Source organism: Globicephala melas, chromosome 1 (genome assembly GCF_963455315.2).
Source record: "Globicephala melas chromosome 1, mGloMel1.2, whole genome shotgun sequence".
NCBI lineage: Eukaryota > Metazoa > Chordata > Mammalia > Artiodactyla > Delphinidae > Globicephala > Globicephala melas.
The window spans coordinates 155,661,275-155,732,689 of NC_083314.1; the positions used below are offsets into that span (position 1 = coordinate 155,661,275).

Below are 71,415 nucleotides of genomic sequence, written 5' to 3' on the forward strand. Positions count from 1 at the left end.
GTCCCGACCCATAAAATGGGGAGAAGTGTATTCGGCGTTGTTACGAGGATTAAATCAGATACCAGATGTAAAGCGCTTAGAATAGTGTTTGATGCGTAGGAAGCGCTGAATAAATGTTGGCTTGCGTTTGATTCCTGCGGGCGGTCTGTTCGGTAGGGTAACACTCCAGGACAGACACTAGTCCGCGCAGCTTCCCATGCGGAGATGCGGAGGCTGCGGCCCAGCCCCTCCCGCGCCAGGCCCAGGAGAGGGGAGCGCGGTCATGTGATTGAATCAAGATGGCGTCGTCCAGTTCGTTGTGGCTCTTGGCTCTCGCTTTCCTGCCGGGGTCCTGCGCTTCCCTGGCGCTGGGGCATCTTGACCCGCCGGCCCCGCTGCCTCTGGTGATCTGGCATGGGATGGGTAAGTGAAGGAGGGAGTGAGAAGAGAGTCAAAAGGTTTTGGCGACTCCTTCCCTCTCCAAACCTGTGTTCGCTTCTGCAAAGTGCAAGTGTGGAGGGCGAGGACCGTGGTCACACAGCACCCGGCAGTCCCCACGGTTTAGGATTTGGGTGTTACTCTGCATGGGAAAGGGAGATGCGGAAGGAGCTGTCTTTTGGTGAGCGCTCACAGAGCGGTGTGCACTGCGGTAGGGTTTTGCGTGGTGTCCTGGTTTAATCCCCATGGCAGCGGCGTCCGGGTGCAGCATCAGACGCTTGCTCGGGGAAGGCTGGGCTGTGGCTGCATGACCGGGGCATCCATCCTTTTGTTCATTCACACATTGAAGAGATTTGTTAGGCACCAGTAGTTCATTTGACACATAGTTATTGAATACCTACTGGATGCTGAGGATACAGCAGTGAACGAAATAGACTAAATTCTTTGCTCTTTTAGAACTTTCCAGTGGGAGAGACAGACTATAATATAATATAATAATATAATGTAATATAATATGTTAAATGGTGATATGCGCAATGGAGAAAAATAAAGCAGAGAGGGGGATAGAGACTGCAAGTGGGGGCTTGCAGTTTTATAGAGCAAGGTCAGGAAAGGATTCACTGAGAAAGTGACACCTGAACAAAGACCTGAAGTCGATGAGGGAAGATGCTGTGTGAATATCTGGTGGAAGAAACAGCAGATGCAAAGGCCATGAGGCAGAAGTATGTCAGGTATGGTGGTATGTTCAAGGAACAGCATTCAGGTCATTGTAGCTGGAAGAAAATAGGTGTTTAGTTCAGAGATGGGAGGGGGATGGGGGTGGCCTGCTGATGTTGTTGGGCCTACTAAGGCTACTGTAGGAACTTTGGCTAGAATGAGATGGGAAGTTCTCGTGGGTTTTGAGCAGATGAGTGACATGGTCTGATTTGCACTTTAAAAGCACTCTAGTTGCTATATTGAGAATAGATTGTAGGGGGTCGTGGATCTTTGCAAGGAGAAAAGTTAGGAAGCTTTTGCAGTAATCTAAACAAGAGGTGATGGTAACTTGAAACAGTTTAGTAATAGAGGAGATGTTGAGAAGTGGTCAAAGTTTGGATATAGTTTGAAGATGGAACCAACGGGATTTGATAACAGGTTAGATGTGGGATGAGAAAGGAGTCAAGGATGATTCCATGGCTTTTGGCCTGGACAGTGAGAAGGATGACGTTGTCATTTTACCAAAATGCGGAAGCCTGTAGGGTGAGCAAATTTGGGATGAAAACCAAGAGTCTGCTTTTGGACTTACTAAATTTGAGTTGTTTGTTACACATCCAGGAGATGTAGAGGCATTTGGAGTGTGGAGTCCAAGACAGATACAGGCTGGAGATTAAAGTTGGGAGCCTTTGGCATATGGCTGGCATTTAAAGCCATGGAACTGGGCGAGATCACCTAGGGAGTGAGTGTACACAGAGGAGGGAAGAGGTCTAAAGACCGAGACCTGAAGCAGTCAGGTCTGGAGGTTGAGGAGATGGGGAGGAATTAGCAAAGGAGACAGTGATGGAACGACTAGGGAGGCGGTAGAGTCAGGAGAGGGCAGAGTCCTGGAAGCCACGTGAAAATGTTTCAAGAGGAAGGGAGTAAAAAACTGTGAGATGTTGATGACAGGTCCAATAAGATGAGGGCTGAGAATTGGTTATTGGATTTAGGAATAGGAAGATCACTAATGACCTTGACAAAAGCACTTTTAGGGGAGTGGTGAGAGTGAGAGCCTTTTTGAAATGGCTTAAAGGAAAATGTTCAGAGTGGAATTAGAGTCAGTAAATAGAGACAGTTCTTTCAAGGCTCTGTGCCAGGGCCTGGGGCTACTACAGTGGAGTTAAAGGAGAACAGGGGAGCTCCGTGCCCTCCCAGAGCACAGTCACTCCGTATGGGAGGCAGTTAAGTAACCCACAATTATAGTTTAGTGCAAGAAATCAAAGATGCTTGAGGCCTTTTCCTTCTTTAAAAACAAATTCTTAAGCTTATTCTCAGGTTGAAAATGGGATGATTAAATTCAAAATGGAAAATGATCTCAGCCCAGTTCTCCCACTCAGCGGCCACTTTGCTTCCTATTCTTAGTTCTGGTTCCTTGAAACAGGAAAAAAAAAAAAAGCAAAATGTAAGTTCAAGGCCAGCACTTACATGAACGCAAGAGTTAGCACCTCCTTAAATTTTGTGTCCTAGGCGCTTTACTTGTCTTACTGTAGTCCTGGCCCTAAAGAGAAATCAGATTCCAAAGTGTTTTTGAGTCTATTAACCCCAAATGTTCTAGATGATAAGGGAATCTGCACCCCTGCTTATTTTCAGTTGTGAATTTGGTGTCCCCATTATATTGTGTGGGCTTTTGAAGTTTGTTATTACCTGATGAACATGAGCTGAACTCTCTTTTTGTTGTTGCTGAGGTGAAATTCATATAACATACAATTAACCATGTCAAAGTATACAATTCAGTGACATTTAGTGTATTCACGTTGTGCAATCACCACTTCTCTCTAGTTTCAAAACTTTTTCATCAAAAAAAATTAATTAAAAAGAAAAATAAATAAATCAACTCATTTCCTGGAAAAAAAAAACAAAAAACTTTTTCATCACCCCAGAAAATACCTGTACCCATTAAGGAATCACTCTTCATCCCCCACTTCCCATCATCCCCAGGAAATGTTCAGCCTGCTTTCTGTTTCAATGGATTTGCCTACTCTGGATGTATCATATAAAAGGAATTATACGATATGTTACCTTTTGTCTCTGGCTTATTTCACTTATAATAATGTTTTCGAGGTTCATCCACATTGTAGCATGTGTCAATACTTTGTTCCTTTTTATGGTGGAATAATATTTTATTGTATATATGTACCACAATTGTTTATCCAGTCATCCATTGATGGACATTTGGGTGTTTTCCACCTTTTAGCTATTACAAATAATGCTGCTTTAGTCTTCTACAAATCTCTGTAGGGACATAACGTTTTCACATCTCTTGGGTATGTATCCAGAAGTGAAACTGATGTGTCATATGGTCATTGTATGTTTAAATTTTTGAGGAACCATCAAATTGTTTTCATGGTGGCTGCACCATATTACATTTCCACCAGCAATGTAAAGGGTTCCTATTTCTCCCTATCTTTGTCAACACGTGTTATTTTCCATTTTTAAATGAATTAATTTAAAAAAAAATTAAAGCCATCCTACTAGTTGTGCAGTGGTATCTCATTGTGATTTTGATTTGCATTTCCTTAATGACCACTGATGTTGAACATATTTTCATGTGCTTGTTGGCCATTTGTGTGTCTTCTTTGGAGAGATGTCTGTTCATGTCCTTTTCCCATTTTAATTAGATTGTCTTCTTGTTGTGGAGTTGTAGAGTTCTTTGTATATTCCACGTATTAAACCCTTATCAAGTATATGTTTTGCAAGTATTTTCTCCCATTCTGTATGTTGTCTTTTCACATTTTCATTAATGCCTTTAAAGCACAGAAGTTTTTTTAAAAAAATAATGTTTTTTTTACTCATGAGTTTCCACGATTGCCTTTGTTTTCTAGGAGACAGCTGTTGTAATCCCTTAAGCATGGGCGCTGTTAAGAAAATGGTCGAGAAGAAAATACCTGGAATTTACGTCTTGTCTTTAGAGATTGGGAAGACCCTGGTAGAGGTGAGGCCCCTCACGGCTCTGTTCCTTTGAAGGTTTGCTGACTGATTTCATAGAATATACGATTAAGATGCTTAACCTTGTATTTTTAGCAGCAGATCATACAGTGATACTTTAGTTCTTGAGTGGCTTCTGTGAGGGTACCAACCTAAACAAGTTTGCTCTTAGAGAAGGTGCCAGTGATAGTTTTCAGCCCCATCCTTTCACTTCTCGTGGCTCTTCTTTTAGGATGTGGAGAACAGCTTCTTTTTGAATGTCAACTCCCAAGTAACAACGGTGTGTCAGATTCTTGCTAAGGATCCTAAATTGCAGCAAGGCTACAATGCTATGGGATTCTCCCAGGGAGGCCAATTTCTGTAAGTCCCTTTTTGTTATATCACTTACATGGAACTGATTTTTTTTCCCTTTGATTCAGATAGATCTACCCATTCAGTTCTTTTGGAATCTTCACCTATTTTGGAAGGGAAACTCTTCTAAAATATCCCCATGGAAGAAGTTCTATGGAGCTTAACTTATTTTCTGTGAAGGAATAAAGATTTGTTTGGTTGTATCAGAGGAAAGTCCTGAAACTTTGTGGCTTTGGGGAGCCACAGAGGATTAAGTAGCTTAATCTGGAAAGCTAATTGTTTTTGTCTTTTTTTAAAGGAGAAAAGCTGTGGTTTTCTTTTTTTTTTTTTTTTTTGAAGATGTTGGGCGTAGGAGTTTATTAATTAATTACTTTATTTTTGCTGTGTTGGGTCTTCATTTCTGTGCGAGGGCTTTCTCTAGTTGTGGCAAGCGGGGACCACTCTTCGTCGCGGTGCGCGGGCCTCTCACTATCGTGGCCTCTCTTGTTGCGGAGCACAGGCTCCAGACATGCAGGCTCAGTAGTTGTGGCTCACGGGCCTAGTTGCTCCACGGCATGTGGGATCCTCCCAGACCAGGGCTCGAACCCGTGTCCCCTGCATTAGCAGGCAGATTCTCAACCACTGCGCCACCAGGGAAGCCCTGGGAAGTTAATTGTTGATGATACATTTCCATCTGACAGTTGGAACTGATAATCCTTTTTTTTCTCCAGGAGGGCAGTGGCTCAGAGATGCCCATCACCTCCTATGATCAATCTCATATCAGTTGGGGGACAACATCAAGGTAACTTTGTCCCCTTTGCCTAAAAAATTCTAGCAGCTCTATTTGTACAAGAAGTCAGCCATCCTTGCAAAAATCCTGTTTTTCTAATTTATAGTAAATTAGCCAGGAGAGGTGATGAAATAGGATTCCAGAGGCCTGGAACACAGGTGAATCATTAGGTTACCACCTACTTCTCTCTAATTTAATTGACATGATTTCATGGAGGTGAGGTGGTTGCAGCCACGTAACAGGTGGTGGTTTGGGAGTTAGGAAAGTCCAACAACCTTTCCTTTTTTTTTCTTTAAAAAATTTATTTATTTGTTTGTTTGTTTGTTTTTGGCTGCATTGGGTCTTCGTTGCTGTGTGGGCTTTTTTCTAGTTGCGGCGAGCAGTGCTACTCTTTGTTGCAGTGCGCAGGCTCCTCATTGTGGTGGCTTCTCTTGTTGCGGAGCACGGGCTCTAGGCACGTGGGCTTCAGTAGTTGCGGCATGCTGTCTCAGTAGTTGTGGCGTGTGGGCTCAGTAGTTGTGGCTCGCAGGCTGTAGAGCGCAGGCTCAGTAGTTGTGGCGCACGGGCTTAGTTGCTCCGCGGCATGTGGGATATTCCCGGACCAGGACTCGAACCCGTGTCCCCTGCACTGGCAGGCGGATTCTTAACCACCGTGCCTCCAGGGAAGTCCCCCAACAACCTTTCCTGTTTTCTGACATGGGTGATGTCCTACTGAATTTAGACTTAGGCAAAGAATAGTGTCTAGGCTTTTTGTTAATTTTATAATTAACAGTAGAGATTAAATCTTTCAAAAAACAACAGGTTTGCTATTTAGACAGAATTATTTACTTTTGGGGGAAGATGTGTCTTTGGGATAGAACGTTATCTCTCTTCTGATGGATATAGCTGTTAGCTGGTAGGGTGTAGGAACAGACGGATTCTCCTTATAATCAGGAAACTGGCTTCACCCAATTAACGGTTACTGATGGACAAGTAATTCGGTATCGTAGGTCTGTTTCACAGACGAGGGAAACTAAAATAAGACCCTGCCCATCTTGTGGGAATTTTTCAGAGGATGAAATGAAATAATAGGTAGGAAGATACTTTTTTAAAGTACACGTATTATTTAAATGCAAGTTGGTAGGAACAGCTTTATCATTCATTCATTGATTCTACAAATAGTTATTAAAAACCTAGAAACAAGACAGACAAGGTTTCTGCCTTCATGGAACTTCCATTCTAGTGCCGGGGGGAGAATAGACATGAAATAGGTAAACAAAATAAATACAGATAATGGTAACTATGATAAAGAAAGAAAAATAGGATAATAGGAAGAATGGTGGCTGTATTGGTGAAAGGTGTGAGCTCTGGAGCCAAACTGCCTGTGTTCATATCCTGGCTCCATCACTTACTGTCTAACCTTGGACAAGGTATCTAACCTCTCTGTTTGAAAGTTTCCTTAAAAAAGGAAAAAAAAAGTTTCCTATCTGTAGTATGGTGCAAATGATTCTACTCTACAGGGTGGTTATGAGGATTAAATTAATTATTGCCAATATATGCTTAGAACTGGTATGTCTGGTATCCCCCAAAATGTTATTAATGAGGATGATGAGGATGCAAGTATAATTGGGGGAGGGGAAGGAACTGGGGTCGGGCACTGCTTGAGTTAGGGCACTCAGGTGTGACTTCTCTAAACCAAGACCCAAGAGATGAGAATGAGTCCAGCCATTGAAGAGTAAGAGAAATACATACTCCAGAGAGAAGCAGATGCAAAGGTCCTGAGGCAGAAAAGAGTGTGGGAACACCAGGAGGAAGCTGGTTATAGTATTAATTCTCAAAACATTATTTTCTTGAGGAATAAATGAACAAGATCAGGGTCTAGTTCTGGTTTTGTTTCTTGCAATGCCCTGCACATAGTAGGTATTCAGTACATGACTACTGAAGGCATGGATGTTTGTCTTCTACTACTATAGGTGTTTTTGGACTCCCTCGGTGCCCAGGAGAGAGCTCTCACATCTGTGACTTGATCAGAAAAACACTGAATGCTGGAGCTTACAACAAAGCTATACAAGAACGGTATGTATGGTTAGCTGAAAAGGATACAGAACTGTCACTAATGAAAATATCATGCTCACTTTCATGCTAACCGTGATTCTAGGAGTAGTTGCTAGTGATTTTCAAATGAGATATTTATTGTAAATATGTCTGTACTACCTGCTTCATTTTATTGTAAACCTAAAACTGCTCTAATATTAATTTAAAGGAAAGGAAGACATTTTTTCTATAAAAGAAGACTGTAATTACAACAATTTTTTTTTTTTTTTTTACTTTTCGGCCATGCCACGAGGCGTATGGGATCTTAGTTCCCCAACCAGGGATTGAACCCTGGTCCCCAGCAATGGAAGTGCAGAGTCTTAACCGCTGGACCACTAGGGAAGTCCCCACAACATTACATTTTCATCTGTAAAAATAAAACCAAAAAAGCCTTTAGAAAGTAGTAGGCTCAAGGAATTGCTGTTAATATTTGGAGGACAGATTCTTTCTGTTGTCAGCAATGAGGGGTTAGCTTCCTATGTCAATGTCCTTAGCTACCTGTGTTTGGGTATTTAAAAATATACAAGATCACTTTCAGAGTGTGTTCTCCTTCAGTTGTTTCCAAACTTAAATTATACATCAGACCCCCTGGGAAATTCATTAAAAATGAATTCTAGGGCTCCATCCCTAGAAATTTGAATTCAGTAGGTCTGGAGTATTCTGGGTGATAACTGAGATTTGGGATTAACTTGTATGGTTTTGGTATCTATCCTATGGGTCTTCCAAGTGTATGATTCTTGTTTGATAGCAGCTTTTCAGTACAACACTTCCTTGAAGGCCTGTCCAAGGGTACAGCCTTGTGAATGACTGGCCTGTAGAAAAGACCTGCAGCTAGCTCTCTTTTCCTTTCCTACCCATTGGCTGACTACACATGTAGCCACAAAGCTGTCTTGGGTCAACAGTGCCACCTGATGGTCAGTGAAGGAAACTAAGAGACTTTATATCTCCACCTCCTACCCACTCAGGCAACTCAAACCACTGCTAAGCTTTACCCCTTCCCTGGTTTGACTAGTCACAGCTTGGTTATTTATGTCCAAATATTCTCTGTTCTCATGGGTATGTATGATCTGTTTAAGCTACATTGTTCTTTATTCTTTACTCTTTATTTTTCTAACTATTGCCCAGATGCCTCAGAAAGAATCCACCCTTTTCTTTCTTTGTGTTTCCTTCTTTGGTGAACCAAACACAATTGGGATTATTATTGACTGTAGAGGAGCAGTCAGCTGGGGGGTGGGGGGACAGTGACACCTGAATACTGATTAAAAGTGGTACATGGATGTGTTTATCTTCACTTCCTTCTTAACCTTTAATAAACTGGTAGCCAAAGAATAAAAAGTGATAAACCCACAAGGGCAAAGAGAACAGGAGAGGAGAGAAGAGATAGTAAAAGACGTCAACATTTTTTTTTAAAGACAGAAAGCAAATTAATGAGTGATAACTGTTTTAGTAGAGCAGAAAATTCTGAAACCTTTATGTCTGTGGAGGGATACACTGACAAGAAGGAACCAGCTTCACTTTTTACAGTCCCAGAAAGACTCAGGAATTAGATGCCTAAGATACCTTGGAAGGTAGAGTAAGTGCATGGGACTTTTTGTTGAAAATCTATATAAACAATGATCAAACTCCTTAGTTCCCTGAAATGCACGTCCAAGTGACTGCTCCTCCTCCACCCTGACAAGAGAAGCCAAATTTATTTTCTGGAGCAGTTTGACTAAAGAAGTACCAGGGGAGCTTCCCTGGTGGCGCAGTGGTTGAGAGTCCGCCTGCCGATGCAGGGGACACGGGTTCGTGCCCTGGTCCAGGAAGATCCCACATGCCGCGGAGTGGCTGGGCCCATGAGCCATGGACACTGAGCCTGCACGTCCGGAGCCTGTGCTCCGCAACGGGAGAGGCCACAACAGTGAGAGGCCCGCGTACCGCAAAAAAAAAAAAAAAAAAAAGTACCAGGGGAATTCCCTGGCCGTCCAGTGGTTAGGACTCCATGCTTCTACTGCAGGGGGTATGGGTTTGATCCCTGGTCGGAGAACTAAGACCCCGCATGCCGTGTCACATGGCCACAAAACAAAAAAAATTAATTAAAAAAAAAAAAAGTAGTACCAGACTTCGAGATAACAAGCACCTAACAGTGGTAAGACACCATATTGAAAACCCACCCCATCCCATTCTGCTCCTAGAATGATAGCAGCCAGGCTTATTACCTGCTAGGCAGAAGTTTGACGGATCCCTCTCTGAAAACACTGATTGGTCCCAGAGAAAAGACCTATAGGTTCATGTTTTGGAATCCTTTAAGAAGTTAGGACGTAGTCAAGCCACCAGTAGATAAGCTCTGTTCTTGCGTGAAGAACTTTCAGTCAGCTTCTTTAAATATGAACAGTGAGCCAAGGACCCCCAGTCAGACATCTGGGGAAAGCTTCCAAAATGAAAGACCAAAACAAGCAAAAGGTAACTTGGAAGAAACAGATGGCAATTCAAGGAGCTGAAGAAAACCTTAAGGAAAAAAAAAAAAAAGCCTGTATTATTATCTTCAGAGATAAGAGATCATCCATGATGCTAGAAGAGAATGCAAATAAAACCTATCATCTGCTAGAAGAGAATGCAAGTAAAACCAGTCATCCGAGAGAAAGAGATCCTGGAAGCTAAAAATAAGATAACCAGAACAAAAATGTGTTAGCGGTATGGGAATATAAAGTTGAAGACATTTCTTGGAAATTAGAACAAAATCTCAATGAGGTAGAAAAAAGGGGGGAACGGGTAAAATTAGAGAAGCCGTTCAAGAAATTCAATACCTGCCTGATCGGAGTTTCAAAAAGAGAACAGAGGAAAGAGTGGATTGGAATTATCAAAGAAGTAATATGAGAACACTTCTCAGAACTATGGGACATGAGTTTCTACATCGAAAGGGCTCACCAAGTAGTCAGGGGTGAAAAAAGACCCACATCCAGGTATATTCCCGTGAAGTGTCAGAACACTGGGGGTAAAGGGCAGAGCCCCGTGAGGCCGCACACTGACTCCCTGACAGCAAAACTACTAGCTAGAAGGCAGTGGTGCAGTACCTTTGGCTTCTGAGAAAAAATGATTTCCAATGTAGAATTCTCTACTGAACCTGGAAGTAGCAATCAAATGTGAAGGGAAAATAAAAGACATGGCCTTCCATATTCTCTCTCTAGGGGGTTGTTGGAGAGGCTCAGCGCTACACTGTCCAGCTGTGTGGCCTTGGATGTCCTTGAGCCTACTTCTCACCTCCAGCACGAGGCTAATAGTGTTTTCCTGCAGGGTTGCTGTGAGGATTAGACCAATGGAGTGTGAAGCTCTCAGTGCAGCGCTCAGCTCGTAGTTAGTAGGCAGGGTTGGGCTGGTACCACTAGTGGTGCTGTGTTGAAAATATTTATTCAACTTTAGCTTTCTCTTTCCTTTATTTATAAGTATTGCAGTGGTTGTGTTGTCTCTAAGTTTTAGTCGCACTTAAAATACTTTGTTCATAATTTAATCAATTACTGAACTATTACTGTTTGCCAGGCCCCATTGTAAGTCTTGCAGATACAGTGGAGAATAAGACAATTAGGGTAACATGCTCTTGTAAATAAGACATTTAGGGTAACATACTCTGTTTACTTGGGGAAAGGGGGTCTCCAAGTAAACAGATGCACTAGATAACAGTGCTAAGCCCGTGGCAGAAAGAAACAGGGGGCAGCAATGGACAGTAATGGAGGAGGTGCCTACTTTGGACAGAACGGTCTTTGAAGAAAAGATATTTAAGCTGGGATCTCAACGACAAGAAGGAGCATAGGAGATGCTAAGAAAAAATGGATCAGGCAGAGGGAACCGAAGGCTCTGGTCCTTTGTCCCTTTGAAGTCTCTTGGTGGCCTGTGCACAGGGGCATGCCCCGGGAGTGCTGACCGAAGTGCAGCTTGGTCACCTTTCTTTCTTTTCCTCCCACAGCCTGGTGCAAGCAGAATACTGGCACGACCCCATAAAGGAGGACATGTACCGCAACCACAGCATCTTCTTGGCAGATATCAATCAGGAGAGAGTAAGCACCCAGCCCAGGCTACCACAGATGTGCATTCATTTTCCTGTTCGGGGCATTATAAACAGATTAGCAGTGACCGTTTATTCAGAATATCCCAGGCAGAATATCCCAGGAAACAAGAAGTTCTGTCTTTTGGGAGGCGGTGCTTATGAGATTCAGTTCCTTTTAGGGAGGCTGAAATTCATGTGGCTTTCTTCCTGTAGGTTCTTCCTCTTTCCCAGTGTTGAAGCAGCAGGGTGAGCTCAGTAGGTGCTGGCTGGCTTACATGGAACTTCAGCTGCTGCCTTACTGAGGGAAGCCTTTCTAGTGGATCCTTTTTGGGTCGTATTTTCTCAGAAGAGTAATTTACTTAGAAGAGAGACTGCAGAGGGGACTGAGTGTGTCCCAAAGATGAGCATGCTTTGGGAGATTCTGGTAAACTAGATGGCTCAATTTATATTGGGCTTATCCGGAGGTTTAAAACAAACAAAAACAGAATTTGAAGGGGGGCGGTGGGAATAGAATAGTATAGCAGAACCACTCCGAGTTTGTAGTTTCTTATTTTGCCTTGGCTTTCTCTGGCTAGAAGCCTTGAACCTATGTGATGGGGGCCTTTGGAGTGCAGTGACGGATTCATGGTGGCACCAGTATGCCATGGTTGGTGGGAGCACTGTCAGTCAGATAGGATGGTAAGAAAAGGCTGTACCTGGTATATTCTGGGAAGGAAGCTAGAAAAGCAGCCCATACCATGGAGAAGAAACATGGTGGCCCAGGGTCAGGGAGACCAGAGTACTGAAAGGTTTTAATTCCCCACCTATAACCTGATGGTAGTGTCCCTGAGGTACTTACTGTTCGCCTTTTCTCCAGGGTGTCAATGAGTCCTACAAGAAAAACCTGATGGCCCTGAAGAAGTTTGTGATGGTGAAATTCCTCAACGATTCCATTGTGGACCCCGTGGATTCTGAGGTGAGATGCTGCTTAGGCCACAACATGCCAGGAGACCATCAGAATAAATGGCATTAAAACACAGCTGCATGACTTCCCTGGTGGTCCAGTGGTTAAGAATCCGCCTTCCAATGCAAGGGACGCAGGTTTGATCCCTGGTTGGGGAACTAAGATCCCACATGCCGCAGGGAAACTAAACCTGTGCACCGCAACTAGAGAGAAGCCTGCACACCGCAACTACTGATCCCATGTGCCCTGGAGCCCACGTGCCACAACTAGAGAAACCTGCACACCGCAACTAGAGAGAAGCCCGCAATGAAGAGCCCATGCGCCGCAACAAAGACCGAGTGCGGCGAAACTAAAAAAAGACAAGAAACAAACGAATAAAAGCCCACAGCTGCCTGCTGGGTAAAACTGTCCCTTTCACCCACCTTTGTGTAGAGCAGGGGTTCTGAGGTCTACAAATGGGACACTGAGGGTTGTAGCCCCCCAACCGCCCCAAATTGTGTGCAAACTTAGTTGACCCTTGAAAAACGTGGGGGTTAGGACGCTGACCCTTCACACAGGCAAAAATCTACATATGACTTATAGTCGGCCCTCAGCATCCACAGTATTGGAAAAAAATCCACGTATAAGTGGACCGGAGCAGTTCAAACCCGTGTGGTTCAAGGGTCAACTGTAGTTGCACCCTCTGAGGAAGGGTCTATAATTTTTACCAGATTTTCAGAGATCCGTGATCCAAAAAACATTCAGAACTACGAGTCCAAAGTCTATAAATTCCTGAGGTTCACATTCAAGGTCTGCCTTGACCTGTCTTCAACCTGTCTTTCCAACTTAATCTTAACTTCATGACCACTTCATATCCTCTCTCATCAAGCCATACTGTATTACTTGAAATGCCCCGGGCCTGGCATGTGCTTTTTCTTTTGTGTGTCTGTGTTCCTTGTTCATGCTTTTCAGTCTCTAAAACGCCCTTCTGTGGGCTTCTCCGCCTGACAAGCTTCTATTCAGCTGTCAAGGCCAATCTCAAATGTCACTTCCTCCATCCAGGATGCCACCCCTCTTCCAAGCAGAATTTGCTACCACCCACCTGCTTTTTTTTCGGTCGTGCCGCACAGCACGCGTGATCTTAGTTCTCAGACTAGGGATCGAACCCACGGCCCCTGCAGTGGAAGCGCAGAGTGCTAACCACTGCGCCGCCAGGGAATTGCCTTTGCTCCCTCTTTTAAAGAATCATCAGCCTCTGTTCTATCAGCATTCATCACATTGTGTCAGAGCACCAGGGACTAGCAAACTACACCTGTGGGCCGAATCCAGCCTGCCACATGCATTTGTATGGCCCACAAACTAAAAATGGTTTTTATTATTTGTAAATGGTAGAAAAAAGTCAAAAGAATATTTGATGATGTGAAAATTACATGAAATTCAAATGTCAATGTCTATAAATAAGGTTTCATTAGAATGCAGCCATATTCATTTCAGAAATATTGCCTGTGGCAGTTTTTGCATTACAATGGCAGCATTTAGTAGCTGCAACCACGTGGCCCTTAAATCTAAAATATTTTGTATTTGGTCTTTATGGAAGTTTGCTGACCCCCATGCTGAACAGTTAGTTGTTTCTGTGCATTGGACTAGAGCTTCTTGAAAACAGGGACTGTATACATATTCATCTTTGAATATTTAGACTTCAGCACAAGGATTTTCACAGAGTAGGTGCTCAATAATTGTAGGAAGCAGCAATTCTGGGGAGTTGGAAAGCTCTTTGGAATGATTAACTCATACCTCAGGACCCACCCTTAAGAAGAGATGACTCAGGACACGCTGTTTTCCCTCCTTGCTGCAGTGTTAGGGTGTTCAGTTTGTTGGTAGTCTTAGCTACTAGCCAGTCTTAAACCAGTTTGGCAGTATATGCGCCATGTGTCTGATCTGACCTCATTTCTTCCTTCTCTCCTGCAGTGGTTTGGATTTTACAGAAGTGGCCAAGCCAAGGAAACCATTCCCTTACAGGAGAGCACCCTGTACACGCAGGTAACGGGAAGAGAGGCGCAGTCCTTTTCAGCTCCTGCTTCCGGAAGCTGCTAGGTGCTTTGGTGACACACCTTGTCTTGTACACCCCAGCACAGCAGGTGCTCAAGAAGCGTCTGACTCGTGTCTGATGTGGACGAGGCTTGTTAGGCTGTTGATTGTTGCACTAGCTTATGAGGCATTGGTTTACCGAAGCCTACATCCTGAAGGTTGAAGGACCTGTACGTCATATGTTTTCAGGCATGTACAAGGGACACATCATCTCTGACTCCTTCCTTCTGATAATAAGGTTTAGAACCAGCTTCCTTTGCTGAGGTGTAGTCCACTACAAAGCCCCCACGCGTGACAGAAACATAGAGGGCTGTTACTTTAAAACAACAGATGCGCAAGTCCTGTTTTTAAATCAGGCACTGACACGGGGAGCTCCTCCTGCAGGAGACTGAGGAACAGAGCTGTGAATTTTGTTCAGCAGTAGATCCTGTTTCTCAAGCACAGGTGGCAGCATTTCACCACCTCCAGTTCTGAGCCCTTCCGTACCCTTAAGGCTTTTATCTTGGGAGATACTCTCCCCGAAATGCAGAAGTGTTACATCTGAACCACTTGCCTTCTGTCTATTCAAATTCCTCCAAGTAATTTAAGAGGCCAATTGTCATCTCTTGGCTTTTTTCCTGCATCTGGTGCCCCATCTTGGGTGAGGTAAAAGGACGGGGAAGCTAGGATCTGTTAAGAGTTTTGGATATTACAACTAAGAACTTGTCAGGAACTCAAACTGATGGTAGCTACAGCAGAAGCAACATGTTGGCAGGCACCATCATAACTGCTCCTCTTCCCATCCATACTTGTTTGTCAGCACCCCAGCTGTGGGTCATGACATGTTCAGCTGCAGGATATGAAAGTGTCTGAGTTTTGTCATCTAAGGGTTGGATCTGTTGTAAGTTATCTAGCTAATGTTCTCTTGTCTTTAGCTCAGTCCCACTTAACTTGACATTTTGAGGCAGTTTTGTCCATGGCTTGCCCACTCATAGGTGGTCCTCCAGAAGCTTTGGGAAACATTTCAGAAAGCAGAATATAAAACTGTATAGAATAACCTCAATTGCACATACATTTTTAATGCATAGGAAAAAAACTGGAGGCAAGTATCCTTTTTGGCATTTTCAACAATACATCTAAATTTTAATACTCAAGAGAAAGGACTGCATTTTGAGAATATATCTCAAGTTAACTTTCTTTATGATTTCACTATGAAGCTTTTCATTAAGCCTCTTGATTAATTATGGCCTTTCTCTCTGCAGGACCGCCTGGGGCTAAAGGCAATGGACAACGCAGGACAGCTGGTGTTCCTGGCTCTCGAAGGGGACCATCTTCAACTGTCTGAAGCATGGTTTTATGCCCACATCATACCCTTCCTTGAGTGAAACCCTTGTAGTTTGCACCAGAGCTCAGGGAACCCCTCACACTTCCAAACCAGTTCCCTCCACGCCCAAGCCTGAGCTCAGATCCAGCTAGAAACTAATCCTTCTCTTGTCACCGTCTAACATGCCCTGCTTGGAAAGATCCAAGATAGGAATCTTATCCTTTGCCTCATCCTATTAGCATATGGTGTTGAATGCAAGTTTAATTAGCTAATAACCACGGAGATTATTTTACAACCCTTTGATGTGGTCAGAGTGTTTTAGGAATCAGGAGTTTGCTGCAGGTCAGTGGCAGAACTGTGCCCAGGCCCGGAAGAGACTAAACAAACTAAACCAATGAGATAGAGTCTAAGGCAGATGCCTTTCTCAGGAAAATCTACCCACATCTCAAGCCAAGGGGCCAGTACCCAGACCTAAGGTATTCACATAAATGCTTTCTCAGTTGTGCTGGTGGGGATTTGACCAGTGCTTGGAGAAGTATTGCTTGGATGATGTGTCCACATAATTTCTTGAGGCTGTCCTCCTCTTTGTGTTGCTTTCTGTGGTGTCTTAGCTATTATTAGACAAATTCGGGCAGCCCACCATCTTGCCTTGGTAGCACTTTTTTTTGTCTCCTCAGGTAGTGATGAATTTGTTGCTCTGTCACGAAAGGAGGGAACTAGCACCCGATTAGATTGCTTAAGGGAGGAAGTGTACATATTGCTTAACTTAGATGGGGTGGGGGCGGTTTAAAGAAAAATAGGAGGAGGTAGTTAGTTCTTTCCATTCCATCCTTGATGAACCTGCCCTTTCTAAATATGACTAGTGGTGTGGATTCTAGAGTCCCTCTATTGCTGGCATTAGCAAAGAATGGGAGGAAAAATGCGAAGAGATCAGGCTTTCTAACTTCCATCTCAAAAATTTGAGATTACCGCACACTTCAAACTGCTTCTGATGTGTTCTGTGAAAAAAAGAGTGCTCAAAAAGCTTAGGGAGTATTCCATATCCCTTTTCTCCTCTTGAAGATCAACCCACCTTAGAATATTAAGGACTCTGAAAATTCCTGTTACAGTAAAGAAAACTAACCTTAATCTACCGTTTCCCACGCTATTTGAGCATGGACGTCTTAACCTCCAATCCCTTATCCCATGAAAACCTAGCAACACTTTTTGGAAGATTGTTCTGCAGAATGCCAGTTTGCGGAAATGGGTAGCTATACTTGAGGGAAGCACTTTGTTAGTGCTGCAAAGTTTATCCTCTGTGATTTTTCTTTCACCTCTCTCAAGACTTTTCAACTAAGAGGATGAAAGGCAAGAAGTGGGGACGTGTGAAAATAATTTTATGAAGTTGTTTAAAATAAAGAGTAGTTTCTTATCCTTGGTGTCATTTTTCTTTTCGAAGTCCTTACATCTCTGTACAGCAAATATCATACATAAATACTAAGCAAGTTTGGTATTAATTTTATTCTATTTTCTGTATAACTTTAAGTACATAAAGGTTCATTTCCGCAGGCCTCAGGAAATGGGTAGAAATCACAGGACAATCTCTCTTCCCACCAAAAGAAGTTGCATATTTTGGTAAAGTGTTTGTCCTAGAGGAAAAACTGAAATTTACATTAGCAATGCTGTGCAAGATTTTTACACAAGACCTAAAACCAGCCTGCAATGGAGATTTTAGTCCTCTGTTCAGGTGCCCAGACAGAAGCCAAAAGCTGTTGAGCATGACAGGGCAAGGAAGCAATGAAGACGGATGATGGGCACCCAGCATGGAAGGAGGAAGGGAAGCCAGATTCCTGGGAATGGTGTGGTTTTCCTTTTTTTTTCTCTCTTTTTAAGTCATCTCTGTAGGAAGGTGCTGGGCAGGGGCCCCAGAGAGAGGAAGGGTCCTTTAGCTGGCCTGGGTGCAGGGCACCACCACAGCAGCTAACACAGGACAACCTACTATCTCAGGTTCGGGCAGATGCAGGATGGAATGCAGAAGAAAAGGAATGCTTACAGGAAATCATTTTGCTTGGAATGCTAGATGGCCAAGCTTCAGCCTTTGGTCCCGTGCAAACCCTTGCCTCACTTGTCAATAGTGAAAATTAGTTTAAGTTAGGAGAACCAACTAGGATCACACCAGCTTCTGCTATCTTCACGCTCATTGTTAGAAAAAGATTAACTTGTGTGAACATTGTGATCTGTTAATTCCTGGGGACTGCTTTATCCTTCCCCAAAGACTATTTGTTGGTCAAATAACCCCAAAGGCTGAAAGCTAAAACACACCTGTCCTGATGTGCAGTTCCTGAAAAATGGACTGGCTGTATGGTTGAGCTGATACGGAAAAGCTGCACCTTCCTGCAGAAGATCAAAGACCTGCTATCCCACCCCAAATCTCAGCCTGAGGTATATTTCAGTGAAGGCAGGTAGCTGTGCTTCTCAAAGCAGAGAAGCAGTTTAAGAGCAGAAAGGTAGAGGAAATCTAAAAAAGAACCGTCTTGATACAGATTTGTCCCACGGTGTGAGGGAGAGGGCAAAGAACCCAGTGGCACTTCGCTTATCCAGCAATTTCTGTCACTGTGGTGACCAACTTCCGCCCATTCCATATGGTCTTGAACTGCTCAGGGACTGGGAACTCATTCTGCAAATAAAGAAACAACAGGTTTAAACCCAAGCTAGGCAATACCCTGGGGTTAATTAAATCTTAACTTTCTCCCAATGCTTGCTCGCACTAAACTCTGAGAGCAAGTAGGATGTAATGAGAGAGAAACTGAATCCACCTGAGAAAGCAAGGCCGTGGAACTGGCAGCGCACTAGCAGCGCAACATCTTCTAGACCACCTCCCCCACCGCTGACAGTGAAGCAGCAGCGCAGTGTAGGAAGGAGAACAAAGGCTCCAAAGCTAGACAGATGTAGGTTTGAGTCTGTTTCTTACTGTTCACTGATCAGTGACCTTGCAGACTGTTAAACCTATGAGGCGTAGATGGGAATGTGTATGGCTTCACGGCACCAGCTCAATAGGGTGCTGTGATTCAATCCCATTCCTTTTTGACTACCCTGAGCATCTGCTCTGCCTAAGAAAGGCAGAAACCACCCTCCTTTGGGGGTCTACTTCGTGGGACTACCTCATGTGTCTGTGCCTGAGGTGTGCACTGCTGGGCTGCACCCACTTGGTGCAGAGTGTCCATCAGCTGCGTTGGAAGACTTCTCCTCCAACGCAAGTCTTCAGTCCCTTCTGATTTCAGACCATACTACTAAAGAGATCAAGGAACTTACGAAGTCATCGCCTTCTGTAGGAATGAGGACATTCATCTCAGAAGATTTGGCACTGACTATCTCACAATCCAGTGAATTCTTGCTCAGGTAAACGTGGCAGCCATCTGTTTTGTTGATGGAAATGGTTGGCACTTTACCCATTACCTGCAGGGGAAACCAAGAGCACTGAGTCCCAGCAGCCAGCAGAACAAGTTAGCTGTGGGAAAAGCTTTCACTGTTTCACGGGATTACATGAAAAACTCACAGGTGTACAAGATACTGGATACTAGGGGCGGGTGAGAATGGGTACTGGAAAGAGCTCGTGATAAGGGCCAACTCTTCCTGCCACATCCAAAGCAGCTCAGCTTACAGACTCTGTAGAGTCAGATTCCCACCACAGCAACATCTGTGGGTCGGCTGTGTCTCTTTCAATTAATTCCTAAGGGACTAAAGGAAGGAGCCAAGTATCAAGTTACCTGAACTTTGACATCCCTACTATTGATTATCTCCACAATGCCCACCACGTCATCGAACACCAGACCGAGTTTCTTACAGTTATCTAGGAGAAGAAAGGGAGCGGGTCAACAGTATAACTTTAAAGGAAAGTACTCGATTTAAGAATTAAGAATTTAAGAATCTCTAGAAATAGGGTAGCTATGGTTCCAGCCCTCTCAAGCTCTAGGACAGAGCCTGCCTAGGTCAACAACAAGAACTCACCTACTGTAATGGAGTTAATTTTGCCCTTGATTTGCAATGTTGAGTTGACACACTTGAATATGTAAGCCACCTGTTTCAGCTCTGTGTCATCTATCACCAGGTTGGAAACATTCTCCTGATTTTCCTGTTAAAGAGATACCCCTTTTAGGAATCTCATCATTAAGCACATGCCACCCCAAAACACAGACTATGCCAAACTTTCATTCTTGCAATCTAAGCCAGAACCCTGTACTCATTTGGCTGTGCTCCGTTTAATCGCTTTGTCCCCACTCCTTGTTCCCCCAGTCCTGGCATTTTTAACTCACCACTCTCCACTTCTTGCCCTCCAGTTCAAGTAGAGCTGGCTCCTTCTTTGTGACTGGTTTGGGGGAAGGACTGACTCCTGGTTTAGATGCAGAGAATGGTTTGGGGCCACTTCGTACTGGAGCGCTCTGAGCCTTCAAGGCAGGGTTCTTGTGAGTCTTCAAGTCATCAGATACATGTTTCAGGGCTGTAAGAACAACAGCTGCCTTGTTCCTGTCCTTCATACCAGGGCTTTGGGCTGAGGCAATAACCAACTTCTGCTATCAGAAGTTAAACTGATCCTTAAGAAAAAATTCAAAGCCCCAAACCAGAGCCTTTGAGATGTTCTCTCACACACAGCTTTGGAGAAGCACTTTTATAATTTTTCTTCTACCCCAAGATTAAATTATAAAGTTCCACTTAAAAAATAAAAAAAGTGGAATGTGTGTGTATGGGGGGATAGGTATGTAAAAAGATCTAGAAAGACATACTAAGTATCAGTATATACTCACAAAATACGTACGTAGTTTTTAAAGCAACAGAGGAAGAAAAAGTAGTATGTGATAATAAAGAAAATTTGGTAAAAGGAAAAGAACCCTCGCAGCTAACCTACGACCTCCAATCAGTGTTAGCATTTGAAACTCCCCTTACAATAATTTTTCTATTCATAGTTGTTTTTTATTTAGATATAAGCATGCACACTGTTAAGAAATTCGGTTTAACCAATTAACACAATAAAAATTTTCTCAAGTTAACCTATAGTTTCTAACAATATCTTTTTTGGGGGCTTCCCTGGTGGCGCAGTGGTTAAGAATCCGCCTGCCAATGCAGGGGACATGGTTTCGAGCCCTGGTCCAGGAAGATCCCACATGCCGCGGAGCAACTAAGCCCATGCGCCACAACTACTGAGTCTGCACTCTAGAGCCCGTGAGCCACAACTACTGCGCCCACATGCCACAACTACTGAAGCCCACGCGTCTAGAGCCCGTGCTCCGCAACAAGAGAAGCCACCGCAATGAGAAGCCTGTGCACCGCAACAAAGAGTAGCCCCCACTCGCCCCAACTAGAGAAAGCCTGAGTGCAGCAACGAAGACTCAACACAACCAAAAATAAGTAAATAAATATATTTAATAAATAAATAAAAATATCTTTTTTTTAAGGAAAAACATTCGATAATCACCCTCAACAGGCTGACACGTGCCTTGCTTGTGGACACGGCCCAATCTATATAACCAATACTGGCGTTTCAGCTCCACCACTCCTAAACACTGCATGGTTCACTGCAGAAAAAGATTTAATGGCTGCATAGTATTGCGTCAAGAGGAACATACCACAGTTAACCATTTCTCTTACAGTGGGATATACAGGTTGTTACACCATTTTTAGCTACTGTGAACAACAATGTATAAAAGTTGTTCTTTCAGTGTTTTTATAGGTAGATTCCTAGGAGACTGCTGTATAATTTAGACTTCCACCTACTGTGTATAAGGGTGTCTACTTTCTCTACACCAACATCAGGTCATTCTTACGCAAATTTTCCATATGACTAACATACACCCTCTGAGGACGTGAACCACCCCCTCCAAGATGACCTCCTGAAGAGACCACACGGTAACTGGGAAAAACCTCTAGGGAAAACTGCCAGCACCACGTCTTGGCACCACAGGGTAGGTACTCTGTATATGCCCCTTAATATTAAATCACTTTCCTCTGAGGAGAGAGATTCCCCCAACTATAATGAGCCATTGTCAATTTCCATTTGAGCCAGCTCTGCTATCCCTTTAGGCAACCTGAAGGAATGTGACACCCCAAATGAATCTCCCATATACAAACCACGGTTCTGGTTTACAGACTGTCAGGTCTCTAGTCGGTAAGTTCTTGCCAAAACAACTTATTCACCAACTCTTCTTGCCAAAGCATTCACTTACCATGTGTGATGCTCTCCCCCTGATTAATCTGTGCAAACAGTGCTGAGCGTGAAGCAGACTCATCTGAGCCTGAACTGGTGGGGGCTGGAGGGGGAGGTGGGCCTGGTGGGGGGGGAGGAGGACCCGATCCAGCAGAGGGTCCCGATGGCAATCCACTCAGTTCTTTTGCCACAGGCCCCTGGAACAGTAAGTGCAGGTAACACAGTCAGCGTCTCTTCCCCTCTGTACCATCCCCAGTAGGGCCCTGCATGTGTCCAAGATACATGGGGTACCCACTGTGGCCCTTGATGCAATGATTAATGCTCCCTACCCACACCCAACTTGGCTTTATTCCTTCTCACCCTTTCCCAAGGATCCAACTCAACTCCGTTTTTCAACCTTCACATTTTTCCAGCTCTGAACCTATAGTTCTAAATACTTACTTAGTGTGTCACTGGTACCTCAGACTCACAAAGTCCAAGACTGATTTCACCATCACACCCATGTCTCTATTTCAGTGAGAGATATTATCAACCAAGCTTGACCATTCAATCTTCTTTGAGTCTTCCAACCCCCTCGATGTCATTAAATCAGTTTATTACCTTGGTTATATCTCATTCTTTTTTGTACCAGCCCCTAGTGCCATGAGCACTTCCATAGTCTGAGCATAAGCCCTTACCCCTAACCTATATGCTAAGACTCTTTTAAGGACAAATAGGATCATTATCACTCTCTTGCTCAAATACCTCTGATAGTTACTTATCACCTATTATAAAGTCTAAAGGTCTCAACTACCTTCCTTTCCAGCCTTTCCTCCTAAATATGTGACTCTCTCTCCTTATTGAAGCCAGATGACCAATCTCTACACTTACTTTGCATTTACTTTGTTTAAGCTTTGCTGTTTACTAGTATTCCCATTTCTCCCACTTCTGTCCTATACCTGAAAAGTCTGAGTATACCTCTTCAAAGTACAGTCTCTCCCAGTGAGAATCATTCTTCTCTTCTTCATACTCTGTAGTGTGTACCTTTATTATAGCACTTAGCTTGGTGATTTGAAGTGGGGTTTCGTATCTGTATTTTTAAGCTTCTTGAGGGTTGGCACAGTGTAACTCATCTGTCTCTCCTTCCAGCCCAATCATTGTCCCTGACCCATGTTTACTGATGCTGAATAGAACTGACTATTCCTTCTCTGACCCTTGCTTTCTTTACTCTTTTTCCCCTTTCCTTCTCTCCTTTTTCTTTCTACCCTCCACTCTGAAGACTAACATTCCTTCTTAGACCTTGGTAGTGCTAAAGTCTAAGAAACCTGCAGATCCTGGCGGTTTCCTGGAGCGATGAAGGGAGGGGAGGAGCACTCACCGTTTTGCTCCAGGCCAGGCCAGTGGCATGGAACTCCTTAATGTAAGCCTGCAGCTCTGTCCATATACTCAAGTAAGCTTTGACCCAGTCCACATGCTTCTTATCCCTGGGAGAATTAAAGAAGAACTCATCACAGGCAGTCAGGGTACATTACAATAGTGATTCCAGATCCCCTCCTATCTGTGAACTCACATCCTCTTGCCTGTGGCGTTTTTTAGGCTCTGCTCAACGGCGTAACTGAGCTTTCCTTCTTTTTTTGAACCTATTCTCTTACCCTAATTAGACCAAAGTCCATATGGATAGGGACTCCAGATTATATCTTTCTATCTCTTACAGCAGTATTCCTCAAACATTTTTTAAAAGTAGCAAAACCACTATTTCAAAGTAGACCTTAGGCAGAACCTAATATACAAAACTGATAAAAGCAAACATTCTGTGCATGAAGCCATGGTAGAGAGGTCTCTCGAGCATCACTGTGGATCTCTAGGACTCCAAGAAACTCAAGTGCCTTATAGCATAAGCCTTATGTCAAAAGTATGCCCTCCTCCTAAGAAATTAAAAATAAAAACTTCTGTTAGGAGGAAATAGTCAGTATTAAATTATAGAAACAGCACTGCACTATAGTTCAAGTCTCCTCTCTCTAATTTAAAAAAAAAGTTAAAAAAATTTTTTTGGCTGCGTTTGGGTCTTCATTGCTGCGCGTGGGCTATCTCTAGTAGTGGCGAGTGGGAGGCTACTCTTCGTTGTGGTGCGTGGGCTTCTCATTGTGGTGGCTTCTCTTGTTGCAGACTGCCAGCTCTAGGCCCGTGGGCTTCAGTAGTTGTGGCACACAGGCTCAGCAGTTGTGGCTCGTGAGCTCTAGAGCACAGGCTCAGTAGTTGTGGCGCATGGGCTTAGCTGCTCTGCGGCATGTGGGATCTTCCCCAACCAGGGATCAAACCTGTGTCCCCTGCATTGGCAGGTGGATTCTTAACCACTGCGCCACCAGGGAAGTCCTCCTCTCTTCTTATACATTATTAGCTGGAAGAGTTTATGATTGTTTAGCATAAAGCCTAATTTCCTCAACTGTAAATTGCAGAGTATATGGTGGAGTATAATGAAAACATTGTGATGCTTAATCCCAGGTTACTGGAAGGATCAAGGAGCAGCCTGGTGTTCTGGGACATTTTTCACCCACATGAAGGCTTATTCCTTCACAGATGTTGGATAACTGATGATGGATAGAAGAAAGGAAGGGTTTGGAGAGTTATGCAGCTAAGTAATACCTGCCTGCAGTCACTCCAGCTCAAAACCAGCAATGGAGAAGTAGACACTGGTGGCCACGTGTGGTTGGACGTACAATGACTCCCCTTGTGCAATACCTGCAGTGGTCAGGCAGCCTTCATCTCACTTTACCTGACCACGTGAATAGTCAGGGTAATTTTCTAGTAAATCTTACTGAATCTTTTGCAACTGGGCCAGTTAGAAGTTTTCAACAAAGGAACAAAATCTTGACCACACAGGCAAATAAAAGGGCATTAGACCATTTTACCTCCTAAACCTGGAAGGGTAAGGATGAGAAGACTCGAAAGTCCTCTACATGGCTTCCCTGGTGGCGCAGTGGTTGAGAGTCCGCCTGCCGATGCAGGGGACATGGGTTCGTGCCCCAGTCTGGGAAGATCCCACATGCTGCGCAGTGGCTGGGCCCGTGAGCCATGGCCGCTGGGCCTGTGCGTCCGGAGCCTGTGCTCCGCAATGGGAGAGGCCACAACAGCAAGAGGCCCGTGTACCACCAAAAAAAAAAAAAAAAGTCCTCTACAAACCCTGGAGAAAAAGCAGAAGAGGAAACAGAAACACTTCCTGCTTGCAAATACAGCTTCTATGAGCCAATATCTATCAAACTTTCCAAAAAGCAGCCCTGAGATAAGAGAACCAACACAGCAGCCAAAGGCAGTCTTAACTTAACACAAAGCACTACTCCAGCAAGTAACCAGCTGGGTTTGTCCTTTACCCCTTGAGGACAGGCTGGACTTACACGTCTTTGTACTCCTTGAGGACTCGGTTTGTATAAAACATGGCAGCATCATTCATTTCCTTCACATAGGGACCAGGCTTGGGAGCCTAGAAAAAGAGAAGCTGTCAGTGACTTGGGGCCTCTCCAGCCATATCACCTTGCCTCTTTCAATCTGTCCCTTCCCTCCCATGGAAGCTGTGCCGCTCACCATAGCCACCCAGCCCAGGGCCTGGATACTTTCGCTGACACCTGACAGGTGATTGAACAATTTGCTGCCTCTGTTCTTCTCCCGAAAGGTTATCACTTCTTGGATCTGCTCGGAGATGGGTGCCAACAAATCGGAAAGCTTATTCTAGAAAAAGATGCAAGAAAAGACTGAGGTTAGTGTATTTTTATAGAAGCCTTTATGTTGCTCAACTCTGATCCTCAAGGCAAGAATTCTTCACGAACTACAACAGCATGCAAATAAACTCTGTATTTATCTTGCAAAGATTCACATGGCTACAATACTGCTCATCATCTCACTCTCCTTAGACAGCTCTAACTACCCAGGCTGGATTTTGTGGTTCTTCATGATCAGGACCCATACTCCAGCTGTACCACAAAATTCTACCATTTCTGCCACTTGCCTCTTTTCTGTCCCACTAACAGCAGACACTAGTTCATTTCTGGGCTCCTCTCTTTCCATCTATCCGTGTGCTCCTCTGCGTCATGAGGGACAGCACTCCACCAACCACACCGGCCTCCTACAGCATCTATCGTCAGCACAACCAATTCTGGCACCTTATCACACACCAGCACAATTTATTAATGGACCCATGTAAACATGCTTTTCTTTGTCATTGATTCTTCAAAGACAAGGGCTTTGTCTTAGCCCTCTTTTATAATCCGTATAGCCCTCAACACGCTGCTAGCCATATAGCAGCTGCTGAGAAGAGATCTGTTGAATCAAATGCAATTAGAGGGCTTGGCACTTGAGCAGACAGCTTAGCAAAATGGATGAATCTTGTGTTTCTGTGTTTTCATCCGAAGCTTGGTTTCCTGAACATCTCATTTCTCAGATCTTAGCATGAGAACAGTCTAAAGCAGGAGTCGGCAAACTTTCTGTAAAGAGCCAGACTGTAAATATTTCTGGCTTTGCAGGCCATACGGTCTCTGTTGCTATTTTTCAACTCTGCCGTTGTAGTGCACAAAGCAGCAACAGACAATACTTAAAAGAATGGACATGGCTGTGTTCCAAAAAAAACTTCATTTAAAATAGGTGTCAGGCCAGATTTGGCCTGCAGACTACAGTCTGCCAATCCTCGATCTAAAGCAAGGGAAAGATAATAATGTCTCAGCTGCCTGATTTGTTGTGGAAAGTGTGGGCTTGGAAAAAAGGTTTAGACAAAATGCTTTAACTATTCGAGACAGATTAAAAATTAGAGTCTAACATATTTAACATTATCTTACGCTATTTTTACATTATTTAGGCATGCCAAGGGTTCACAGATATTAATACAGCATTAGTAGGAAGACTTATTTTATTAGCCTTCTGCCTAGGAAAGCCAAATGCAAAAAGAAGAAATGAAACAAAACTAAAATGTTTGGCTCTGAGAAAAATCTAAATTTTCTCTAATTTATTTTCATACTTGTGGCAGCATAAAATCTTGAGGTAGGAATAAAGTTAAAGAGAGATGCCTAACCACTGAAGGGTGAGGGGAGAAGCAGTGCTTTAGGAGTTTTAGGATCTCCCCAGCAGCCTTACTAAGCCCACCCATAGTGGAGCAAGAGAACCACTCTCTGGGTCCCAAAGGGCATAAGGGACAATATGATGAATTTGGGCTAAGAATGTCTATTGAGAGAAGCAGCAAAGTCCCAGGGATAACTACAGTCCTAAGTAAAGTGATAGAAAAAAAGCCATTAGAGCCCAATAAATATATACTCAATGGCACATTCCCACAGTGGCGCTTAAAATCTGACTCTCCCTCTGGGACTTGGTGTGAACATACATGAGCCTAGTAGGTCTATCTTAGCATGTTGTGATAGCTTAGCAGAAAGCTCTCAACCTGTCCTGTGCATCAAACCAACTAGTAATGAACTTACGCCTGCTGGCTGCTGGCATTGAGAGGCTGTAACCAAGAGCGCTCGCTCCAACTTCAGACCCGTGTGGACCATCTCCGCCTGAAAAGGAGAGGAAAGGAGAAGAATCAGCTATCAATGACACTTTACAACTGGAGAGGTCCTGGTAAGAATAACCTGAAACCTCCACTTGCATGTACTCTGGTAGCAACCCAGGCACTGCATGTTGATTTCTTCAAGTACTCCTGATTCTTGGGACTGATGGCAGACTAATATATCATTATTCCTGCTGGAACTAATCAGGGATATAATCCAGAGTTGGAAATGAAGATAATTGGGGCTAGCTTTCAATGAAGTCAAGTCAGCAACTGAACATGCAGTGCGATATGAAGTGCACTGAAAATCCCTCTTACCTCTCATCACCTCCCCCGCCCTCCCAAATCTGTTCTCAAGAACTAGAGGTAAGAGTTAAAGCAAAAACCTAAATTTATGCCTCAAATTCTCAAGGTATTTACTCCTTTGTGTTAAAGCTATTTTTCAAAAGTTGGACCATGACCTATCACAGGTAATTAAATCAACTTTGTGACCCCATAACCTGCACTTTATTAAGTGAAGGAGAATAGAACAATGAGTGCAATACATCAACTGGAAATTATTTCCAAAAAAAAAAGTGCAACACAAGTAGCATAATGTGAAACTTATATCTTAGCTACAAATATGCATTTCTTTTTTTTCTTTTTCTTTCTTTTTTTTGGCTGCGCTGTGCGGCATGCGGGATCTTAGTTCCCCAACCAGGGATCGAACTCATGCCCCCTGCAGTGGAAGTGCAGTGTCTTAACCACTGGACCACCAGGGAAGTCCCACAAATATGTATTTCTTACTGAAGGTCATGACCAAGCGTTTAAGAAACATGAGGCTATAAGCACTACAAATACAAAAATTCAAATTCAAGTCATATATTTTTTCTGGATTTGTATTTTTAAAATATAAAAGTAAAAAAATATATATATAAGTGATACGTTTTAAAACCTTTTCAAATGTGACCTACTGTATAAAGTAAAAATGCAAGCCCCACACTCCTATCTAAGTCCCAGTCCCACCCTCTAGAGTTAACACCATTGCCAACAGATGGTATATAAGAGGCTCCAAATAGCTCTTCCAAAGATCAAGCAACCAGTTTTGCTGACGGGTCAGGAAGATCCTAAACATGGTTCTTGCTGACAAAGGATCACTTAGAAGACTAGCAGGAGGATTCTGGGTCTCAGAGAGAGAGAGACAGAGTAGGGGCGGGGGTGACAACGTGGGTAGCAGCACATGAAGGGAGGTTGGTGGAGAGGCACCTGTCATTGCCTACTTCACATTCGTACTGTGGGCTAAGTATGAAAATAACTCACATTAGCATAGCTTTAGCATAAGTACCATGCTTAGTTTTATAAATGCTAAGTCATGATGATGACTCCTTTGAATAAGCCACCCCAGGCTTGGTTATATAACACACTGGGATCAGGCTGGTAGCATGTTCTCACTACAAAGATGAACCAAGCCACATTTTATGCACGAAGCAAACTATCTGTATAAAAGAAGCCCATGCGGAATATGTGATAAAAGCAGGGAGCCTGGAAAAACCTGAGGAAATGTTCCAGTGCGTGGACTGAGTTCCTCAGTGCAGGTAGAAGAGAAGGAGCCAGGAGCCTCTCAAGGGGCTCTTCAACCAAGAATGAGTAGGATCTGAAGAAAGCCACCAGTCCTTAAAAGAGGGAAAAAGGGGCCAAACCTCCTTACATGCTTCTGCACATCTCCCCCAATCTCTTTACTGATCTTGAGGTACTCTGCCACAGGACCGGCCAAGAGTGAGTCAAATGCTTGCACATATGGAGTCGTTCCTGCTGAAGACAGACACACCACGAAGAATTGGTCACACACCAGAAAGAGGATTTGTTAAAGGCACTTCCATATGAAAGCAGAGAGGCAAGGTAACACAGTAAACAGAAGGCTGGAGCATGAGTCAGGAGCCTGTGTTCTAGCTCCAGAACCACCATTAACTTCTTGTGCGACCCTGGCTAAGTCCCGTTTTCTTGCTGAGCTTAATTTTCTTTACCAATAGAATGAAAATAAACAAAATGATCCCCCTCAAGGTTACTTTTAGCTCTAACATTCTGACTCAATTGGGCATGTGCAAAATGGCCAATTTGCCAATTGTCTGGAGAGAGGAAATTTAATATCACTTGTCATTTGACTTACACTAGAGTCATTTTGCTAAAGAAAGAACAGGAAATATCACACAAGCAGGAAGTTCTCGTGTTAAAATAACTTAACCACAGGCCTCCCTGCACAAGTCACTTCCTCCCTTATCCGTTCACAGCAATAACGAATTATAGGCAATGAACTTTCTAGATTAAACGTTTTAGGGAGTTAGCTCCAAAGGAAGGAATATACTGCGACAGAAGAATTTCCGGCCAGGACACTCAAGTATTCACCACTCAAGTATTCACCACTCAAGGTTCTGCTGGCTTGTATGCTGCTTACCTTTTGCAGCACTGTCTGCATACCCACAGTGCATGTCAGAGACCTGGGAGACTGCCTCCAGGCGGCCCACTGCTCTCTCCAACCTTTCTACCAGATTTTGCATGTCAGCCATAATGTAGCACCTGCTGAAACAGATCAAATGTCATTTGTTGTTTTAATATTCCATAGAACCTAGGGAGAAAAGAAAAAAAGAATACCCTGGGAGTGAAGAGGATGCCAATTCTGAGGAACAGAATCATTTTACAGTAAAATAAGATGGAAGATAGTCTAGCATATTTGCAAAATCATAGAGACTTCATTAAGCAAAAGAACTACCCAGGAAACAGTGTTAACTGAAAGCAAATGCTTACTCATTCAAATACTTACTGGATATCACCAAATAAATATTTGTGTAAGAATTTAGAATTTACAAAGTACAGTCTCATATATTATCTCAGTTTAAGCCTCTCAACAACTATTTAGGAATGGAAAGATAATTACTATACTCTCAGAGATAGGAAACAATTTCAGTGAAGTTAAATGACTTGCCTATAGTCTCACAGTTAGCTGGTAGGGAAGCCAGTCCTCAAATTCAAGCCTTATGGCTCTAAGTTTTGTGTTTTTTCCTACAACATCCTGCTGCCTACATATGGAATGCCCAAAACCAAGATGAATAGGGTATTTATCCTGCCCCCAATAACTTACTGTCTAATAGAGAAGACTTTACATGTGTACTAACGACTGTAAAACAAATAGAAAAAAAAAATTAAGGTGACATAAGTTGCAGAGAGAATAACACAGGATTTCAGAGAGGGGAAGAATATATCAGCTGGAAGGATCAGATAAGGCTATTATGGCAAAGCTTCCAATTGAGCCGGCTTCAAATGAAGGTGGGTAGGATCTGGATATGCAGCAGGGAAGGAGAACAGACACACCCAGAGAGCTTGTTACAGATCTTTCACAAGTACCAACTTATCTGAACTAGCCTCATTCAATGTCTAATATCCTAAAGAAAGTAAGCTCCAAAAGAGAAGGGACCGTCTCTGGTTTGTTTCCTAAACAAGTTTATCCTCTACCATCTAGACCACTACCTGGCAGGTAGAAGGTGTTCAATAAATATTTTAGAAGTTAATGAACCTGAAGTATAGTATCCCAGAACTCCAGAAACAAGGGTTCTGAAAGTTACCCACAAATATACATAAATGAGTGTTAATGTTATCAATATACATCGACATAAAGTGCTTTAGATTATAGGTGATCTCATAAAAATCAGTCAGTGTAATCACAATCAAAGACTTGACTTGGAGAGATGTCATTTCAAAGCGTTAATTTATTCAGGCAACTGAAGCCGAATGAACTCAACTCCCTTGAAGCCACCTAAAATGACCATAGCAATTATAATTCCCTCAAAGACAGCTACATGACAGAATATCTCATTTAACACACATTGTCCTCCCTGTGGAAGAGAGAAGCAACTCAAAAGATAAACTAAGGAAGACAATATCATCCCTGTCCATTCTTTTCTGTGTACAGGCTCTGATCTCTCAGAGCCCGGTGATTTGCCAGAGAATGTTGTTTAAAAAAGAATCAAGGAAAAAAATAAGAATGCGAACCAAATAAACCTTTCCATTCGCCGGCCTAAAGAGGTAGCAGAAGCCTCCAAATCTGTACTCTACTCAAAATGGAACAGACTATGGAGCAGACTATAAGTATCCAATATACTCTCCCTTATGTTATGGCACAATCACCCAAATATCCAAACTGCTGCCCTGTTCATTCTGGATACTATCCAGGGACAGACACATATAATCCACCACACTCTGTAAATCCCAGGGGAAAAGGCAGTGACTGCAATAAACTCCCAAGCTACCTTGCATTAATAAATACCACCCATTCTGTTATAAAACATGTTCCTTCGGACATAATGGATACTATAAGTTCCGGCCAGTGTGAACATGATAACACAGTACAAGCATCTCTAAAGGCTGCCAGGGTTCGTGAATACTTACCAATCTGAAAAGCTTAATAATACAGCTTCATGGATTTTGGTTCCTTCTTTTCCATCTTTTACTTGTACTTTAAGCTTTCAATGCTAAACAAGCTATGGTTCTGCTGTTTAACTTAAGCAGAATGAGAAAAGACAAAACAGCTATCATTATAGCTAATCTCATTCCACCACAAATCAAATATAGGAGAAGAGTTCCTAGTTTTTTGTTTTTGGTGGGGGTGGAGTTAAATTTGAGATGTTATGGGAAAGAGTGTCTAGAATTGAAGGACCAAAAGACACACCTTGTCTTATTCTTTATGTATGCATATTCGTTCTTTAGGTGGTCATGTCCACTCCAAAGCTGTCAACTACCATTATCGCGTTACTATCCAGTTCACTTGCTGAGTGATACCACCACAACCACCTATAGACTAACAACTCCCAGAGCAGTGTATCCAGCTCAGGCCATCCTTCTGGGATTCAGAATTCCACCTAGACATCTCTACCTGGATGTCCCAAAGGACATCTGAAATGTCCAAAACAGAACTCATCATTTTCCCTAGCACTGCTCCCCCAGACTCACTGTCTCAGTAATCCAGCACTACCAGCAATCAAGATAGTAACCTGGAAACTGTTAAGCAGTACAGTATAGTGGTTAAGATTGTTGTTCTTGGGGCTTCCCTGGTGGCGCAGTGGTTGAGAGTCCGCCTGTCGATGCAGGGGACACGGTTCGTGCCCCGGACTGGGGGGATCCTACATGCCGCAGAGCGGCTGGGCCCGTGAGCCACAGCTGCTGGGCCTGCGTGTCCGGAGCCTGTGCTCTGCAACGGGAGAGGCCACAACAGTGAGAGGCCCACGTACCGCAGAAAAAAAAAAAAGAGTGTTGTTCTTTAAAGAAGTCAGAGAGACTGGGAGTTTGAATAGTGGTACTCACTGGCTCTGTGTCTCAGTGTTACCAAACTTTCTCAACCTCAGCTTCCTTATTTGTAAAACAGGGACAACAACAATATAAAATCCAAAGGGCTATAGTGAGAATAAATGAGGAAATACATGTGGAAGTGACTGGCTCGCTCAGTCCTGAAAAATGGTTAGGATTCCATAAACATTAACTAAATGACCTCCTTACTAATCTCATCAGTCATCAAAATCCATAGGCTCTATCTTGCATATCATAAATAGATGCCCCTGTCGTCATCCTGATTGATAAAAATTCGGTCATCGTGACTTTGCCTAGATTACTGCAATAACCTCCTCACTAGTCTCCTCTAATTCCAGTTACAAACCCTCTTTATCCATTCTCCTTATTACCACAGTGATTCAGAGTAAAGTCCAAGCAAGGGTTTCCATAAACTGGCCCTGCTTTATTTCCTACTACTCTGCCAGTTTTATCTCCTGCCACACCTTTCCTCAACATTCTACAGCAACCCAGAACTACCTGCATTTTCCAGAAAGAGTTATGCTTTCTCTCACTTTTGAGCCTTTACAGTGCTATCCACTCTGCTTGGCTGCTTTCCCTTCCCAACCTGTTCCTTTTCTCATAACTCCTACTGCCTTTTTCAGATTCAGCTAAGGTGTCACCTCCTCTAGGAAGCTTTTCCAGTTTGGTATGTTTTCCCTTCTCAATCTGCCCCCTCTCCAGAATTCCTACTGTCCATTCAGTCTCAGCCAAGGTATGACCTCCCCAAGAAGCATTTCCAATATGTGCTCCCAAATATCATCGTGTACTTATCTCTACCACACTTTAACACACTGGTTTAAAATCATTTAATAGTCAACAGGCAGTCACCCTACAGAAGAGACCATGTCTTGCCTTTGTAATTCCAGTACTATAAACATGGTAGGCACTATAAATACAATAGGTTAATAAAGGTCCTTGGGAAAAATAAATACATAAGTGCCTTTACCCCCTTCTCCCCTCAACGCAAGTCTGGTTATCTCCTCTCTGTGTCAAATCTGGGGAGAAGTGTGTGTGTGTGTGGGGGGTGTTCCTTTCTTTAAAAAAAAAACACATTTTTTTTTGCCTGTTTGTAGGCTCTAGCAAACATTCCCATCTTTCAAATAAACGCTGCCTTCTTGGGCAGAAATTAAATTGATATAGAGATCTTCAAACCAAGTGCCATAAGGCAGATAACCTTGTTTATTAGATGATATAATATTAATTAAAAACAGAACTCCCTTAGAGTTGTAGGTGCTTTATATCATCAAACTGCTGCTTCTTTTGAGACTTAAAATAATTCTGTGACATATATTATAAAGATACTGATCCCCATCTTTAGAATGAAGAAACTGACAGAAGTTAAAAAGCCTGCTAGGTATCAAACAACCGGTGGGAGAGAACCTAACCTTGAGCACAACTTTTCTGAGGCTCTTTTAAGCAATTAAGTGACTAACCGGTTCATCACAGCATGCAGCCCCAGCTGTTTGCTAAGCACAGCACTGTGGGTTCAAGGTCTCTTTATGGTGTCTTTAGGCACATTATTAGCAGCTTTCAATTCCTCTGCTCTCAGTTTCCTCTATGGAGGCCAATATTTTTTCACATTCAGTAGACGACACATGTTTGGAAAGCAAATATTTAAAATAAGGTTTTTCCCAAGAATACAGAATTGCCAGAGCAGAAAACTATAGCTCTGCCTAATCTTGCTCCCTGCCATTTCTGACTGACAGTAGCCAAGAACTATATGTAAGCCTCCGTAAATGAAGGTGCAGATTCCCAACTATTTAAGCATTCATCATAAAAGCTTCAGAAGGAGAGGCAGTCCTAATTACCCAAGTCTAAATAAAACTTGGATTCAGGAGACCAAGGTTTAAGTTCCAATTCTGCCACGTATTAACTGTGTAAGTTTAGGATAGTCATTTAATGGACCCTCACTTAGCACACAGAGATGTAAGGATCAAAGGAGTTGGTTTTATAGATGAGGAGTTACTTCGGGAGCCTTAAAATGCAGTTCAAATGTAAAATGTTATTGCTGCATACCATGTAATAGAATACAGGCTCCAGAAACATGGCAATTTATCCATTCTCCCCACCCCGCTCCCCAGCTGCCCCCACCCCCAAAATCTGCAGCACCTAGAACAACCTGGCACACAGAAGACACTCATAACACGAAAGTCCTTAGCATTGTGACAGCTACTGAAGAAACAGAAGACCCGCGGTCTCTGCCCTCTAGAAGCTTTCATTCTTATTGGGAAGGGCAACGCAAATGAAATACCAATGGACTAAATACTGAAGACTATATTTTTTAAAGTTCTGTTAGAGATTAACTAATTTCATTTGGATTGGGAAAAGTTAAAGTTACCAGCTAATACAGTGGAGCTTTTTCTTTGCAGAATGTTGTATGGTCCTGAATTATATAGTATAAATGACTACATGCTTGGAGAAGAAATCAATGAGGACTAAAGGTAGTCTCAGGAGGTTTCAGGAGGGAAGTGGGGCATTTTGACAGAAAAAGTAAAAGAAAAAAGGGAAGACATTCCAGAGCAATCAAAAGCAAAGAGAGACCAAGAAGGCTATGTACAGAAAGTGTGAGAAGGTGAGCCCACATAGTCTCATGGGAAATAAGCAAGCTGGGCTAGGTTATGGAGCACTGAAACCTGGGCAGTATTTGAATTTGATGTTGTGATAAATGTGAAGCCATTCAAGGGTTTTGAGAGAAGGAATAATATGACGAAAGCAAAATTTTTACAAGTACTGTCTGATAGCATGGGTTTTGGAGGAAAAAAAGGGAAGATATTAGGGTCTAGGTTAGGTTGAAAGCTGTTCAACTAGCTGCAAAACAAAAAAGTGGTACTGTAGGGCTTCCCTGGTGGCGCAGTGGTTGAGAGTCTGCCTGCCAATGCAGGGGACGCAGGTTTGTGCCCTGGTCCGGGAAGATCCCACATGCCGTGGAGCGGCTGGGCCCGTGAGCCATGGCCACTGAGCCTGCGCGTCCGGAGCCTGTGCTCCGCAGAGGGAGAGGCCACAACGGTGAGAGGCCCACGTACCACAAAAAAAAAAAAAAAAAAAAAGTGGTACTGTAAAAAATATTTTTGCTATCGCAAAGGAAAATAATAATCACTTTTAGGCCGCTAAGTGACCAGCACCTGAATTAACAGTAAAATAGTTTCTCTACCCTGAGGGAGTCTAGCAGGAGCAACAAAGCTACCTTCCACTGAATCATTGGCTCTCAGGATGAGGAGGGAGTCTAGAAAGCACCATCTGATGACAGAACAGACCTTTCAACATTCTCAGCAATTAGTCAGGTAGCCTCTATTCAAACACCTTCAGTGTGGAGAACCCAAGACTTCTGGAGGCAGCCCATTCCATTCACATAGCTCAAAGTATTTAAAAGTTCTTCCTTATATGGAGGCAAAACCAGTCTCCCTGCAACTTCCACCCACTGATCTTGGTTCTGCCCTTGGAGGTCACACAAAACAACTAAGCATTAAACACAGAACAAGTATTAACTGTGTGGTACTAACTACTGAGTTACAGTAGCATTCAGAGAAGGGAGTCAAAGATGACTCCAGAGTTGCAAATCCAGGGGAGTAAGAGAATGATGACACTATAGGAAAAAACAGGTTTCTGGCACGTTCTAGCTAAGGCAAGAAGATGAGGTCAGTTTTGTATGCACAGTTTGAACAGAAGATGAAGCTTCCAAGTGGGAATGTCCAGTAAATAGTTAGAAATTAGCTTGGGGAAGAATCAAGGCTAGAGATCAATGTTTACAAAGTCATCAGCAAGGAAACATCATAAAGTCATGAGACTGCATAGGCTTTTGGAGGGATATCATGCAGAGCGAAAAGAAACCAGGAGCTTGATTCTCCAGCAATTTCTTTTGTGGTCTGAAACCAAGCAAAATCAGAAATGGTCAGTGATTCCTGCCAAAGCTGCTTCATATTCTCATCATTCTAACAATTCAAGCAACCCAATTCCTTCTGCCTGTCATTCGGAAGTAAATGGAACCAGGTTACTCCTGCAGTTCTTGCCTCTTCTCACCAGGCAATTAAGGCAGTGGAATGAATTTCGACTCATAAGAAGTTGCTATGCTTAAAATGTTTTCTACTTTGTCAGGTAGTTGTTCCTCTAAGTCATACCCTTAAGTAAAATCGAAAAGAAAGCAACTACACAAGTCACCCTGTATGCTATGGTAGCCCAACTGATCTGCTTCAAAATGCTTCTGTTGGCCTTTGCTTTGTAATTCTGTTCCCTAGATGTTATCCTAAGAAAATAATACTAACGGGAAAACTGATAGGCATGAAGATGTTTAATGCTGTGTTAGCTTAGACTTCTAATTACAGGGGAAGAGCTAAATGCACTGTGGAAAAAGACCTGAAAAAGAACACAAAATTTACAGTGTTTGTCACATTCGAGTGATGGAGTTTTAGACAATTTCCCCGTTTTCCAAAATTTTTTTAACATAGTAATACAATTTCTTTATAATAGAAGACAACAAAACAAAACAGCTCCACTTGGATATCTCTCCTAAGCTACCACTAAACTATAAGGCATTAGTTAGTTCTGCTCCTAACAATATAGAAATTCTCATCACTAGACTCTAACATGCTACAGAGCAAAACCTACACATGCTAATAGGATACTTACAAGTTGGCTGATTTAACCCAGAAACCAAAGAACAGACACCACTTTGCCCCAGTAAGATGCCATCTAAATCTAACCCAAATCAGGAGCCACTGTTCTTCCCCAAGCATTTGGTTTCTCTGATGAAACCAATGACATTTAGTGCCTGAGTCACTGCCACCTGAGGTTTAGATTAAAACAGAAAGAAAGGCCTGTCTCCTGCAGAGGGAAAGAATTCTACCCAATATCAGCACTTGTCTCCTGACCATTAAACATGGTCCTCCATCTAAAATTCCAGGAGTGAGTAAAGCTAGTAATAGTGTACAAGCTGAAGTCAGACTTGAAAACTAGCTGTTTCAATGCTCTGGGGCAAATAGATAACTTTGTGTGGTCAAGGGCTCCCCTCTCTCTCACATTCAAGGAATATTACGAAGACTAACACCATAAAAGCATTCAGCAGGCATCTTTTATATTGTGTAAGGAAAAACTGCATTGGTTGATTTCAACTGGTAGTTGCTGTAAACAGAACAGCATTTCCCATTCTCATGCATAAAGATAGATTCAAGGATGCCATTTGTCCCTAACCATGATTCAGCTACAGCTAGAGATACAAAAAGATCTGCGACTGCAAGTCTATAATTAACTTACGTGTAGGAATTTTAATGACCTCTGGAGGGAAAAAAAATAAAAAACAAAACAAAAAAGCAAGCTCACTTCTTCCATTAAACATTTCAACTATAACTACTTTCCAGTAGAATAGAAAAATTTGATACAACAGGTCTGGTAATACAAGGCAAACAAAGCTGCACTGTAGCTGAGGAGTATTTTTAGAGTTGATGGTTTTTATTAGGTTTACATGATGGTATATCAAGAACAAATAGTTTCATGGTGAATGCTAGAGCTGCATTAATTTAAGGTTGATGAAACTACAGTCGACCCTTGAACAACACGGGGATACGGGCGGGCACTGGCCCTCAGTGCAGTGGGAAATCCTCCAATAACTTTACAGCCAGCCCTCCATATCTGCCCGTACAAGTGGACCTGCGCAGTTCAAATCCATGTTGTTCAAGGGTCAACTGTATAACAATTTTATCAGTCAAAATAAATCTTGAGTAACAACATCATAAACTACATCCAATGTAAAATAAATGATAATCCCTATCCACTAAACCAAGCTGTCTAAATGCAGGCAAAGAAAACAGGAATTTATATAGCCCCAGTATAGGGGAAATATAAATCTGCTGACTTGCACTGTCAACTAACACCAACCTCATTTCTAGTGAGTGCCTAAACAATGGCCTTTCTCTATTAAGATCACATCCTCTGAGGGAAAAAAACACAAAAAGACAAGTTCTTCAAGGCCCACCCAGAAATTCCTTGAATGAACAATAATTCTTGATGCCTCAGTGAAACCCATGATTTATTCCTTGCAAGGTACCCAGCGTTTATCATGTGCCATACACTGGGCTAACCACGGCCATGGAGCCTGCCCTCAGAGAACTGAGTTGGAGAGATAAGACACTGCACAATCAGAGCTATGATACTTTCTCATGCATTGTTCTCAATCGGGGCAATTTTGTCCTCCAGGAGACATTTGGCAATGTCTGAAAACATTTTTGGTTGTCACAGCTGAGGGAGTGCCCCTGGCATCTAATGGGTAGAGGCCAGGGATACTGCTGAAATCCTACAATGCACAGGACAACCCCATGAAATGAAGAATCACCTGGCCCAAAATGTCAGTTATGCTGAGGTTGAGAAACCCTGTTCTAATGTAATAATGAGCAAAAGGTAGTGCAAGAGGTACAAATAAAATGCTGATGTAATAGTTTAGGACTTTCTAAATTAGAATGTCACTCTGTACCACCCAATGAAAACTAAGATGAGGGTCTGACTGTGGAGAACTCTGTAAATTGGACAATAGAGTTTAGACTTGATTCTTTGGGAAAATGAAGCCAGTGAAGGGTTAAGATGAAAATGGTTCTTTTTAAAAGAGTAGTCTGGGGCTTCCCTGGTGGCGCAGTGGTTTAGAGTCCGCCTGCCGATGCAGGGGACATTGGTTCGTGCCCGGTCCAGGAAGATCCCACATGCCGCGGAGCGGCTGGGCCCGTGGGCCATGGCCGCCGAGCCTGCGCGTCCGGAGCCTGTGCTCCGCAACGGGAGAGGCCACAACAGTGAGAGGCCCGCGTACCGCCAAAAAAAAAAAAAAAAAAAAAGAGTAGTCTGGTTATGGTAGAGAAGCTGAAGTATAGATATGAAAGCCAGTTTAGTAGAAAGTAAAGAAAGAAACTGATGAGGACAAGTCAAAGGAATAATCACTAGGACTGGCTAAGATATAGCTTGAGGATCCTCAGATTTCAAATCTCAGGATTAAATTTCAAACCAGAGGGTTCAACTTTCAATGACACTGCATTTGCTTGTTTAAGTAAAATGAATCTTTGACTCACCATACTTCACAGAAAACTGAAAGGAGGAAGTCACTTTTTAAAGGCTCAGTCCCTAGTTAAAAAAATAACTGCAACTAAACAAAGGTATATATAAGCAAGAAAAGGGGTGAAAAAAAAGTTCATCCTTCAGGTTGGAAACAAAACATTTTACAAACTAAACAGCTAACCTCCTCAAGGCAAAAATACACTCACTGAATCTTAACAATACCACCACTTTTAGTTTGCATGACAGGTTGTACTTGACAAAGTACTTTCACAGTTACCATTTTATTTAAACTCTGCTGAAACATAAATTATGTCCATCTGATTGATGAAGTATTTCTGGGGAAGAAAAAGGGGGGGAAATTCCAACAGAAATTTCTTTATACTGGACAGCAGCAAGTCAAACAATCAGCAAAATGCCAACCACAGAATAAATCCAAACGCATTCATACAAGGCATCAAAAGCCCTTCACAACCTGGCAGCACCTACCTTTTTTTCTGGTCTTATCTTCTCCTACAAACCCCAGGCTCCAGTACTTCCCTGAACAATATAAACCCTCTCCTGCCTCCACACCTTTGTCTTGCTCTTTCTTCTAGTTGAGATACCTCATTAGACACCTTTGCTTAGATGTGCTGCAAACACCTCAAACTAAATATGCCCAAAATTCATTTTCTTTCCATGGCACCTCTCCAACTTGACCCTCCTCTCACAGTACCTATATTGGTGAATGGTGCTACCCAGTTCCCTAAACCAGAAAACCAGACAATCATCCTAGGCTACTGCTATTTTTTCATTTCCATAAACAATCAGCCTTCAACTCTATGGATTCCATCTTTTTAATATTGCTCAAATTTGATCCCTCCTCTCCTTCCCATTCTCATTGTCTTCATGGTTCAAGCCATGTTCAAGCTTCCAAACACTGGTCTACTTCCTCATTATGTTCCTTCCCCCTTGACAGGCTGAACTAAAACATCAATCTGACCACATCATTTTCCTACATAAGAGCCTGCAAAGCCTCCCCACAGCTTTCAGGGTAAGCTCCAAATTCCTTAGCATAGTTTACAAGGGCCTTCATATGGGAACCACCCCCACCCACTTCCTCCACTTCTCTGAGCATTACTGGAATTCCAGTCATGGTCTTTCACATGTCCAGATTCCATGTCCTTGCACTGGACCCTTTGGCTGGAAATCCCTTTTCCAGATTCACCATACGGCTAAACAAATCCTGCAGGACTTAGCCGCCCACTTCCTCCCTAAAGCCTGGAAAGCTGGCTCAGGTATTCCTCCTCTCAAGAGCCCTGTGCTCACACACTATGACACTGTAAGCCACCCCTGATTTACTTGTCTGCCTCCTCCTCCACTCCATGAGAACTACTTTATTCTTAGTCACCAGGGCTAGATGCCTCATTTAATATGTGCCTCACACATATCAAGGGCTCAATAAATGGCTGGTGAATGATTGATGTGCTGGGCTGCTCCGGTTTTCACTTGAACAGGGAACCCTATAAAGAGCTTCAACTGACAGTTCTGATACTAACTTCTGCCTTAAGTTTCTCATGCTCTCTTCACTGAGCTCTTCATGCTTCGAAACTCATCTTAAACCCTGCTTCTGCAGAATGGATTTTCCTGAGCCCCTCATTACATACTGCCAAAGCACCCTGTTCCTCTTTCCTAACACTCATCACATTTATAATTATTTGTTAAATTCCCTGCAAACACTGTCAGCTCCGTGAGGGCAGGGTCTGCCTTGTTTTGTTTCTGCCTTCCCTGGATGTGGCCGAGTGCCTAACAAAGAATAAACACAATTTGTTACACTGAATTTAATCCTGTGAGGTGAGCAGAGACCTCCACTTAAAAGATGACAAAAATGAGGCTCAAACAAGTTAAACAAAGCGCCTATGGCTACCGATGCTTGGCAGTGGGACCAGCCCAAAACTGAGCCAACTGGTTTCACATCCAGAAGTATGCAACACCTTCAACAAAGTTAACTTGGCTTTTCAGGATCAGAGCTATAGACTAGAAGAAAGGGGAGGCTCTCTGACTGCAAACACAAAAACCCGATCCTCTCTTTTTAAAAAAACTGCCCAGGTGTGCCAAACAGGCTGCATTTTTAAAAAGTTCCACGCAGCGAGTAACCTTTAACCTGCAACTGCCCGTGAGACGATACCTACTGGAAGACCACCCCAAGGTAGAGAGAGGTTCCTGGGAAATGAACGGGGGAAGGATATGGGGCCGGTAATCTAAGGAGCTGAGGTCTAGACTCCGACTGTTTCCGTCGCTCGCTGTAAGATCTTGGACCAGCCTCCTCTCTCCGAGGATCAATTTACCCATCCGAGCAATGGGGGCGAGACCAGGGATAGAGAAGATTCTAAGGTCTCGGAGGTTCCCTTCAGTCAGAGCACCTTAGGAATCAGGCCTCCGCTGAGGCTGATGGCCAGAACCGCGAAGTCCAGCGGAAGGGGCCTCCCCAGGAGAGCCTGGCTCAGTTGGTCACCGCGGCCCCACCTCAAGAGACCGCGCCCAGGATCCCGGGTCGGCCTGAGGGTCCCGGCGCCGGCCGCCTCAGGGGGGCTCACCGCATGCGCCTAGGCCAGAAGGGTCATTAACAACGCCAGGGGCCAGTGGGCCGCGGAGGGGACCATAGTCCCTACCCCGCCGCGCACACTCACCTCAGAGATATGCCTCACCTCGGGACTGCGATCAGCCGCTCTCCACTTCCGGCAAGAACCGCCCAGCAATCCTCGCGCGACCCACTTCCGTGCCCTCACTGGGCGCGGCACCCCCACCGGAAATGAACCGCCGGCCGAAACGCCGGCCCAGAGGAGGGACCAGGGAAGAAGACTGGCAGCTCCGCTCTTGACTCCGCCCCCTACTCGCCACGCCGGGGAGAGAGAATCCCCACTAGCCTGGGAAAAGAGCCCCGCCCCCAAGGCGGGAGCGACGGGGGGCGTGCCTAAGGATAGCCACGCCCTTCTATCAACCGCAGCTGCCGGAATCGCCCGGACCAATGAAGGGCCGAAATTACTGGCTAAGCTCCACCCCCGGAGAAGGAGGACAGATGAGTGGTTAATTCTCCTGTCAGTTTGGCCTCATTGGCAAAGGCCGGTCCCTTTTCACGGTAGTCGGGAAGGGGTTCAACCCTTCAGGCCCTAATAGGGTCAAGCCGGAGGATTCTCTGAGGGCGGGAATCACGGGCGGCCGTCTACTCTCCGAGGGGGATCAAGGCTAAGCTCCGCCTCCCTCTGGGCGTTCAAACCTCAGTTTCCCCGTTTGTGACGTGGGGAGGCTATTGCTCTGGACAGTGTTTCGGGAGGACCTGCGGAGGCTGGGTGTGGGGTAGGGTCGGCGGGGGCGCTCGGGCCCAACCCCGCGTTTCTGGGCATGCCAGCCGCCGCCCCACTCGCTCTGCCCCGGGCTGGGAAGGTGGAAGCTCGCCCCACTTCCTGTTTGTTCGGTGCGCTCTGTGACCATAGATGGTCAGGTCTGGGGCCGCGCGGAAGCCACCGTCTGGCAGTTTGGGAGTCCTTCCTCTCTGCGCGCAGGGTGGTGTCCCCGAGAATAAGATGAGCGGGGGAAAAAAAAGAAAAAGATGAGCGGAATTAGAAGGTATCCAGCTCCACTCGGCTAAAACCCGGCTTATGAGGCACCTTGCCCGGGCTGGGCGTGGCCAGCTGCCTGTCACTCAGACCGGGGGAGGTTCTGCACGGTGGCCGCGGCGCGCGGGGAAGACTTCTCTTCGGTGCTTCTTGGGTCTGGGGATCAGAGCTTTGTTCCCTCAAGGCTCACACTTTCCAACCAGTGATTATCCTCCTACAAAGATTTTATTTACAGAAAAAAGTGGCAAGTTCCCACCCCTTCAGTTGAACGGCTGTGACGGCTGCAAGCTTCAAAGTTGAATGCAAGCGTTATATGCCAGAGTCACTCATTCAACAAATACAATTCTTATAATAACAGCTACCATTTACTGCGCGCTGAGTACATGCCAGGCCTGTGCTGAGTGCTTCAAGCGCATTTTCACTTTAATTCTAACGAACTCTCTGCGGTAGGTACCATTATGGCCTACAGTTTTAAAATGAGGTGGCTGAATTACTTGCCAGGTTCATAAAGTGTCGGAATTTTGAAGGGGACACATCTATCTAACTAAATCCCAGAACTTAACCCCTATGATAGACCGAACTGGAATCATTTGCTGCAATTTGGAGGCAGTGATGCCCCTGGTGGGGAGACATCCTGGGTTCCAGTCATGGCTTAGGCGCTTACCAGGGGTCAGACTTGGGTCAGGTTACCTGACTTCTCTGAACCTGGGCCTCTTCTCAATTTTATGACTCCCAGAATATTTACAAGAAAATGACCACATGACAAAATATGGAACAAAAACTGCAGTACCTTTTAAATATTTACATTTAACAAAAACACTGTCTCTCACACATGCACACCAACTCTATTCAGACATAAAATTGAAAGGTTATATTTGAGTGATTCATGTGCGTGTAACCTAGGGCAAATAGCCTCCCTGGCCCTTATCATAATCAGCTCTACACTTAGCCCTTCTAAATCTCTTTCCGGATTAGAGACAGGAAATACCAAAACCATACATGCATCCTAGAGGAAGGGGAGAGAAAGTGGGAAACAGGAAGGAGAAGGAAGAAAATAAGGAAGAAAGTTTCCCCATGCATAAATTGGGGATAGTAATTCGGGGTTGTAATGAGAAATAGAAGCAATGTTCACAATGCCTGCCCTTCAGGAACTTCTAATCTTTTAAGAAGTCTGAACACAGGTACTTGTAACTCCAATGGGAGGCAGTTTAAGAACAGTATCTGTGACTTTTTTTTTTAAATAAATTTATTTTGTTTATTTTATTTTTGGCTGCATTGGGTCTTCATTGCTGCCTGCGGGCTTTCTCTAGTTGCAGCGAGCAGGTGCTACTCTTCGTTGCGATGCGCGGGCTTCTCATTGCGGTGGCTTCTCTTGCGCAGTACGGGCTCTAGGCACGCGGGCTTCAGCAGTTGCAGCACGCGGACTCAGTAGTTGTGGCTCACTGGCTCTAGAGTGCAGGCTCAGTAGTTGTGGCGCATGGGCTTAGTTGCTCCACGGCATGTGGGATCTTCCCAGACCAGGGCTCGAACCCGTGTCCCCTGCATTGGCAGGCAGATTCTTAACCACTGCGCCACCAGGGAAGTCCATGACTTTTATTTATTCATTTATTTATACATGGAAAAAAAATTACTGAGTTCTTCTGTGCTAAGCACGATGCTACTTTGTACCAGGCACTACTAGGAGTACAGCAGTAGAGAAGTCAGACCGTGTCACTGCCCTCGTGGACCTTCCACAGTCTATTGTAGAAACCAGTATCACCATCTGGGGAGGTCATCAGTAGATGTGCTGACTACTGGCTTCCAGTTTTTTTCCTCCTCACTGATCTTGCCCAGTGCCCAGTCATTACTCAGTGCCTCATCCATGGTGGGCTCTCATCAGGCTCATGTTCATGAGCCCCTTGAATTCAGAACAGTCATATCCTGGGCTGAGATGGATGGGTGGAACATTGCAGGGCAAACGTGAGTAAACAGTAGTGGAGATGGGAATCTGTGTCTAGATGAGGTGAGAGGTTCCTGTAGGAGAGGAATAGGAGATAAGGCTGGAAAAAAAAAGAGGTTGAGCAAGCTGTGCCAGGCAGGAGAGGTGAAACCCTGGTGTGAAAGTGAGAGGGAGCTGGTCAGATCGCATTTTAGAAATACAATTCTAGCTGTGGTGTAGAGCATGGGCTTGAGTGAGTAAAAAAAGAGGCAGGGAGACCTGTCAGAAAACAGATGCAAAGATGTAGTGATGTCTGAATCAAAGCTATGGTATCGGGGATGCAGCAAAGGGGACAATGCAGGAGATAGCATTCTTATAAAGGGGCTAGGGAGGAGGAGGAAGACAGATGGAAACGGGATGATTTGAATATGAACCTTCAGACTAGATCTAGCTCCCCAGGGATACACTCCCATTGAATATTACTTTTCCTTCTTGGCAGATATCACAATCTTAATTAAATAATTATTTGTGCAATTTTTTTTTTTTTTTTTTTTTTTTGCGGTACACAGGCCTCTCACTGTTGTGGCCTCTCCCGTTGCGGAGCACAGGTTCCGGACGCACAGGCTCAGTGACCATGGCTCACGTGCCTAGCTGCTCCGCAGCATGTGGGATCTTCCTGGACCGGGGCACGAATCTGTGTCCCCTGCATCGGCAGGCGGACTCTCAACCACTGCGCCACCAGGGAAGCCCTTGTGCTATTATTTTTTATCTTCTTTCTCTCTAAATACCTTGAAGTTAGAGTCCTTGCCTCTCTAGCACAAAAATCTATCTCAATGGATAGTTATGGAAAGTTGTGACTAAGTGAAAAGGGTGGGAAGGGCCTGGGTGGCTCTGAGACTTGGAGATGGGTGAATGGGAGATGGGCAGAAGACTGGATTTTGGGGTTTTCAGCCTCAGACCTTGGGGAGAGAAAGGGAGAAAAGAGTGCAGTTAATCATTTTTCAAACGAGAATTGTCAGCAGAGAGTTGATTGATTCTCACACATGCCCCCTCTTCAGGTATTTTGCCTGGATTTCAGCAAAATTCTAAACCTGCAGAATCGCATTGTCTCTGCGGGTGCCACCCAAGATTCTTCCTTATCGCTCAGAGTTTCAGGCACAGAAGTCTGGTGGTTCATCTGGAGTGTTTCCCAGCCTGGCTCAGAGGAGCGCCTGCATCTGTGCTGCCTGGCCCAGAGCCTCTCTGCATTTGGGCAGATCCTGTATCCCCCTGCCAGAAGGGGCTGATGACAGACAACGATCTATGTGAGCCCATCTTTCTTCTCCTCCTAGGATAGAGTCCCTGGCTCCAGCCTGAGTTAAGGTCTCAGGTCCAAAAATTACAAGTAGGCAAAAGAGATATTGGCAATATAATAATGTAGTGGTTAAGATCTGGCTTTGGCATCACTCTGACCTGAACCTGAACCCCAGCTCTTCCACTTAATGTATGATCTTGGTCAAGTCAGTTAGCCTTAGAAAAAGATATTAAAATCCATCTTGAGGGACTTCCCTGGTGTCACAGTGGTTAAGAATCCGCCTGCCAATGCAGGGGACATGGGTTCGCGCCCTGGTCTGGGAAGATCCCACGTGCTGCAGAGCAACCAAGCCCATGCGCCACAGCTACTGAAGCCCATGCACCTAGAGCCCGTGCTCCGCAGCAAGAGAAGCCACCACAATGAGCAGCCTACGCACTGCAATGAAGAGTAGCCCCCGCTCGCCACAACTAGAGAAAGCCCACGCGCAGCAACAAAGACCCAATGCAGCCAAAAAATAAATAATAAATAATTTTTTAAAAAATCCATCTTGAATGGTTGAGATGACAATTAGGAGAGAAAATTTATAAAACATTTGGCTCACAGGAAATATGCAATGAGTAGTAACAATTATTATTCAATACAGAGAGTCTATTGTCTGTGTCCCTAGTGAAGGCCGCCAGGAAGCAAAATAAGGTCTGAAGGGTCAACACACTGGATGGTGCCACCAGAGGCACTGCCACTACTGCCCCATCACCAAAAATATCTACTTCTTTTTTTTAATTAATTAATTTATTTTTGGCTGTGTTGGGTCTTCGTTGCTGCACACGGACTTTCTCTAATTGCGGGGAGTGGGGGCTACTCTTTGTTTCGGTGCGCGGGCTTCTCATTGCAGTGGCTTCTCTTGTTGTGGAGCATGGGCTCTAGGTGCGCGGGCTTCAGTAGTTGTGGCACATGGGCTCAGTAGTTGTGGCTTGTGGGCTCCAGAGCACAGGCTCAGTAGTTGTGGCACACGGGCTTAGTTGCTCCACGGCATGTGGAATCTTCCCGGACCAGGGTTTGAACCCGTGTCCCCTGCATTGGCAGGTGGATTCGTAACCACTGTGCCACCAGGGAAGTCCTTATCTGCTTCTTTATATCTCTAACTTTTTTTTTTGGCCACTCAGCTTGTGGGGTCTTAGTTCCCCAACCAGGGATTGAACCCGGGCCCTCGGCAGTGAAAGCGCCAAGTCCTAACCACTGGACCAGGGAATTCCCTTTATATCACTAACTGTTTGTTTGTTTTTTTTTTTTGACTGCGTTGGGTCTTCATTGCTGCGCTCAGACTTTCTCTAGTTGCGGCAAGCGGGGGCTACTCTTTGTTGCAGTGCACAGGCTTCTCGTTGCGGTGCTGAGTTGACGTGACACGAAACCTTTCTGTAACTGATCACAAGGCTTTAGTTGATAGTTGTGACTTCACATATCCACTACCCGTTCCATATTCTCTTTGTCTTCAACCAACACCTAGGTTCATCAGGGTCATAGCGATGGGAAAAGAAAGAGGGCATGAAGGAAGCATGCTACTGTCTTAAAGTTCCTGACCCAGAAGTGGCATGTATCACTTCCACTTATACTTCATTAACTAGAACTGAATCACATAACTTAGTTGGGGCTATAACTGATTTTCTATAGGTCACCCAAACCTTTTTTCTTGAGGGATTGAAGACCTTGGTGGTCCTGCCTGTATAATATTTCCATATTTTTTTGCACTAAGCATGGCAGAACGAGGAGGTGCCCTAGGTATCCTCTGGATTATATCATAATCCTCCCTCCCTCTAATGCATAGTAACAATTCTCTTTTGCCTTAATAATGGCTCATTCACCTAACCAACCATCATAATCAGAGGTATGCAGGTAAACTTTAACAATATGCCCTCCATGGGTAAAATACCGGATTTGTAGCATTTGACGATTTCTGTATTGTAAATACTCTCACCATGGCCAACTTTAAGCTACCAATGTTATATTACTGAAGAAAAATGCACTGTGGTATGTGGAATAGTGGCCCTCCAAAGATGTCCACGTCCTAATCTTTGGAACCTGTGAATGTGGTACCTTACATGGCAGAAGGGATTTTGAAGATGTGATTAAATTAAGGATCTTCAGATGGAGAGATTATCCTGGATTATCCAGGAAGGCCAAATACAATCACATGGAACCTTATAAGAGAAAGAAGGAAGCAGGAGAATCAATCAGAAAAAGAGATGTGACAATGAAAGCAGAAGTCCTAGTGATATGACCAAGGAATGTAGGTGGCCTCTAGGGGCTGGAAAAAGCAAGAAACAGATTTTCTCCTAGAGCCTCTTGAAGGAACACAGCTGGGCTGACACCTTGATTTCAGCCCTGTAAGCTGCATTTTGGATTTCTGATCTCCAGATATGTAAATAATAAATTTGTTTCTTTTGAGTTTTTTTTTTTAATTTTTGAATTTTACTTTATTTATTTTTTATACAGCAGGATCTTATTAGTTATCTGCTTTATATGTATTAGTGTATATATGTCAATCCCAATCTCCCAATTCATACCACCACCACCACCCCCCACCACTTTCCCCCCTTGGTGTCCATACGTTTGCTCTCTACATCTGGGTCTCTATTTCTGCTCTGCAAACCGGTTCATCTGTATCATTTTCCTAGGTTCCACGTATATGCGTTAATATACGATATTTGTTTTTCTCTTTCTGACTTACTTCACTCTGTATGACAGTCTCTAGATCCATCCACATCTCTACAAATGACCCAGTTTCATTCCTTTTTATGGCTGAGTAATATTCCATTGTATATATGTACCACATCTTTATCCATTCATCTGTCAATGGGCATTTAGTTTGCTTCCATGACCTGGCTATCGTAAATAGTGCTGCAATGAACATTGGGGTGCATGTGTATTTTTGAATTATGGTTTTATCTGGGTATATGCCCAGTAGTGGAATTGCTGGGTAATATGGTAATTCTATTTTTAGTTTTTTAAGGAACCTCCATACTGTTCTCCATAGTGGCTGTATCAATTTACATTCCCACCAACAGTGCAAGAGGGTTCCCTTTTCTCCACACCCTCTCCAGCATTTGTTGTTTGTAGATTTTCTGATGATGCCCATTCTAACTGGCATGAGGCAATACCTCATTGTAGTTAATTTTTAAATTTAATTAGTTAATTAATTTTTATTTTTGGCTGCGTTGGGTCTTCGTTATTGAGTGCGACCTTTCTCTGGTTGTGGTGAGCAGGGGCTACTCTTTGTTGAGGTGCGCAGGCTTCTCATTGCAGTGGCTTCTCTTGTTGTGGAGCATGGGCTCTAGGCACGTGGGCTTCAGTAGTTGTGGCACACAGGCTCAGTAGTTGTGGCACATGAGCTCTAGAGCACAGGCTCAGTAGTTATGGCGCACGGGCTTAGTTGCTCTGCAGCATGTGGGATATTCCCGGGCCAGAGCTTGAACCCATGTACCCTGCAATGGCAGGCAGATTCTTAACCACTGGGCCACCAGGGAAGCCCCTCATTGTAGTTTTGATTTGCATTTCTCTAATAATTAGTGATGTTGAACAGCTTTTCACGTGTTTCTTGGCCATCTCTACTTCTTCTTTGGAGAAATGTCTGTTTAGGTCTTCTGCCCATTTTTTGATTGTATTGTTTGTTTTTTTAATATTCAGCTGCATGAGCTGTTTATATATTTTGAAGATTAATCCTTTGTGTGTTGATTCCTTTGCAAATATTTTCTCCCATTCTGAGGGTTGTCTTTTCATCTTGTTTGTAGTTTCCTTTGCTTTGCAAAAGCTTTTAAGTTTCATTAGGTCCCATTTGTTTACTTTTGTTTTTATTTCCATTACTCTAGGAGGTGGATCAAAAAAAATCTTGCTGTGATTTATGTCAAAGAGTGTTCTTCCTGTGTTTTCCTCTAAGAGTTTTATGGTGTCCAGTCTTACATTTAGGTCTCTAATCTGTTTTGAGTTTATTTTTGTGTATGGTGTTAGGAAGTGTTCTAATTTCATTCTTTTAAATGCAGCTGTCCAGTTTTCCCAGCACCACTTACTGAAGAGACTGTCTTTTCTCCATTGTATATCCTTGCCTCCTTTGTCATAGATTAGTTGACCATAGGTGCGTGGGTTTATCTCTGGGCTTTCTATCCTGTTCCATTGATCTATATTTCTGGTTTTGTGCCAGTACCATATTGTCTTGATTACTGTAGCTTTCTAGTATAGTCTGAAGTCAGGGAGCCTGATTCCTTCAGCTCTGTTTTTACCCCTCAAGACTGCTTTGGCTATTCGGCATCTTTTGTGTCTCCATACAAATTTTAAGATTTTTTGTTCTAGTTCTGTAAAAAAAAAAATGCCACTGGTAATTTGATAGAGATTGCATTGAATCTGTAGATTGCTTTGGGTAGTATACTCATTTTCACAATATTGATTCTTCCAATCCAAGAACATGGTATATCTCTCCATCTGTTTGTGTCATCTTTGATTTCTTTCATCAGTGTCTTATAGTTTTCTGAGTACAGGTCTTTTACCTCTTTAGGTAGGTTTATTCCTAGGTATTTTATTCTTTTTGTTGCAATGCTGAAAGGGATTGTTTCCTTAATTTCTCTGATCTTTCATTGTTAGTGTATAGGAATGCCAGAGATTTCTGTGCATTAATTTTGTATCCTGCAACTTTACCAAATTCATTGATTATCTCTAGTAGTTTCCTGGTGGCATCTTTAGGATTCTCTCTATATAGTATCATGTCATCTGCAAACAGTGACAGTTTTACTTCTTCTTTTCCAATTTGTATTCCTTTTATTTCTTTTACTTCTCTGATTGCTGTGGCTAAGACTTCTAAAACTATGTGAATAATAGTGGCAAGAGTGGACATCCTTTTCTTGTTCCTGGTCTTAGAGGAAATGCTTTCAGTTTTTCACCATGGAGAATGATGTTTGCTGTGGGTTTGCTGTATATGACCTTTATTATGTTGAGGTAGGTTCCCTCTATGCCCAATTTCTGGAGAGTTTTATCATAAATGGGTGTTGAATTTTGTCAAAAGCTTTTTTTGCATCTATTGAGATGATCATATGGTTTTTATTCTTCAATTTGTTATTATGGTGTTTCACATTGATTGATTTGCATATATTGAAGAGTCCTTGCATCTCTGGGATAAATCCCACTTGATCATGGTATATGATCCTTTTAATGTGTTGTTGGATTCTGTTTGCTAGTATTTTGTTGAGGTTTTTTGCATCTATATTCATCAGTGATATTGGTCTGTAATTTCCTTTTTTTGTAGTATCTTTGTCTGGTTTTGGTATCAGGGTGATGGTGGCCTCATAGACTGAGTTTGGGGGTGTTCCTTCCTCTGCAATATTTTTGGAAGAGTTTGAGAAGGATGGGTGTTAGCTCTTCTCTAAATGTTTGATAGAATTCACCTGTGAAGCCATTTGGTCCTGGACTTTTGTTTGTTGGAAGATTTTTAATCACAGTTTCAATTTCAGTGCTTGTGATTGGTCTGTTCATATTTTCTCTCTTCCTGGTTCAGTCTTTGAAGGTTATACCTTTCTAAGAATTCGTCCATTTCTTCCAGGTTGTCCATTTTATTGACATAGCGTTGCTTGTAGTAGTCTCTTATGATGCTTTGTATTTCTGCAGTTTCCATTGTAACTTCTCCTTTTTTATTTCTAATTTTACTGATTTGAGTCCTCTACCTTTCTTTCTTGATGAGTCTGGCTAAAGGTTTATCGATTTTGTTTATCTTCTCAAAGAACCAACTTTTAGTTTTATTGATCTTTGCTGTTGTTTTCTTTGTTTCTATTTCATTTATTTCTGCTCAGATTTTTATGATTTCTTTACTTCTACTAACTTTGGGTTTTATTTGTTATTATTTCTCTAGTTCCTTTAGGTGTACGGTTAGATTGTTTATTTGAGATTTTTCTTGTTTCTTGAGGTAAGCTTGTATTGCTATAAACTTCCCTCCTGGAAATGCTTTTGCTGCATCCCATAGGATTTGGATAGTTGTGTTTTTGTTGTAATTTGTCTCTAGGTATTTTTTGATTTCCTCTTTGATTTCTTCAGTGATCTCTTGGTTATTTAGTAACGTATTGTTTAGCCTCCATGTGTTTGTGTTTTTTACATTTTTCCCCCTGTAATTGATTTCTAATGTCATAGCATTGTGCTTGGAAAAGATGCTTGACATGATTTCAATTTTCTTAAATTTACCATGGCTTGATTTGTGACCCAAGATGTGATCTATCCTGGAGAATGTTCTGTGTGCACTTGAGAAGAAAGTGTAATCTGCTGCTTTGGGCTGGAATGTCTTATAAATACCAATTAAATCTATCTGGTCTATTGTGTCATTTAAAGCTCGTGTTTCTTTATTAATTTTCTGTCTGGATGATCTGTCCATCGGTGTAAGTGAGGTGTTGAAGTACCTCACTATTATTGTGTTACTGTCGATTTCCTCTTTTATAGCTGTTAGCAGTTGCCTTATGTATTGAGGTGCTCCTATGCTGGATCCATATATATTTATAATTGTTATATCTTCTTGGATTGATCCCTTGATCATTATGTAGTGTCCTTCCTTGTCTCTTATAACATTCTTTATTTTAAAGTGTATTTTATCTGATATGAATATTGCTACTCCAGCTTTCTTTTGATTTCCATTTGCATGGAATATCTTTTTCCATCCCTTCACTTTCAGTCTGTATGTGTCCCTAGGTCTGAAGTGGGTCTCTTATAGACAGCATATATATGGGTCTTGTTTTTGTATCCATTCAGCGAGCCTGTGTCTTTTGGTTGGAGCATTTAATCCATTCATGTTTAAGGTAATTATCGATATGTATGTTCCTATTACCATTTTCTTAATTGTTATGGGTTTGTTTTTGTAGGTCCTTTTCTTCTCTTATGTTTCACACTTAGAGAAGTTCCTTTAGCATTTGTTGTAGAGCTGGTTTGGTGGTGCTGAATTCTCTTAGCTTTTGTTTGTTTGTAAAGCTTTTGATTTCTCCGTCAAATCTGAATGAGATCCTTGCCAGGTAGAGTAATCTTGGTTGTAGGGTCTTCCCTTTCATCACTTTAAATATATTGTGCCACTCCCTTCTGGCTTGTAGAGTTGCTTCTGAGAAATCAGCTGTTAACCTTATGGGAGTTCCCTTGTATGTTATTTGTCGTTTTTCCCTGGTTGCTTTCAATAATTTTTCTTTGTCTTTAATTTCTGTCAACTTGATTACCATGTGTCTCAGTATGTTTCTCCTTGGATTTATCCTGCCTGGGACTCTCTGCACTTCCTGCACTTGGGTGGCTATTTCCTTTCCTATGTTCAGGAGGTTTTCAACTATAATCGCTTCAAATATTTTCTCGGGTCCTTTCTCTCTCGCTTCTCCTTCTGGGACCCCTATAATGAGAATGTTGGTGCATTTAATGTTGTCCCAGAGGTCTCTTGGGGTGTTTTCATTTCTTTTCATTCTTTTTTCTTTATTCTGTTCCGCAGCAGTGAACTCCACCATTCTGTCTTCCGGGTCACTTATCCTTTCTTCTGCCTCAGTTATTCTGCTGTTGATTCCTTCTAGTGTATTTTTCATTTCAGTTATTGTATTGTTCATCTCTGTTTGTTTGCTCTTTAATTCTCCTGGGTGTTTGTTCTTTAATTCTTCTAGGTCTTTGTTAAACATTTCTTGCATCTTCTTGATCTTTACCTCCATTCTTTTTCTGAGGTCCTGGATCATCTTTACTATCATTATTCTGAATTCTTTTTCTGGAAGGTTGCCTATCTCCACTTCATTTAGTTGTTTTTTGGGGTTTTAACTTGTTCCTTCATCTGGTGCATAGTCCTCTGCCTTTTCATTTTGTCTATCTTTCTGTGAATATGGTTTTCATTCCACAGGCTGCAGAATTGTAGTTCTTCTTGCTCTCTGTCCTCTCAAATTTGTTTTGTTTTAGTCCAGTAAATTTGTGGTCATTTGTTATAGCAACAATAGGAAACTAATACATATACACAATCAACTCATATAAGTCTGTATGAGCTGGCTCTAGCAGACCACTGAATTAATCTTTTTTTTTTTTTTTTGATCTGTTCACTTACTGGCATGACAAATTTGCCCAAAATTGGCAAATGGCAGCCTTAGCTTCCAATCCAGTGGAACTATTTTCATGTCCTCTGGTAGAGGCATTCTTCCCTTGGGTAATAAAACTTGTCAATAGCCATAGTCAGACTCACAAAGACATGAAGTTAAGCATTTAAACGTAATCATTTAGGTATAATAGAAGTGTCACTCCACATATACCCTTTTCTTCTGGGATCCATCTATTTTGGCTATGAGTGAAGCGCTACCATACATTGGTTACTGGTTCAGAACAAATAGTGCATCGTATGTAGGCTAAAACTTCAATCTGGCAAGATGTTGTCTCTTACTTATGGCCATGTATTGGGCACTTTTTTGCCTCTGGGCGCAACTTCTACTCCAGCTATTGCTATGGCAACCAGGTGGGTGCAGGTGTGACCTGACAGTCCAAATCTTCATCTGCTTTCTCCAAATATCTCGCTTTCTGCCCTCAGGCTTCTCTCATGGAACTCATCTCAGGGGTTGCCTGGGAGAACTTGCACAATCACTTTGACTCATGTGTCATCCTGAAAGTGCCAACTTGAGAGAGTGCAAGGGAGTTTACCAGTAGTCAGGAAACCCTTGACCAGTAAAGAACAGGAGCCGGTGAATAAATACTCGCCTCTTCCTTCCCTTAGTTGGACAAATGAGAGTCACGTTCTACACTGCCTCTTCAGGGAAATCGAGCCCTACATGCCCAAAGCAGTGACCTTCTGGAGCACTCCTCCTCGGATTGGCTTTCCTGGTTTGCCCGTTTTATTCTTCCTAGTCAATCTCTGACTCTTGTCCCTTAGGATCACTTCTGAGAACAAACTATGTACCTGTTTGCAAGCCCTTGTTCAGGCTCTGCTTTAAATCAAGTCTAAAAGTTTTGGTGGTAGAAGTGACCCTAGAAAGCAGATTCTCAGCATGGGATTCTGGAACAAGATCAGACCCTAATGAGTACCCCATTCCTGGTGCAGTGGTGATAACCCTTGACATGCAGTATCCTCATAATTACTAAAATCCTTACCAGTGGTATCTTGTAATAAGGTGTAACAGGGGGGTGAAACGTTGATTTAAGAGACAAAGGTAGCATTTGAATGGCCCAGAGCAATGGTATTATAAGGATTATGGTGTCAGCTGGCTTTTCTTTTTTTTTTATTTTTTAAATTTTATTTATTTATTTTTGTCTGTGTTGGGTCTTCTTTGCTGCGCGTGGGCTTTCTCTAGTTGTGGCGAGCGGGGGCTACTCTTGGTTACGGTGCACAGGCTTCTCATTACGGTGGCTTCTCTCGTTGCGGAGCACGGGCTCTAGGCGCGCGAGCTTCAGTAGTTGTGGCACGCGGGCTCAGTAGTTGTGGCTCACGGGCTCTAGAGCGCAGACTCAGTAGTTGCAGCGCATGCGCTTAGTTGCTCCGCGGCATGTGGGATCTTCCCGGACCAGGGCTCGAACCCGTGTACCCTGCATTGGCAGGCGGATTCTTAACCACTGCGCCACCAGGGAAGCCCCAGCTGGCTTTTCTTAATGCCTTCTGAGATCTTGGAAAAAACAAGATAGGATCAGGTTAGCTAACATTGAAGATAGGTATGTCAACCCTGGCTTGAGTGTTACACCAGGCTATACTTGTGCACTTGTCCTCCTCCATCAGTCACTCCTTCCTGCCCCTTCCCCTGACTTCTCTGCTGCATGTGACAGTTCCTGAAAGTTAAGTTCTAGGTTCTTCATTCCCTGCTCTTTCCGACGGTGAATTACCCTTGTCTCATGTCTTTTATTATCAGCTTCATTCCAATGTCTCTCTGGTGTGTTTGCCATCCTTTTAGGTAGCTCTAGATTCTTGAACATTTTACTTCAGATGTGCTTAGTGACATTGGACGGTGTGTCAGTAAATCTCCACAAGATGGCAACCTTGCTAACTTTGGCCACACTGTATGCACTCCTTCCAGTTGGAGGGGATAGGAGGGACTTCTAATAAGACTTTAATCTTATTTATTTAACATTTGTTGAGAGCCTGCTCGATACCAATCCTTTTAATATATTAGTATTGTTTGTTTTTAATATTTGCAAAAGTATAGTCCCGTTTGCAGATGAGAAAACTGAATTGAAAATGATTAATTTGCCTGAAGTCAGGATCTAGATTTGAAGCCAGTTTTCTGACTCCAAACCCAATTCTCTTTTCATTACATAAATGAATCTCAAGCTGTAACAGTATTATTTCAGGTTTTTTGTTTTTGTTTTTTAAAAATTACAAGTAACAGAAAACCAACTTGAGCCAGCATAACAACAACACAACAAAGCATTTGGGAGTGTCTCATGGAAACCTAAACAGAAATGATGCCCTGGCTTTAGAAGAGCGAATAGAGCCAGGAACTGGAAAGTCTTCAAGACCTGGGGGAGAAAGGATGAAAAGTGAGAGAGGGGAAAAGAAAGGGAAAGCTAGGGAGGCCTAAGAGGTGAAGCTCTGACCCATTTTAGTGCATCTTACATTGGGGTCCTATTCCAGGTTCTATTTGAAAAATAGGGATTAGATCTATTAGACAATTATTTTAAACCACTGGTGTAATATATGAAGTCATTCCCACATTGTTGGATATTTAGGGGCTATTGGCTTCTTCTGATTTTTCACTCTAATAAGTAAAATTGTGATGAATATTCTTTCATATTGTACTAGACAGTGCATGAAGTCATGCAGTACTTCCATTTCCCCTGGCCCTTATAACTGCCCTTAAGGGAGGAAAGGGTGGAGGGGTTATAGCCTCAGGCAATTCTAGCCTGTGCCCAAAGGACAGTGCGACTTAGGCCCTCCCCAATTGTCAGCCAGCCCAGAAATACTTAGTGAGCATCTAACTATATGCTCATCTACAATGGTGAGTAAAATAAGCATGGTCTGTCATAATGGAGCTAATGCTCTGGTGGGGAAAATGGACACGAAACAGATACTCTACAATGATTACAAGAATCACAAGCAAAGTGCTGCCCAGCAGAAGTTCAGAAGGTTAAGAAAACACACAACAGAGTGAGCTGAGTTAATCTGGGGTGTTAGGGTAGGCTGCCCTAACAGGGAGGGAGTGCTATTTAATCTGAGACTTGGAGGATGAGTGAGAGCCAGACAAGAGAATGGAGAAGAGATGTTTAAGCAAAGGGAAAGTGTGAAGGCCCAAAGGTGAGAAAACCTTGGCAGGTTCAAGAGACTGAGATCAGATCGGTGTGACTGGCCACAGAAAAAAAGGGTGGTGATGTGAGACTGAGGTGGAAGAGACAGCAAGGTCCAGATCATGCAAAGTCTTATGAACTATATTAAGCAATTTGTAGTACATTCCAAGGATATAGGAGATCATTGAAAGACTTTAAACCAAGGGAGTGCACGGTCCTATTTGTGTTTGAATAAGAACATAGCATGGAGGGCCAAAGTGGATACAAGGAGGCCAGTGGATAGAGGTATGGGGCTGATGCAAAAGTCCAGGCAAGGGATAATGGCTTGGACCACAGTGGCAGCAGTAGATGAAAAGATATGGACAGATTTGAGAGTGAGTGTTAGAAGAGGTGGAAATTACAGGAGCTCTTGATTGATTATCTGTGAGGGTACGTGTAAGAGAGGGTGAGTAGCCAAGACTATTAGCTTTCTGGCTTGAGTGGTTGGGTAGATGGTATTTCCTTACAGAGACTGGGGACCTGGAGGAAGAGTAAGTTTGTTGGGGAAAGTGATGACTTCTGTTTTGACAAGTTCAGTTCGAGGTACCTGTGGGATTTCCCGAACATGCAAGTAGACATATAGAACGGGAGCTCAGAAGACAAGTGTGGCCAGGAGGTGTTGGTTTAGGAATCCTAGGATTGGTGGAGTATCGAGTGAGACCAGAAAAGGGTCATTCAGAGCTACTGATCTACGTTAATAATGAATTAGGAGAGAAGCCAGAAAAGGAGAATCAGAAGGGGCAACCAGAGGGGTAGCAGAAAATCAGAAAAATACATGGTTCAAGAAAGCCAAGAGAAGAAAATGTTTCAGAAAGGCAGTGGATACCTGTACTAAAAGCAATAGAGTGATCAAATAAAAAGAGGATGGGGAAGTGTCCATTGGATTTAGAAACACGGTGGTCATTGATGATACTGTCAATAGCAATTTTACAGAGGTAGTAGGCAGAGCCTAGCTAGGAGTGGGGTGACAAGTGGGAGGTGAGAAAATGGAGACAACAGTGTAGGTCATTCTGGAAAATTCTGCTCTGAAAAGAGGCAGACAAAAGAGGTTGAAGGGGGACATTCACCCGGTTCTTCCAGATAGAGATTATGAAGCCATGTTCAACTTTTCTTTTTTTCTCATGTCCTAGTCCAATATATCAACAAAGCCTGTTGGCTCTAATTTCAAAATACATTCTGAATCTCACCACTTATCATTTTTTCCACTGTTGCCTACTCAAAACCACCACTATCTCTTGCCTGGGCTATCTTATGAGCTTCTGAATTTATCTCCTAATTGGTCTCTCCCTCACACCCCTTCCCTATATAGCAGATCTGTAAACTAAAGGGGCAAGTTATCTCTCCCCTACACACATCTTACATACCATAGTGGGAAAGGCAAAGGATAACCTCAAAAAGAGGGAAAACGGGAGGTACACAACAGAGCCAGCTCTGAAATGCTTGTTGGATTAGAGCTTTGCCCGATTGCTTGAGATTCATTCTTGTTCCCTGTGGTTTTTGGCTCCAGTGTCTGGGCTCTTGGTTCCACCCTCTGAATCATCCTTACTTTTCCAAAAGAAAATTGAGTTTGCAACTGAGTAGCCTTCTCAGTCTCCTTCTTGCCTATAAAAGGGATGCAAAGGCCTCTTTTCATTCTGTACTATGCCTATAAAAGGGATGCAAAAGCCTCTTTTCATTCTCTACTATGTCCCTGTTAGTCTGAGCTAATTATGCTCCTGCCAGGACAATTCCCTTAAAGGATTTATGGGGTTTTTGTGCATAGATTTTTAACCGACTCCATTCAACAAAAGCCACACCCACAACTGTCTTTGAGATCAGCTCATCTCTACCCTGGGCTCCCTGAGAGACTGCAGTGAGTGAACCTCCATAAGATCTTCAGAGACACTTCTCTCTGACAGGTTCTATGGGGCCCCTACTTAGATCTTTTTGAAGTCTTAACCCTTAACTTCATTTTTAGATAATGTTTTCCGAACTGTGTCTTGGATTTTATTTTTGCCAAGGGACACTTTTTTTGGGGGGGGGGGGTGGAAGGCATGCTGCATGGCTTGCCGGATCTTTGTTCAAGCCTAATAAGTCCTGGTCCTGGATATACAGGGAGGCTTTACATAGCATACAATTCACCCATTTAAAACATACAGTTTGGTGGTTTTTAGTATATTCACAGAGCTGTACAAACATCACCATAATCAATTTTACTTATTTTTTATTTTATTTTTTTGGCTACGTTGGGTCTTCGTTGCTGCGCACGGGCTTTCTCTAGTTGCGGCAAGCGGGGGCTACTCTTCGTTACGGTGCACGGGCTTCTCACTGTGGTGGCTTCTCTTGTTGTGGAGTACGGGCTCTAGGCGCACAGGCTTCAGCATTTATGGAACGCGGGCTCAGTAGTTGTGGCTCATGGGCTGTAGAGCGCAGGCTCAGTAGTTGTGGTGCACGGGCTTAGTTGCTCTGCAGCATGTGGGATCTTCCCGGACCAGGACTCGAACCTGTGTCCCCTGCATTGGCAGGCGGATTCTTAACCACTGCGCCACCAGAGAAGTCCCACCACAATCAATTTTAGAACATATTCATCACCCACAAAGGAACCCGGTACCCATTAGCAGTCACTCCCCATTTCCCCCCAGTCTCACTGCCCAGCAACCATTAATCTGCTTTCTGTTTCTACAATTTGCTTATTCTGGGCATTTCATATAAAGGGAATCATACAATATGTGGTCTGCTTTATAGCTAAGTTTATTTTTTTAGTTTATCTCTCTCCTTTCATGTTTTATCATAGGCAACATGTAGAAGGCAGGTAGCACCTTCAGTATTCTGCCTAGAAATCTCCTTGATTGGCTCCTTGAGTTCAACAGGGACATTTCTTATTTGCTGTATTACTTCATGTGACAGTATTGCCAGACTTTCTGGGAAAGGACCCCCTTTCCTCTCTTTCCTTTGTGTCCCCCAGCAACCCCCTTCAGGCCCTTTAGGTTTCAGCTCACACTCTTACTGAAGCTCTTTGAAAGCCTCTTCCCTCAAGGCCCTTCCAGCCTCTCTGCCAGGCAGTTCCAAAGCCAGTATTTTAGGCTTTTGTTATGGCAGCACCCACACCAAGCTGTTTCATTATCTATTGTTGTACAATGACTCACCCCAAACTAAATCTGAGTCCTCTAGCAAGCAGATGCCGAAGATGGAATTAGAAGTTCCATGAAAGGAGGAATGAGTAGGAAGAGCCTCAGAAGGCCATGCAGACAGCTCTGAGAAAGCCTTGGCCAGGCTGATTTCCCATTAGGGGGGCCCTACACATGAGGCAGAAATGGCCCAGCTCCAGACCCACTGGACTCAGTCATGGACTGGGACTAATCCAGGGAGAGTGTGCCTTGGCATGAATGTTGTGGCACATCCCAGCAGTATATTAGCTGGAAGCTGTCAGCCACCTACACTCCTCACAGCACTTCTCTTTTTGAATGTAGATCTAAGAGGTCATGCACACAGTCCACCCCTTACTGACACAGTCCATTCCTTGTACGGTTCGGGGATCCACTCTTCCACACAGGTTTGGAAAGCAGCTCCTCCTCTGCGCTTCTCACAGGCCCCTCCTCCTGAGGGCAAACTTAGAAGAGGGAGGTTAATGGGAAGAAATGTAGCCCCCAGTGCTGCAGAGGGTTGACTTGCCTTTTTTAAAAAAATTAATTTATAGACTCTCATTGTATATTGCAGGTATTAATCCCTTTTCAATTCCATGCATTGCAAACGTTTTTCCAATCTATCTTTTGGCTTTGTTATCTTTTCCCATTTAAAAAAAAAAGAATTTTTATGAGTTCAAATAAACCTAATTTTTTCTTGATCTGAATTTTTCTCTTGTTTAAAAGGTTTTTCTACTCACAGACATAGAGAATAGATTTGTGGTTGCCAGGGGGCATGGGGAGGGAAGGATTGGGAGTTTGGGATTAGCAGATGCAAACTATTACATATAGGATGGATAAACAACAAGGTCCTACTGTATAGCACAGGGAACTATATTCAATATCCTGTGATAAACCATAATGGAAAAGAATATATATATGTATAACTGAATCACTTTGCTGTACAGCAGAAATTAACACATTTTAAATCAACTATACTTCAATAAAATAAATAAATAAAAGGTCTTTCTAAATCTTAAATTATATGTTTAGACTCCAAAATATTATTTAAAAAATTTTTTTCTTACCTTTGTTTCATGTATCCAGAATTTATTTCTGAATGTAGTGAGTTTGGGAGTCCGATTATATTTTTTTTCTGATGGATGGCTAATTGTGCCAGTGCCATTTATTAAATAAACTATACCTTCCTCCCTGAGGAAGGATGACAATTTTGTGATTCCTAAAATTCCCATGTACACTGAAATGTACATCTGAATTCAGTCTATTTCTATGCTACCGTATACTTTTTTATAACCAATTTTTTATTATTTTTGTTTGATGATCAGAACATAGACACTATGATTCGTTTGCACATAATTCTTTTTTTTTTAAATAAATTTATTTATTTATTTTTGGCTGCATTGGGTCCTCATTGCTGCGTGCAGGCTTTCCTCTAGTTGCAGCGAGCGGGGACTACTCCTCGTTGCAGTGCACCGGCTTCTCATTGCAGTGGCTTCTCTTGTTGCAGAGCATGAGCTCTAGGCACGCAGGCTTCAGTAGTTGTGGCTCACGGGCTCTAGAGCGCAGGCTCAGTAGTTGCGGCGCATGGGCTTAGTTGCTCCGCAGCATGTGGGATCCTCCCCAACCAGGGCTCGAACCCGAACCCATGACCCCTGCATTGGCAGGCGGACTCTCAACCACTGCACCACCAGGGAAGCCCCTACACATAACTCTAAATCTAAGTATTGAAAAGTGCTATAAGTTACATGGTTGTAATATTTTTTGTACAATTTTGCAATGACTTTCCAGCTTAAAATTTGGAATCAACCTTTTCATATAAAGGGGATATCAGGGGAATACCCTGGTGGTCAGTGGTTAGGACTCCAGGCTTCCACAGCAGGGGACCCAGGTTTGATCCCTAGTCGGGGAAGGAAGATCCTGCAAGCCACGCAGTGCAGCCAAAAAAAAAAAAGATATCAAATACCAGTATCTTAAAATATTAACAAACTATTAAGTGTAAAACTCCATAAATTCATAGTTTAATATCAAGCATACTGCCTACACCATAAATTTTTGAAATATTTTATATCGCATTAACAAAAAAAGGAAAACTGGATTACCCCCTGCAAAAGATGTCACAAATGGCATACAATCATGACAGGGGACCCAAGACTAAGACACAGTTCTTTTTTAAGGTGTGATTTAATAGATTTTATTTAGAAAATTTACCCAATATTAGAGAGTATATATTTTCATCGATCATTTCCATGGAACTTCTGTAAATATTGACCATACTCTAGGCCATGCTCTAGCCTTGTTGAAAAACAAATCTCAAATACCAAAGAATAAGTATTATACTTACCACATTGTGTGTCTAAATCATAATTAGAGGACAATAACAGCAGCTACTAAAAATGCCCTGTATGTTTGGAAAATTTTAAACATACTGCTTAACTGATCACGGAAGACATCAGGCAGGAAATCAGAAAACACTTAGAATGAAATGACTTTGAAACTTGTAGGATGTACTTCATGCAAAGCCTTGAGTGCTTATATTAGAAAAGAAGATAAGCTAAAATTTAAAGAGCTAAATGTTAAAATCAAGAAGTTAGACAAAGAGGGAGCTCCCTGGTGGCCTAGTGGTTAGGATTCGGGGCTTTCACTGATGTGGCCTGGGTTCAATCCATGGTGGGGGAACTGAGGTCCTGCAAGCCTCGGGGCATGGCCGAGAGAAAGAGAGAGAGAGAGAGGGAGAGAGAGAGAGAGAAGTTAGGCAAAGAACAACAGAACTAACCCAAAGAAAGTGGAAGTAATGAGTTAATAAAAGAGGAGAAACTAAATAAGCAAGAAACAAATACATGTGAATTTTAAAAGATTGACATAAACGGAAGTTGATTCTGTGAGAAGAATAATGAAACAGATAAATCTCTGGTGAAATGATGCAGAGAAGTCACACAAAATTTTTGGAGTAAAAAAGAAGCTACAGGAGAGACTGATGGTGTAACATATGTAAAGACTACCTACCACAGCCCTCCCTCTGGACAACACAATTCACGTCCATTGAATGTGCAAAATACACTCACCCTTCTCCCACAACTCCCAAAATCTCATTTGATTATAGCATCAGCTCAAAGTTCAGGATCTCATCATCTGAATGAGGTCTAGGTGTAGATGAGTCTCTTTAGATGTGGCTCTTTGGGTGTGGTTCCTCTTGATCCGAAGATCTATGAAAAAATAATCAAGTTGTCTGCAACACAAACACAACATACAATGATGTTATAGGGATAAGATAACTGCAATAAATACTTCTGTTCAAAAGGGAGAAACAGGGCACACATAACAGTCAGTGTTCCACAGCAATTCTGAAGTCCCAGCCAGGTACATGTTTCCATTTCTTTGACTGGGACTCAGTCCTGCTCCCAGGGAGTGATTCTCTGTGGCTTTGAGCTCTGCCTTCTAGACTCTTGGTTCTTCACATTGAGTCATCCTTCCTTTCCCATCAAAAGTGGCTTCTATTTCCTGCTGTGTAGCTTTTTTTTTTTTTTTTTTTGCCGTATGCGGGCCTCTCACTGTTGTGGCCTCTCCCGTTGCGGAGCACAGGCTCCGGACGCGCAGGCTCAGTGGCCATGGCCCACGGGCCTAGCCGCTCTGCGGCACGTGAGATCCTCCCAGACCGGGGCACGAACCCGTGTCCCCTGCATCAGCAGGCGGACTCTCAACCACTGTGCCACCAGGGAAGCCCACTGTGTAGCTTTTACAGCCTGCTTCCTGCCCATAGGAATTTGGGTGTTCCAAAGGCTCTTTTCATTTTGAACCGTCCTTTTTACTTGAAGCTGGTGGTACTTCTAAAAATGCAGTTCTCCTGAACATTGTGTTTTCTGGGAATTTTATTTAGGTTCTCAAAAGTCACATCCACAAATATCTTCAAGATATGCCCTTCTCTACCTTGGTCTGAGATTCAGTATGCTACAGGAAACACCCTTAAGATTCTTAAAAGCTCTCTTGTCTAGTTAAAAAAAATGTCTAAGAGGCATTCTACCATTCTTAGAAGCCACTTCATTTACTTGAGAGAATCTATAAAACATGCACTTAAAACTTTCTAAAGTCTTAACAAAAAGTCTTACAAACGCACTCTTGACCTCTTCTTTATTTGAACAGTATTCTTCCTTTGAGAAACTTTTAATGGCTGGAAAAACTGTCCTGAGCCCTTCATATAGCCTCTAAATTTTTCTAAAAAGCCGACTAGTTCCCTTTTAACGTATGTCTCTCTTTCAGTACCTTATCATTGACAGCTAAAAGAAGCCAGTTGGCACTTGGAACAGTCTACCTAGCAATCTCCTTAGCCAAATTCACCTACGCATTAACTACATTTTCTAGTTTGTGTTTTACCACAGGTGACGTTCTTCTGAACTTTTTGCTACTACCTAACAGGAGTTATCTTTTCTCTGGCCTCCAATAACAATTTCCTTTCTCTCCTTCAAGTCTTCACTAACCGTCTTCCTGAGGCCCTTCCAGCTTCCAAACACTCCTTGGCCCCAAGCCATTGCCACATGTTTTAGGTTTTTGTCACAGCAGGATAACACTTCTGGTATCAATTTCTTTTCCAGTTATCTATTACTGCATAACAAACCACACTAAAACTTAGTAAATTAAAACAATAATTTATTAGCTCTCATGCTCCAGGGAGTTGCCTGGGCCCAGCTGGGCATTCCTCACTTGGGCGGTCTCTCATGTGATTACTGTCAGATGATGGCTGGGGCTGGAGCCATCTGAAGGCTTGACTGGGCTGGATATCCAAGATGGTTCGTTCACATAACTGGGAATTCATGTTGACTCTCTACTGGGAGCTTAGTTGGGGCTGTTAATCAAAGTGCCTACAAGTGACCTATCCGTGTGGCTTGGGATTCTCACACCATGGTGTCTGGGTTCTGAGGGGGAGTGTCTGAAGAGAAAACATTCCAAGAGATCCCCATGGAAGCTGCAGTATTTCTTATGATCTAACTTTGGAAGTCCCAGAATGATACTTTCTCTGCATTCTATTGATTAAGCAAGTCAGCATTCTATTCTTTTGATTAAGTGAGTCATTAAGTCCAGTCCAGGTTTAAGGGGAGAGATAACTCTGCATCATCAAGGGAAGGAATTGATCACATTCATCTCTGGAGACTGTCTACAATCAAGTTAAAAATTATTTTGTCCATTTCAAAAAAATATTGTCTATAATTCTAACTGTATTAAATGTCAATTTTGATAGACTGGACATTTCAAGTCTTCCCTTCCAAGAACAGGAGATGTTTTTCCGTTTGTTTAGATTTTGTCTTATAACTCAGTCGTATTTAACTGGTGAGAGAAACTTTCTTTTTGGAACAAGAATGTAAAAGAAACAAAGCATTGTGTATACTTGGAATACATTATATTCATCTGAGTTCCTATATGAGGCTACATTGTACAGATTTATAATTATTATGTTTAAGAAATTTTTTAAATTATAGAATAAATCTATCAGTATCCTTGTGGGAATAAATGTCTGCATGAATTAAAATTATGGCTGATGGCTAAAGCAGTGGCTTAAAGTCAGAAAAATCCAGTGACTTCTAGATTTTCATTCATTCATAAGTTGACTGAACTGAGAAATAGTCCACTCTCCTCTACTCAACCTGACTCCCTTTTATCAGCCCATAAAATTAAACAAAAGTCAGATTATTGGTCTTTGAGGGCAAAGATAGGCAGTCTCTACCATAATCAATATCGTTTAATGAGTACCTACTATATGATAGGTAATGGCTAGATACTTTGCACCTATTTTCTCACTTAAGATTAAATTAGCCCAATAGGTCAAATAGAACAAAAGAGAGATCTCAGAGATAGACCTATGTATAAACATGGGAATTTAATATATGATAAAAGTATAGCACAAATAAATGAGAATATGACTGTATCAGTCAGGGTCCAAGCAAGAGACAGACACCATACAGTAATATGAACAGGAAAAGTTTAACATAGAGAACTATTAACTATAACACGAGATGAAATAACAGGAGATTGAGTAGTAAGAAATAAAAAGAGAACCTAAAGAATAAAAGAATCTCAGATGTAAGGAATAGATACTACCTCTAGGACAATGCCCACAGAAGAGTGGGCAGCCTGAGACCCAGAATGGGTTGACAAAGGAGTGTCCTCTTCACCGGATGATGAAGTTGCACCAGTGAATTTTTCTACTGACTAGCTTAACATTATGCCAGATGCTAATAGAGAATGGAGAAATATTTAAAGGGATCATCTTAAGTGTTGCTGAGCAGGCAATGATGGGTAGATTTGGAACTGTGAAGCAGTACATTGAAAACTGGCACAGAGGCTAACTGGATTGTTTAGTAGATAGTTTTTGATAAATTGGCTCACTATATGGAGAAAAATACTAGATCTCTATTTAACACCCTATATAAAGGTGAGTTCCAAATGGGTTAAACACCTAAACATAAAAGGTAAAGTTATGGGGCTTCCCTGGTGGCGCAGTAGTTGAGAGTCCGCCTGCTGATGCAGGGGACACGGGTTCGTGCCCTGGTCCGGGAAGATCCCATATGCCGCGGAGCGGCTGGGCCCTGTGAGCCATGGCCGCTGAGCCTGCGCGTCCGGAGCCTGTATTCCACAATGGGAGAGGCCACAGCAGTGAGGGGCCTGCGTACCGCAAAAAAAAAAAAAAAAAAAAAGGTAAAGTTATGAATTTAATAAGAAAAAAATTAGGAAGATATTTTGTAACCTAGAGGCAGAACAGAAATTGTTTTCTAAACTTCAAAAAAGTGTAACTTGAGGTAAAAAGAAAAATTAATGGATTTGATTACATTAAATCAAGATTCTTTTTGGCTCAATAAAGGACTGTATAGACAAAGTCAAAAGAGAGATGACAAAATGGGAAAAGATATTTGCCTTGTCTCACACCAATAAGAGATTATTAACTAGAACAGGATTTGGCAAACTCTTTCTGTAAAAGACCAAATAGTGAAAATTTAAGCTGGCTTTGTAGTCCAGATGATCTTTGACACAACTATTCACCTCTACTGTTGTAGTAGGAAAGCAGCCATATACAGTAAGTGAATGGGTGTGACTGTGTTCTAATAAAACTTTATTTACGAAAACCAAAGGTGTGCCACATTTGGTCTATGGGCTACAGTTTACTGGTCCTTAATCTAGAAAAGACAAGGAACTCCTGCATACTAACAAAAAAAATACAGCAATTTTTTTCAACGTTTAAAATGGAAAGGGGACTTCCCTGGCGGCATAGTGTTTAAGAATCCGCCTGCCAATCCAGGGGACACAAGTTCGAGCCCTGGTCTGGGAAGATGCCACATGCTGCGGAGCAACTATGCCTGTGCACCACAACTACTGAGCCTGCATGCCACAACTACTGAAGCCCAAGTGCCTAGAGCCTGTGCTCCGCAACAAGAGAAACCACCACAATGAGAAGCCCGCACACAGCAAGGAAGAGTAGCCCCCGCTCGCCACAACTAGAGAAAGCCCACGCGAGCAATGAAGACCCAACGCGCCAAAAATAAATAAATAAATAAACTTTTATTTTATTAGACTTGAGATGTCAGGATTTGTTAAACCACCACCATACATTAGCTCATAAAATAAGTTTTAGGAGACTTTAACTTTCTACGTTATGCATTTAGGTATTGTTTATATTTTGTAGAATTTTATATGGCATTTATAATTAGCCTTGTATACAATATAAATTTTTTTTAATTAATGTTCTGTAGCTTATAACCAATTCTTTCTCCTTATTCTCTGAGTAATTCCTTCTTGCGTTTTGGTAGAAAATGCAAAGTTGGATGGTGTTACCAAATGGCTGACTGTCCAAGATCTATAAGTATAGAAGTCAGCTTGCTATCTTTCTGGTTTTCTTTATAGAGATATAATTCACATAGTATAAAATTCACCCTTCTAAGTGTACAATTCAGTCATTTTTAGTATATTTAAGAGAGTTTGCAGCCATCACTACTACCTAATTCCAGAACATTTTCATCACCCCAAGTAGAAACCCCATACTGGGACTTCCCTGGCGGTCCAATGATTTAAGACTCCACGCAGGGGGGAACGGGTTCGATCCTGGTTGGGGAACTAGATCCCACATGCTGTGCGGCCAAAAAAAAGAAAAAGCCCCACACCCCTTAGCAGTCATCCCCCATGACTCCCACCCAGCATCTGACAACCACTAAGCTGCTTCCTGTCCATGAATTTGCTTATTCTGATTTTTTTTTTTTTTTTGGCCACACTCAGCGTGGCATGCAGGATGTCATTTTCCTGACCAGGGATCGAACCCGCACCCACTGCAGTGGAAGCACAGAGTTTTCACCTCTGGATCGCCAGGGAAGTCCCTGAGCATTTCATACAAATGGAATCATACAACATGTGGCCTTTTGCATCTGGCTTCTTTCACTAAGCAGAATGTTTTTGAGGTTTATCCATGTTGCAGCATATATCAGTAGTTCATTCTTTTTTGTAGCTGAATATTATTGCATTTATGGATGTACCATATTTTGTTCATTCATTCATCAGTTAATGGACATTTGTTTTTTTCCCACTTTTTGGCTATTATGAATAATGCTGCTATATCTTTTTTAAAATTTTTAAAAATTATTATTATTACTGACTCTTGGCTGTGTTGGGTCTTTGTTGCTACGCACGGGCTTTCTCTAGTTGTGGCAAGCGGGGGCTACTCTTCATTGTAGTGCATGGGCTTCTCATTGCAGTGGCTTGTTGTGGAGAACGGGCTTTAGGCATGTGGGCTTCAGTAGTTGTGGCGCATGGGCTTAGTTGCTCTGTGGCATGTGGGATCTTCCCGGACCAGGGATCGAACCCGTGTTCCCTGAATTGGCAGGCTGATTCTTAACCACTGCCCCACCAGGGAAGTCCCAATAGTGTTGCTATGAACATTTGTGTACAAGTTGCGGTATGAACATACGTTTTCAACTTTCTTGGGTATACCTAGGAGTAAAATTGCTGGATCACTTGGCAACTCTGTGTTTAACTTTTTGAAAAACTGCTAAACTATCTTCCACAGCAGCTTCACCATTTTACATTCCCACCAGCAATGGATCAGTGTTCCAATTTCTCAATATTCTCTCTAAAACTTGTCACTGTCTCTCTTTTTTATTATAACCATCTTAGTGGGTGTGAAGTGGTATTTCATTGTTGTTTTGATTTGCACTTCCCTGATGATTAATACAATTTCTGTTCTAATGCTTATGTGTGTGTGATTGTGGTGGTAGTCATGGTATAATAATTACTTTGCTATAGTGACAAGGTATTTATGGATTGTATGTTGAAGAAAATATAAAACATAGAAAGATTTGATTCTATTCTCTCCCACATTTTCCATTCACCTGTCCTCCCCCACAACAAACAAAAAGACGCCCAATCAACTCATTTTATCTTCTTCATGTAGCAAAGCGGCTAGATTGGACATAGTTTGGGAGTCAGTATTTCTGACAAGTGAAAGTCATTAATGCCCTTCTCTCCACCTCCACATGCCTATTTAAATCTGTCTTAGTCGGCTTGAGTTGCCATAACAAAATACCATAGACTTGGGTGACTTAAAAAACAGAAATTAATTTTCTCACAATTCTAGAGGCTGGAAAGTCTAAGATCAAGGTGCCAGCCAATTCAGTTTCTAGTGAAGATCAAGGTGCCAGCTAATTCACTTTCTTGTGAGGACTCTCTTCCTGGCTTGCAGACAACCACCTTCTTGCTACCTCTTCACATGGCCTTTCCTCAGTGTATGTGCGTGGAGAGAGAGAGAATGCGAGTTCTCTGGTATCTCTTCTTAAAAGGACACTAATCCTATTGGACCATGAACCCACTTTCATGATCTCAGTTAACTTTAATGACTTCTTTAGAGGCCCCATCATCAAATACAGCCATACCTGAGTTTAGGGCTTCAGTATATGAATTTCGGGGGGATATAAATAGTCAGTGTATCCTCTGATTTCCTAGGAACCTCCTGAGAATCAGTCTTGATCTATGTCCACTATTTGATTCGTACACATGCAAACTCATCTGATGGATTGGTTTAGCCCAGACTGATTGGAAGGAAATTCAACTGTGCACTTGGGGGAAAATTCAAGAGGAGGAGACTGTATGGGGCTTACGCAAAAAGCCAAATCCAGCAACAGGGACTATGAGAGGGGAGTAATAGGTCACTGCAACATCAAGGGCACCGTTCACGTCATAATCTATGTGAATGGCACTCCCTGGAGTTTTTTGTAGTGCAAAACCTATAAGGCCATATCCTAGGTAGTGGTTCTGAATATAATGTATCAGTAAGTACTGGTGCCCTTCCCGAAACCTTTTTCAGTCCAGACGCTATGGAGGTATGCCCGGGGAGGAAATTGCTATATACATGTGTTGAAAGAGCTGGATCACTAAATATCAGCTTATTTGGGGGTCCTCTTTGCTACAAAACCATTCTAACTGAATTTAGTGTTCTTTTCTAGTGGGATTCTTCTAACTGAGCTTAACACTGAGGAATCAACTACCAAATAAATTTCTTTGGCTACAAGCAGCAGAAACCAACTC

The 71,415-nt window shown here is 42.8% G+C and overlaps 2 protein-coding genes across 10 annotated transcripts; one reads left to right on the forward strand and one right to left on the reverse strand.

The window, feature by feature from the left end:
* The first annotated feature begins 243 nt into the window (after positions 1-243).
* PPT1 (palmitoyl-protein thioesterase 1) lies at positions 244-17,016 on the forward strand. Its single transcript, XM_030868125.2, has 9 exons — positions 244-402; positions 3,975-4,084; positions 4,310-4,437; positions 5,139-5,209; positions 7,150-7,252; positions 11,211-11,301; positions 12,148-12,246; positions 14,182-14,253; positions 15,543-17,016. The coding sequence occupies exons 1-9, from the start codon at positions 279-281 to the stop codon at positions 15,663-15,665; spliced, it is 921 nt and encodes a 306-aa protein (XP_030723985.1). The 5' UTR covers positions 244-278; the 3' UTR covers positions 15,666-17,016.
* Positions 17,017-17,085: 69 nt separating this feature from the next.
* On the reverse strand, positions 17,086-42,482 carry CAP1 (cyclase associated actin cytoskeleton regulatory protein 1). 9 transcript variants are annotated; one of them, XM_060307394.1, is made up of 13 exons: positions 42,357-42,482; positions 29,720-29,841; positions 28,976-29,076; positions 27,218-27,295; positions 25,341-25,484; positions 25,154-25,239; positions 23,140-23,245; positions 21,802-21,979; positions 19,897-20,081; positions 19,592-19,715; positions 19,351-19,433; positions 18,896-19,039; positions 17,086-18,260 (listed from the first exon to the last, which is right to left on the reverse strand). In XM_060307394.1, the coding sequence occupies exons 2-13, from the start codon at positions 29,829-29,831 to the stop codon at positions 18,177-18,179; spliced, it is 1,425 nt and encodes a 474-aa protein (XP_060163377.1). In that variant the 5' UTR covers positions 29,832-29,841; positions 42,357-42,482; the 3' UTR covers positions 17,086-18,176. The 9 variants fall into 9 exon arrangements, with proteins under 9 accessions (XP_060163377.1, XP_060163363.1, XP_060163379.1 ...); XM_060307380.1 differs by having other exon boundaries at positions 28,976-29,079; XM_060307396.1 differs by having other exon boundaries at positions 42,339-42,452.
* Between the last annotated feature and the right edge of the window lie 28,933 nt (positions 42,483-71,415).

What these genes read in the sequence shown, in the direction of transcription:
- PPT1 (XM_030868125.2), top strand. Translation starts at nt 279, where the DNA reads ATGGCGTCGTCCAGTTCGTTGTGGCTCTTGGCTCTCGCTTTCCTGCCG. An exon ending in GGTGATCTGGCATGGGATGG is followed by an intron (nt 403 to 3,974) that starts GTAAGTGAAGGA and finishes TTTGTTTTCTAG; the next exon opens with GAGACAGCTGTTGTAATCCC. An exon ending in TTGGGAAGACCCTGGTAGAG is followed by an intron (nt 4,085 to 4,309) that starts GTGAGGCCCCTC and finishes CTCTTCTTTTAG; the next exon opens with GATGTGGAGAACAGCTTCTT.
- CAP1 (XM_060307380.1), bottom strand. Translation starts at nt 29,831, where the DNA reads ATGGCTGACATGCAAAATCTGGTAGAAAGGTTGGAGAGAGCAGTGGGC. An exon ending in AATGCCAGCAGCCAGCAGGC is followed by an intron (nt 25,485 to 27,217) that starts GTAAGTTCATTA and finishes ATCTTTTTCTAG; the next exon opens with AATAAGCTTTCCGATTTGTT. An exon ending in GTAGGGATGTCAAAGTTCAG is followed by an intron (nt 19,040 to 19,350) that starts GTAACTTGATAC and finishes TTTCCCCTGCAG; the next exon opens with GTAATGGGTAAAGTGCCAAC.